The following is a 64,048-nucleotide window of genomic DNA, read 5'->3' on the forward strand; positions in this document are numbered from 1 at the left end:
AGCCATTGCTTGAGGTCGTATGACCTAGAAGGGGGGCCAGTAGTGATAAATTTGGTTTGCCAGCGTTCACTAGAATGTTCGATATTTTTTTTTTCAAAAAAAAAAGGAAAGGTCCTTTTCAAGTGTAGTTTGTTCCAAATAATATTTAAACCAAAGTTACTTCTAATGCACTTTTTAATGACACTTTACTAGATACTATTTGCATTTCAAAGAAACTATTTAACCTAAAATTCAACTAGCCATTTTGTCGTCGTGTTTTGACCTTATCGTTATTGTCCTTTAAGGTGCATTCGGCTTCAGGAAATTTATTATTTTTTGAACAGTCAAAGAAATCTTCGACATCTAAAAGAAAATTGCTAGCTAGATGCGATATAGCAAGCCTATAAATTTACCTCATACGTCGAATTTATATGCTCGGAAAAATGAAATCTTTCATCAACCAACGGTTGCATCGTTAAATTTGTTCAGCTAACCCAAATTCAACACAAACACTCTCATCTTTTTTTATTGAAGACGCTCCATACACACATCACAAGTTTTATTCATGTGCACTACATAGCTCATTCATGCTCACACCACATCATACAATACAAACACTTGTTCAGCCAACCCAAATTTAACGATACACAACGGTTGTATCGTTAAATTTGTTCAGCCAACCCAAAATCAACACAAACACTCTCATCTTTTTTTATTGAAGACGCTCCATACACACATCACAAAGTTTTATTCATGTGCACTACATAGCTCATTCATGCTCACACCACATCATACAATACAAGGCATTTTCTGAATCTATATAACTAATGCAAAACAGGTTGCATATGCAATGCCTGGCCTTGTTGTTGTCGTCGTTCTTTTAGTTCTGAGGCTTCTCTTCTGGCTCGGTCTCAGCGGCCTCGCCAGCATAAGTGCAGCACCTGCAGCCTCCACCGTAGTACCCTCGTCTGCTGCCACAGCAACCGTAGGGGCAGGGTCGTCCGTAACCTCCACGGCCACCGCCATAGCTCCCACGGCCTGGGTCACCTCGGCCGGGGTATCCTCCATGCCCGCCGCCTGGGTTTCCTCCGTATCCACCGCTGCCTGGGTAACCTCCGGACCCACCGCCCGGGTATCCTCCGTATCCGCCGTACTTGGCATCATTTACATCGTTTGCCTCCGTGGTTGTGGCGGATGTCGCTGCACATAGAAAATGAAAGTTTAATCAGGCTTAACATCTGACGTACCAACAAAGCTTTAATTCTTCATTTCTAGGTACTTATGATTAGGATTGGCCATGATGGGAGTAGATATGTTTGAGCACCGCCGTTTGAATCTAATCATATTTTATTATATAGCATAGGTTTTATGCAAACTTAATGCATATAATCCACTGTCGATTATGCTGCGACATGGTGATTCATAACTAGCATCATACCAATGAAGCTCGAGTTTCGCTTCGTAAAATATGTTGTGTTTACCCTTCATTTTGTACATTGTGAATGCGGATTCACTTCGACATGCAAAATGTCCTAATGGAATGAACACATTATATGATCATAACAAATCAAAAAATGTAAGGAAAATGCACATGACGTTCTCCAGGCCAACTTGTGTAGACGAAACTTTGCACGTTCCGTGCATATAATAAGCAATTTCATTGAATTAGGTAATGCATCGATTCAGAAAGATAGGGAAGATGGATCATCAAGAAGCATAGTGCAGTAATAGCTCACCATCTTCTTCCTTGGAAGTAGTCTCGGCCAATTCTCTGGCAGATACCTCCAAGGAGATGAGAAGAACACAAGCAACCAAAACACCCAGTAAAATCAGAACCCTCGAACTCATCCTTTCTTTTCCCCTAAAAAACAACTGAAGAGCTCTCAAATAGGTATGTGTTCTTCGTTCCCTTTTTGAGAAATTTTGATGATGAGGGAATGCTCCTTCCAAGCTTATTTATAGGCACGAGAAGATATGGAAGTCCTTTGCAAATGGGTGGAGATTGCATGTGAGATCTGCACAGGGTTCTTGATTGAGACCCCATCCAATGTAGTTGGCTGTTAGAGAGAGAGAGAGAGAGAGAGAGGTCTGATTCTGAAGTGTTAGATCTTATCTTTTGATTTGAATGCTTGTATCCCACTTGATGAGAAAGCTTTTTGTCTTTTTTCCACTTATTATTTATAATGAGAAGGACGTTGGATGTGCATTTTCAGACGGTATCGTTCCCTCACTTTGTACTTTGCTTCAAACGGCAAACTCTCGTGCTACCAACACGTCCCAATCACCTTCCCAATTCAGTTAAAGGGTTGTGAATATTCATCTAACCAAGCAGAGTTTAAAACTAATGACATGTGTAGGGTTCTCGTTTCACTGGTAGCCAAATGAGATTATATTTTCCGTAGTGTTTAAACACCTCTAATGCGATGTCAATGTAATGTCTATGTAAATTAATAATTGCAACTAATTGAGATTGATTAGAAAGGTTTAATCTAAATTCCTTCATTAATCTCTCTAACATCAATATGCAAGATCCTAACATAAACTCTTAGACTTCGAAAATAAAATGATAATTAAATCGAACAATTAATTAGTCTAAAGAATTATGACAAGAATAAGGTACCTCCCCCAAACTCGACCTTGAGAATTTTGTAGAATGCATTTCCATCACATCAATTAAATAAAGCTTGAGAAATGGTCAAAATAAGGTGCACCGGGCCGGTACCACTTAGTCCGGTTGGCGTTTTTATTTTCCTGTTGAAAATGACTTGTAATTAATCGCGTCATTTTATAATGTATTTTTTATTTTATTTTATTCGGGATATACTAAAGCTGTAAAATCCAAATCTATGAGCGAGACTGAGCTGCTAAGCTTGAGGAGGCAAGGTGATATAAAAGGCCCGAGACACGTCTGAATGGGAGGTCCAGACAGCCTCACCTTTTGTGGAACCGGATACGTATACAAACACCACTTGGTGCGTGTCTAATCAACACGAGGCTTAAATCATTGCTTAGGAGCCTCTAATTTTCATCAGGGATAAGTTCAGACAAAACTCGAAGTTATTAGCGAGATTAAATTCACATATGGAAGGGACATGACTTATAATTGAAAAACTTAGGGCCTATTTGGCAATGTTTATGTTCTTTTGCTCTTTGGAATAAAAAAAAAAAAAAAAAACTCATTTGGTGATATTGATTAATTTTTCTATTTTTTAAAATAAAAAGTGGTTGAGGAATGGATTTGGAATAGATACAAAAAGTAGAAAAAAATGCTTTCTAGTTCCCAAGAACGATTTTTAAAAATAAATTATTTTTTTTTTTTGTCTTTTCTTCCTCTTTGGCCCCCATCACCCCCCCCATTGCTATACCCCGTCACAGACTAGCTGTGGTAGAGTCGGCGATCACAGTAAAGAAGAATAAGAAAAGAAAAAAAATCTTAAAAATTATTTAAAAAATCAAAAGATATTCTACGTTATAAAAAATTTTTGTAGATTATACCAAACGTATTCCTGTTTTTTTTTTTTTTTTTTTTTTTTCCATTTCGAGAATAAAAATTTTGTATTGTTACTAAACGAGTTTTTTACTCAGAAATTGTTATAGAAAATAGAAATAGAAAAAAAAACTATCTAAAAAGAAATTATTCCCTAAAATAGAAGCTTTATCGAACGGACCCTTAATCAACAAATGATATCACATCAAAATGCTACACGGTAAAACAATTGGCAATTGGGTGCACATAGTATTTATTTCGTCACTAGGGTTTATATACGGAATTCAAGAAATCTATCTATTTTATTTTACGTTTTGGAAATATTTCAAGGCATAAAGATGTTTGGTGGCTAGCATCCTTTAGAGGAATATCATCCTAATAAAAGCAGATTGGATGTGAATGTAGGATATATACTCTAGACGTTATCTGTATGGTTAAGATGCAGAAGATTTAAAGACGCGAAGGAGTTATTGAAGAAAAAGAATATATATAGGAAGAAGAGATAAGAAGGAGATCCGTGCATGGAGGAAGAGGCCATGCATGCGGATGTCCCACTTGACAGTGGGAGTAATGGAGGTGGGAGAGCTTTGACAAAATCCCCTTTCATTCAATTTTCTGCGCGTTGTTCATTGAACCTCTCTCTAATGGAAGTGGGACAGCTTTGACAAAATCCCCTTTCATTCAATTGTCTGCGAGTTGTTCATTGAACCCCTCTCTCTCTCTCTCTCTAACAATACATGCTCTTAGGTCCGTTTATTCGAAGAAAAAAATTATTTTTATAAATTTATTTTCCTATTTTCCGATGCTTAAATAACCAAAAACTAATCGATTGAATAGAAAACATTCTTTATTGATTGAAAACAATAAGTTTAGATTGAGGGAAAAACGGCTTTCCTTTCTGGCAAGAAAAAAAATACTTCTTTCAATATACTACAAAATAAATGAAAACTAACCATTCTCTTTTTAATTGATTTCCATAAATGATATTTTTCTTTGTCTTTGACGTTGCTGACACAGCAAATGCACCATCGGTACCATACGTTGAAAGTGAGTGTGCAATTGTATATCTGACATCTACTTTGTTTCGATGGATTAAAATTGCTAGCTGATTTTGTATTGTCAGAAGAGTGCAAGGCGATGATTCTTGATTTGAGTTTGAAGGGGCCAAAGAAGAACTTGAAGCTTTGCGCTGTTCTTATGGGTCACTGCTCGACACTGTATCTAATCTCCGATCTCCGATTTAGAATTCTTTTACGTAAGTGTGCCCCGAAAATTAGAAGCTAGAAGTCGTTCAAATTTAGATCAAGCCAACCCATATCTACTACGTCAATAATTTTTCTGGTCCCAGGGTTGAAATGCGTAGACTGAGCTCTAGTTCATGTCATTAATCTTGATGCTCTGTCAAAACTCCAGGTCGGTTTGTTTATTGATAAGTGGCTAACTAGTGAGATAATTTCCTCTTTATTTATTACCATTCATACTTTTAAAAAAAAGTATCAAAATAATCCTAAATTTATTGTGATTTTTTTCAATTCAGTCATGAATCTTCTTTTTAGGCAATTTAGTTCTAAATCTTTTGCAATTGTGCAAATTCAGTCCATTTAGCCAAATTTGGTCGGCCAACCTTAATGTGTCATTTTTAATTTTTAATTCTCTTTCTCTCTCTCTCTCCAACATATCACCCCTCCCAAGGCTCACCCCCGCCACCATCATTGGGCTCTCTCTCTCTCTCTCTCTCTCTCTCTCTCCAGCATATCACCCCTCCCAAGGCTCACCCCCGCCACCATCATTAGGCGAGGCCTCTTAGATTTAGTGAGGCTCAACCTCAACCAGCAACAGCGACCTTGCCATCCCTGGGCAAGGTCCTAGCTAGATCCTCACTAGTGGCCAACAAGGCAGCCTCCCTAGCCAAACTCTGGCCGGTCACCAAGGTTTGGTGGGGGGAGGCTCGCCCTCGCTAGTGGTAGGCAAGGCCAAGCCTCCCTAGCCAATGCCTCTAGTTGGTTGCCAAGGTTCAACGACTAACTAGGGGAAGAGAGAGAGATAGAAGGAATAATAAAATAAATATTAAAAGATACAAAAACTATTCAAAAAATGACACGTTGGTGTTAGCTGGCCAAATTTGTCGAGACTGAATTGAAGTATTTGCAAAACGTTTAGGATTGAATAGGAAAAATTGCAATAGATTTAGGACTATTTTGATAATTTTCCCTACTTTTCAAGGGTTAATAAATCGTAAGTTATATTCACTTAGACAATGATGCCCTAAGGTTTTCCATGTAAATAAAACCCCTACAATATATAAATTATGACACATATCTCAAACTTTTTTTGTGATAAAAACCCTTAAACTATGTCTATTGTGACATCAATACTCCACAAAATTTTTTATAACCTAACCTCCCAAACTTGTACTAGTGTCACAAAAATACCCTAAACTTTAAACTATAAATTTTTTTTAGTGGATTCTATAAAACACCCTACTTCATTGGCACAAGTTTGGGTTTCTTGGTAACATGAAAAAAAGGCTTTGTATATTGATGTTACAACCAACAAAATTTAGGGCTTTCGCTGGTAGACAAAAAAAATAGTCGAACTAGTACAAGGTTGGAATATAGGTATCACAGCGGGAAAAATTTAGGATTTTATGTAATAGATGGTTGACATTTTCGTCACACTAGTATAAATATGGGGATTTTTGTAGCACAAAATAAAATTTAGGATATAAGTCTTATAATTGGCATAATGTAGAATTTTTTTATGGTATTCCCTACTTTTAATTTTTCTAATATTACATCTTTTTAACCAAGTTTTTGACCCATATAGATCAAACCATGCTGGACGAAACGTTGAGAGGCAAGCATGGTTCACCTCACACTTACCCATGGATTACTAGGAAGTCCCAAGAAAGCAAGCCATTGAATTTTAACACTTTCAAAAAATTAAATACTGTAGCAAATTCTAATTAAGTATTTGGAAAAGGTAAATCATATGACTCACAACTAAAATCTCGCAACGTCATTTTTTTATACTAGAAATCTGTTAAAAATCCCTCCAAGGCACTAATTTTTAAATATTAATTATGTCGTGAAAGTTAGTTATAACATGTTAGGAGAATATATATCTACCATTTTTGAACTTTTATATATGTAAAATTATTCTTTGTACGTTGTTAAGGTTGAGGAGATCCATATCCATTATTCAGGTTGATATTGTCTTTCGGATTGTTTCTCCTGTAATAGTTAAGGACATGTTTATAGCACTTTTCTATGGTAATTTTGATTTCTCGCAAAGTATTAGTAACTCGAGCATGATTATATTCATACAACTTTGGAAAAAGTTGCCTCTTTACGACTTAGGGAGAAGTCCTCCAACATGTTTGGTTTTCTTCTGGTGTTTGCAGAAATTGAACCTGCATAGTTTCTTTTTTGTAGTATATAAAAAAGAGTATCTTCCTCATTGCGTCCCCGGCGTTTCCCTTTTCTAGCAACCTCGATTCCTGAATTTTGATGTTCTGGTGGGTGCTCTTTACAGCAACTTCATAGCATCTTGCAGTTGATGAGGTCTGAATTTTAGAAGCTGAAAGCTTCTATCAACTGCCGAGTCAAACCGACTTTGCTTCAAGCTATTTTCCAATAAAGAGATTGGGAATTCTTGTGTTCCCTTGTGATGTCGATTGCTGACTAGTGATGTTGAATGTACGGTAAGGCAAGGGCATGCCTCGTGTCTTGTCTCACCTTTTGTTTCCCAATCGTTCATTCGTCTGTGTTTTTGCCATTGTACCGATGCCAATTGTCCGGAGGTGGGAAAGAGGGCCAATGTGGTTACGCCTCCTTATTGGTGTAAAAGTTTCTTAGCTGATGCCACATGTTGCCTTTTCTGCGATTCTATAGCTTCATTCGTTTTGCGAAAAATTTAACGTTTTTAAGAAATCATTTTTCAGAAAAATATAATTATTTTCCGGTGTTTGGATGAAACTTGAAAATAAAGTGGAAAATATTTTTTGTTGTTCCGTAAGGAAAAATCTTTTCCTTCATATACTCTTTTTCATTTATTTTATTTTTTAAAACGCATTTTCATATTTTTAAAAAATTGATGTTTAATTATTTTTAATTTTTAAAATCTATTATTAATTTTTTCATTTTTCATTTTTTTTCATTTTTCTTTATTTTCCATCTCCTTCTTTCTTGGTCGGTCGTCGGCCACGACGATGGCCCGCGACCGGTCATCGGCGAGCCTCAAGTTCGCCGACAAGCATGAGGCTCGTTGCTCCTAGATTGGTGAGCACGAGGCGTCGAGGCTCGCCGGATCGACGAGCTTGAGGTTTGTCTATGATGGCCAACGATTAGCCAAAAAGAAGAAGATGGGAAACAAAGAAAAGAAAAAAAAAGAAAAGAAAAGAAAAGAAAATAATTTGAATTAAAAAAAAAAACAAAATTAAAAAATAATTTGAATAAAAAAGAAAAGAAGAAGAAGAAAAAGGGGAGGGGAAGTGAGGATTTGTAGATGTGTGAGATAAGAGATATTAAATAAGGAAAATGTTTTCACTTTTCAAAAGTGGAAAACATTTTCCCTAATTTAGAAGAGTTTTTTTTTTTTTTTTTTTCCTTTCATGGAAAACATTTTCCCTAAGGAATTCATTTTCCGTAAAACGAACACCGGAAAATCTGGAAAACGTTTTTCCAGAAATTATTTTCTACAAAACGAACGGAGCCTGTATTTTCTCTAACGCTAGCTTTTCAAATTTAGACCATAGTGTTGCGGATTCTGCTTTTCAACGAGCAATTGCACGGATATGTGCCTTTTGATATGCTCGTTCCTGCTACATGTTGCCCTCTGTAGAACACTTGAGAGCATAGCTTGTCTTTTGGTCTGTGCTCAGTGGCCAAGGTGGCACATTAACCAATCACCGCGGTTCCCATGATCTTTGAATCTAAACAGTTTTTGAACATTGAAATGAGGAAGTCGAGGGTCTAATGTCGTATTCGACCCAATTTAAGAGAATAGTACAGTATTGATTCCTGTAATTTATTTAACATTCAAGAGATTTTCAATCCAAATATCATTAAGAGTAGAAAGTAGAGTTGAGGAACTGAGAGTATTTTTGTTCTTATGTTACTTTACAAAGTATGCAAGCATCTTAAAGTATATGGTCTCATGGGGAACATGCAGGCGGTGCGGTGCCTGCTCTAGCCCGACTCGCGTCGTCATCTTATCGTGCAGCTGTCTCCTCTCCATTGCCTCCTTCAGCTTCTCAGAATGATAAAATGCACAAGTCAAGAACTTTATTTACTTTGTAAATATTAGATTAGCTCTCTCTTTAAGCTTGTTTGTGCATGGGTGCTTAGGACTGAGGGAGAGAGTGAGCTTGCCCGCGGATTTGATAAGATATCAGTGTCGCGACCTAAATTTTGGGTGCCCCATCTAAAATTAGGTTAATGAACTACTAAGTTTAATTTAGCTCGGGCTCTCCCAAGCTCATACCAATTCGTGACTTAGGTTCAAGTTCTTAATAAGTAATTAATTTTTAATCAGGAGTCACTACTAATCAGTTTACGGTATGTCGATTAGACACTTAAATAAAATAATGAGAGAATTATTTCACTTCTACGAACTAAAGATTTTGGATATGGGGTTAGATTTCTCTAACGCCTTTTCGGTACCTTTCTCTTTTAATTTTGAAACAATGTTTTGTAAGCAGTTTGAATTAATTTTAATTCACTTTCCTAACATATGAGGTGATCATGCGGGTACTCGCAAACCACCAATTTAACACCCAAGAAAGTAATTAATAAATTACAAAACTTACCTCATAGCAACGAAAACATCTACATTGTTTGATCATGATTCACATCAACAGTCCTAAATATGATTTCTAATTAATACGCAATCACTCAATTTTTTGTTTTCACTTATTCAATGAGAATTTAATCCATATGCAATGCATGCTACTAATCTAACGTGAAGTGATATGTCATGGTAATATGACCTAAACGATATGACATAAATAAGTGTGCAGTCTATCCTGAAGCATGAAATTGATTTATTCTATTTTTTTTATATATTTTCCATGAAATTCGAAATTAAAGAAATGCAACAATTAAATATGCAATTTAAATTAACCAAATGACCTAATTCTAATGACGAGTAATTTCTAACTAAATGAAAGAATCACTAGATGACGAGCATTTCATGAATCTAGTCCTACATGACATGCGCATGATTTTTTTATAATTTTTTTTTTTTTATGAAAATTCGTAATTAAAATCACTAAAAATAAAAATCTAACTAAAGTGAAATGTTATCTATTCTAAATGCCTTCTAAACATGCATTTTTTTTTTTTTAAACTAACCTATCATGCAATCAATTCTAATCTAGATGAAATGTAAATGCAATTTTTTTTTGTATTTTCAAGATAAACATAACAATTAAGAGATGAACCCCCAATCATCCATGGTCATAAAAAATGTTATCCACCATTCGAATTGAAATTCAAACTTGATTATTTCGCTTATAAAATTAATAAATTAATCTTAAGTCTTAAAGATCAAAATATCAATTTTATTTCCGTGTAATTAATTATTCCATTTAAAGTATTGTAGGTGGAATAAAAAAATCGTGTACAATTGCGAATTAGGCAATAAACCCTAACAGGAAATACGCCTATCATTCAAATATGCATGTAAAATATTGAAGAGCATGTATTAGGCAATAAATATTCAAATCAAATTTAGATAAGATAATTACCTAATTCCGTAAATAATATTATCAAATTTGAACTCAACAAAATCAACTCAGGATGACCAGTAATGGTTGGCGGGCAAGATTCGGCGCAATGTGCTTCTCGGTAAAGGATTGCCGCGATGGGGGTGTTCGTACAAGCAAGCGGGGATGGATGTTTACCAACAATGGACTCCCGCGTGAGGAATTATTATACTCTCAGCGAGACCAAGGAAGCAGCGAAGCTCACGGTCTGGTGACTCTCGCTCGTGAAATCCACGCCTCAACAAATCTGCAAGAAAGAAGAATCGTGAATTGGAGTAGCACTAGATTTGGTGGGCTTGGTACTGACCAAAAGCCCACTAAGACTTCACTGTGGAGGTACTCGTGAATTCGCTGGATGTTTGCTGAAGGTCACACCAAGTCACGATCTTCACGGGTCAACCTGCAAATAATTCACCGAAGAGTTCAAAGAATTTGAGCCAGGTTTGGTGACATGTCAACCGGAGCCATGCACGATAAAATATAGCGCGTAAATAAAAAGGGGGGCAAACGAAAGTGAGTGTAAGAAGGATAGAAAGACAAAAAAAAAAAAAAAAAAAGCCGCAAGAGGTGAAAGACAAAAAACTCCGTTGGAGTGTGTGACGCTCGTTGGAGTGTGTGACGCTTGATGGCTTCGGGGCACAACAAAATCATCGACGTTGGCTTGAGCTGTCGCGGGTTGAGGCAGCGGGCTCGATCATCGTCGCAAATAGTAGCAAGGATGTCGTAGGACGGCGTCACGAGGATCTCCCGGGTTTGTCGTTGGTGCGGCGCAGAGAAAGGCCTGGCTGCCTTTCTTTCTCGTGGCTTTTGTGTTGAGATCGTAGCCTCCTTTTGTGAGTGGACGTCCAATTAAATCGTCAGATCGCACTCACGAGGATGACTATAAACAACACCCGTTTCATCGCCCTCTTCAGTCTTCAAGAGCGCTCACGAACTCTCTGTACGTTCTCTTCTCCGTATTGTGTGGCCATGTATTCAATGTCACGTGGCCTCCTTAAAACACTACGCAAACAACCTATTTATAGGTCAAGGATTAAAGTTTCAATTTTTTCAAATCGATATTCACGAAAATTCTTTTTTTCCAAACGCAATATTCGTCTTGCCGAACACAATATTTGCTTTTCCACTTGCCCTATCCAAAAAAATTCCATCATATCACAGAAAAATTTCAAAATTTCTATTTTTTACGAGATAATTTTCGATCATGAAAAAAAAGGGCTTTGACCAATTTGCTCGCTTCGTAGGCTTAGTCTGGCCTGCCAAGTTAAAGCTCAGTATCACTAATTCAAATTCATCCATCATGGGTCCAAAAAATAAATGCAAAACATGCAAACTAAAAATAAATGTACCTAAATTTATATGTTATGTAATTAATATTTTTTCAGGGGTAAAATTAACTCATAATTTTCTATGCAATAAATAAATGACTAGATCGCCAAAATTTAAGTGTCAATAATTGGGGTTTGTTCCGTCAACTCTGTATTTATCGATCAACTCAATTGTTACTCTACATGCCGAAGCTTTCAACTTTTCATTTTGATGACTCTGGGTATGAAATGCTTCGCATCTCATTCCATACGCTGGAAGCGAATTAGATCTCTCCATCGCTATTGCATCATCACCGAATCACATGGCTTGATTAGAGGTGTTAAATGGGTTGCATAACGCACCCATAATGGGTTTTAATGGGTCAAGATTAAGATATATGGGTTTTAAATGGGTTAGAGAGTTTACCCATTTATGACCCATTTATCAACCCATTAAAAATGAACCTATTTATTTTCACTCAAAATTCCACCATCTCTCTCCTCTCTTTAACTTTACAATTTTTTTTTTTTTTTTATAAAAACTGAAATTATAATTATTTTTTATTTTTATTTTTTCTTCTTATTTTTTTCTTTCTTCTTCCTCCTGGCCGCCAAGACGGCGATGGCCGGCGACCGGCCGGCGAGCCTCGCCTCGCCGGCGGCGAGCGGCGGGCGAGGCTCAAGCCTCGCCGATCCGGCGAGACTCGAACTCGCCGGCGTCGGGCGAGGGGCGAGCTCGAGCTCGCCCGACGCCGGCGAGTCTCGAGCTCGCCGAGATCTGCGAGGCGGAGGCCTCGCCGATGTCCGGCGAGGCTCGAGCCGCCAGATCCGGCGAGGGGCGAGCTCGAGCTCGCCGACGCTGGCGAGCCTCGAGCTCGCCGGATCCGGAGCCTCGCCGATCCGGCGAGACTCCGCCTCGCCGGCGCCGGCGAGCTCGAGCTCGCCGGATCTGGGCGAGACTCGAGCCGCCGACGTCGGCGAGCTCGAGCTCGCCGGATCCGCGAGCCTTGAGCTCGCCGGCGTCGGCGAGCCGGCGAGCTGAGGCTCGCCACAGGTGGCCGCCATGCCGTCGTCGTGGCGGCGGGTGGCCACCGAAGAAGAAGAAGAAAAAGAAAAAGAAAAAAAGAAAAAGAAAAAGAAAAAGAAAATTAAATATTATATTCTTAAAAATAAAAATAATTAAAAAATTAAATTTTAAAAAAATAAAAATAAAAATAATTTTTTAAAAATAAAAATAAAAAATTAATTTTTAAAAAATAAAAATAATTAAAATTCGATTTTTTAAAAAATAATTATTTTAAAAATTATAAAAATTATCCATTAAATTTGTGTTGTATAAAACCATTTTAGCAATATCATTTAAAAATATATATATAAACTTTTTTAGGTTTCGTTAAATGGGTCGGGTATGGGTTGGATACGGGTCGGGTCGGGTATGGGTTAAAAATTTTGTACTATAATAAATGGGTTATAAACGGGTTAAATGGGTCGATTTGGGTCGGACCATTTATGACCCGACCCAAACCCGACCCGACCCACCCGTTTAACGGGTCTAGGCTTGATGCACGAATAAGCGTATTAGTTACAATCGGGAATAACTTGAGGTTCTTGTTTAAATGTCTTCCACTAATCACACGAGAAACTCGATCCTCCCTTGGATCTGGATGAGGGCCTGACGCCATCCCCAAGAGGCCCTTGCTGGCAAGGGTGCAACACCCTGGTCAGCCCACAGTTGGAAAAAAAAAAGTAAAGAAAAATGAAAAAAAAACAAAGATATAATTAAGAAATTCAGATTTTCTAAAATTTCAATAATTTGCTCATGTTTTCGCCAACGCCAACGTATCATGTAGGACAGCTTGTATCCATGTTAATGGTTTGGCCAAATGAACTATATTGGTAAATTATCAAAAATATTATAACTAAATTGTTTTAATTGAAGTTTTATAACTAAATTGGTACCATTGTGATATGTTTTAAACTTTTTTTGTACTTTAATTTCCTAAAATTTGATACCGGTGGGTCTTACATGAGTAACTTAAATGTTGGGATTGTCTTGTAAAATTTATAGAACGAGATACATGGATAGCTAATGGGGACTAAGATGATAACGTAAATTGGTAAAAATATATACTCAAATATAAGCTAATAATAAAAAAGATGAAATGGTAATGCTATTCAACCATGAAAGTTTGATGGATCATTTCTCGACGGTTTTCTAGTTTAGAGAAAATCTTTCATTTTCAATTCAAATCAATCCGTATTTAAAGTCGATCATTTTTTCTGACACTTGATCTGAACTTTTATTACGGTTACGGTGCTTTGCCTCCTCTGCAAGAGGACGGGGTCTCGTTTAACTCCTGTTAGTACTCATGTATTGATATTTTCTGCTGTCCTTGAGCTTTGGATTAGATAATCCCACCGCGAGGAAAATTGCCATTTTTTTTTTCCACTAGCAATCACCAATCAACGTTTCCTTGATATTTTCAAGCCTAAAAACAGAAATAATATTTACAAACCCGTAAGACCTGATTGCAAGAGTCCAGTAGCATGCCCTAAACAAAAGCAATGTTAAGTGAAATGAACCTCGCCATGATTGAAGTTGGACTTTAATGAAATCAGGACATAGAATGGACACCGACATGTACTAACTCACTGAAACTCACGACGTGCAAAATCACAATTTGTGACCCCATCACATTAAAGACATGGTTACTTGTGGTTTTCGTTCCTCTCCAGTTGGACTTGAGACTTGAGAGGAGAGAGAGAGCAATGAGAGCTTGAAGAAGAGAGGGGTCTAATGACTCAGATAATAAAGAGTGCATAAAGAATTTGTACGTGAGGATGTGAATGGTGATTATTCACTTCGGCAACGAAAACAACATGGGAGATGATCTCTTAGATAGAATGAAACACATCTTCTTCACTTTTCACTTCTCTCTTTTTTTGGCTGGAAAACATTTTTCTTAAGTTGCTATTGACCAAGAAATATTTTTAGTCTATTTGCTTAAATTTATTTCGTAAGTTTGTGAGGGAGCTTTGGTTGATGGCTATTGCAATGAAACCTTGATCTCATGGAACTTTGTGTTCTAGGCCGGTTGATTTAGCGTTTGCGGTCTTACGAATTTCTTCCCAAGTAATCCTTAATCGCTCACACTCACAAATATCTTTAAAGATCAAAACTTTACGGAGAAAGTTTTGAATATCCATTACTTGTGAGATAATAAAAATGAGGAGGAGGTGACTCTTTATATATAAATACATGCTCAATCACAACTATACATCTATCCTTAATATAAGGGCAAAGATTGTATTTCCCCATCTACCAACTACCTATATATTATAAGAGTGTACATTTACAATATTGTCGGCCCTAAAAAAGATTCCAAAATACACAAGAAAACCCCATCTCCTTTCCATCTTCATTTTTCTCACATTTTTATTGCTTGCTTCATTTACATGGACTCTTATTTTTCATTGCAATTGTTATTTCGCTCGGTATACAGAATTAAATCTTATGTTTCATTGCAATTGCCTAGTTTTGTGTTGAATTGCATCAGGGCGTGACGAAAAAGGGCAAGAGGCTAGAGCCCATGTGAGAGAGAGAAGGCACTCCTCGATCTAGTTCGAGCAGGTGAGCGAGGACTCCCGAACGGCGACTGAGCCACCCTCCCTCCGCCGCCGCTTTGGGCTGCTGGCGGCTCTCCGTAATTTCGTCTGTCCCGTCCTACGATGAAGGCTGCCTGTGGTCAGAGCCTCTCTTCGATTGATTGGGTTGGGCAATGATGGCCTCCTGGGCTTTTCCCACTTAAGCAATCCGCACGATTTTATATCTTCATTTACATGCTTATTTTTATATGTATGTTGCGTCGTTTCTGCTTTAGGCGAGTGCTTCAGATGTCTGTGGAGTGGTCATTGATTGGACATGAATGTGAAGAACTCTTCACTCGGTGCTCTGTTTCTCGGAAGTAACTTTTACGCTTCTCGTAAAGCTATTTTTCCAGAAAATTTTGTTGCTTAAATCGGATGAATCGAATCGGGGATTTTTGGACCTAGTATCTACGATAGTTAAACTCTTCAGGGCTCTATGGGCATGGGTATGGTTTGAGTGTTGTGTAAGCCGAAAAACCTCGGTTTGTATGTGCTTTAACTGATCAAGTATTCTTGCGTTGAGCTGGTTGACTCGTTGATTTATGCTTGAGAGTTGTTCTGATTGTGTAGATCAGTATGGCAAGTTGGCAGTGGTTTGTGCCTGTTTGGGGCAAGTTGTAAAAAGCCAGAACTTGTTGGCCTTCCCAGTAATATCACGAGAAAGGTATTTTTTTTTTAGGTAAAAGAACGGTTGTTTTTAAGACTTACGAGTGAATTTCCATTCATTTTAAATTAATAAAAAATTCAGTGACTTGATATTGATAAAATAATACAAAATAGAATGTAAAAATTGAAAAAGTCATTAATTTTATGTAAAAATCACGAGTCCTCATAATCATGCAAAGAGTCCGTTATGCGTCAAAATAATATATCAAAGAAAAATAATTCACCTTAAATAAAAAAAAATGAATAAAACTACTGATGCGGTGGATCATATTGACTTGACTTGACGCATAGGGAGATTTTATGCACAAAATCCTCTCAAGTTACTAATTTTTACATGGAAATTATTTTCTTGATTAGTTATATTAAAAGAAAACTTCCCCTTTCCCATTGAATTGAGATTCCAGACTTAACTGCAACTATTTGTCACAGCAAATGTGATTATTAAACATAATAATTTTGAGTGGCAAGGTAGTAATATATAAGAAGGGAAGCCAAATAAAGAAATAAAAGGTCAGGTGTCAATTTCCTATTTCATATCTCAAAAGTTGGACATTTTCCAGCTTAGGGATAGAGGGAACTATGTGGTCCGAATGTGGAGGGTGGCTTGTCTTTTCTCTTTTTTCTCACGTCGCAAATCAGAAGCTCTCTTTCAACAATATCCTCTTTTTAATGATGTGAAAACTGTCGGCACCCTTTTTTTTTGATGGGGTCGAGAAAAATAATTAACTTAGAGGTAATGCGCAAAAGGCAAGCCAACTGCCTTTCATTAAATGCGGACTCGGGCTCTCTCAAACCCTACCTCGCTCAATGTTAGACTTTGGACTTTTTCACAGCCTCTTATGTGGCATCCGTGAGATTTGGTGGAATCTCTATTAAGTGCTCTAAAATTTAAATTATTAAATAAAAATATGATTTATTATTTAAATATTCTAATAGACCGAGCCCCACCCCCAAGCCCCACCTCCCTCTTCCCCATTGCGCCCGCACGCGGCACGCCCCCACTTTAACCTGCTTGAATACCCAAACTAATACCGGCTTACCTCAATGTTTGTGGCCATTGCATGATTAGCCTTTCGAGTCCAAGTACCTATTGGGCCTATAAAGCAACGACCTACCAAAATAATGGTCCAAAAGATTATGGTCGGCCTTGTTGAGCCGATTTGGGATTGTGGGCAAGTCATCAAAAACGTCCTCGATCATGTCCAGCTACGTTACAGTACATATATACATTCCTAATCCTAGCTAGTTTTCTTCCGAAAAATAGTCTGATTTTGCTAGGAAACCGAAGTTACCATGAAGTCGGATCTTTAGAATACTCAAGTCGGATTTTGAGACGTGGTATTAATTTCTTTAAGGATTTATTTGCCCCACAACGTTATTAATGGTCATTGGCAAATATCCTCAATAATACAACAAAGCCTCAAAATTGATAATACTAAAGATCAATTCTAGTATTTCTTCAGGGTCTCTCATAGGAAACAATTAAAAAAATAATGGTTGTAATTTCTAGGAAAACAAAAAAAATGAAAGAAGAAGTTTGATCTCAAAACAAACGTATTTATATTTGTCTTTTGAATAGAGGCAACCATTCAAAAGGTTGCAAAAGAACAAAAGCAACCTTTCACGAAAGATTATAAAATGAACAAGTACGTCTCAAAGGTTACATTGAAAAGACATACACAATTCGAAATTTAAATAAATAATAAATAAAAAATAGCTGTAACTTTTCGTGAACAGTCATATTGTTTTAATAAGATTTTATAATTAATTTTTGTAAAAATAAATCCGAATTTTCAATAAATAAAAATAATGATCGTTGGTTAGTGTCAAATCTCGTCCACGTGTGCACTCACATCTTTTCGATATGAGATAAAGCACCTCTTTATTTGTTTTATGAACAAATTATCAACAATTTCATGAATAATTTGATGAGCAAAGAAAGGGTTTGAAATTCATGTTTTGCGACGGAACAGGAATTGCCGACCTCCCCGTCACCATTATGCTTCGCTTTAGCTTCTTTGACATTTTATCAATTGGATGCCGCAGAACAGGTTTTAGCCTGGCCAATACGCCAAGGCATGCGAAACAGCACAGGAGCTGAGACAAAATTCGGGTCCTTTCTCGTGATTTAACATCTGAGTCGACGGAGGAGGGATCCGCCGACAAAGAAAAACATCAGTCTTCCTCTTTTGCCCCCCTGCCTTAGCTCTTCCTCGTCATTGCCGTTTTTGCCCTTTCCCTCCTCTGTTTCCTTGGAGATCTCGGTGTCCAGGAAGTCTTGATCGGCCGAGTCACTAAGGGACAAAAGCATGTGCGTGGATTAGACGGATCATACCAGTTCAATTCCTCACAAAGCAAGTACAAATAATTTTAATACTTTAATTATCTACTACTCAAGATTACACGCTACAATATTTATTGAAGAACTAATGAATCAAAACACAAAGACCCACTTCCGGACCATTCCTGCTTCCTTGCCCTGACGATGATCGACCGAAGTACCTAAGGTAATGACCCAAGATAGGAAACGGATGGACTCGGCCGGGGAACGAGGCTTAAGAAGCAAGAATCGACAGGCGTAGCCACCCCACCAAGCACAGAACTATTCCAGGAGGCCAATGGGGGCGAGAGCCATGTGCACAAAGCGACTGGCCACGAAAGAAAGAAAAGAAAAGCTAAGCCGAATTATATGTCCGTCTCGGATCCATCCATCCTTTACTAGCTCAGCCTCTCGCTTTTTCAGTTTCTCTTATCTATTTCTTGACGATAAAGGGTCCTTCAAGTCCAGCTCTAAAGTTTTGCTTCACAGGCAAACCCCACAGAAAGAAAGCTCTGCCCTGCATGTGCTGATTAACTAATCATCCCGTTTTTATAAGGAACTGATCACCCAGCAATCACATCGAATGCTGAAAGATTTCACTTACTTTTTCCGCTTCTCTGTACTTTGGTTCTTGCTACATATCTGAGAGATCTGTTATCATTTCCACAAGCTTCTGTGTAATTCCGGGAAAGACTCATTAGAGAATTCCTGCTCTGCGGCTGGTGGGTGGAGATCAAAGATGGGTCTCACTGGAGAGCTGGTGAAGAGTGTCTTCTCCAGAAGCCGACCCTCCGGTCCGCACGAGACCAACGTATGTTCTTCACCTTGGAAATGTGTCTCCCTGCTAAGATCATGTTGGTAACTTGTGTTGGTTGCGATCTGTTTGATTCTATCAGGCAAGAAGTGGTGTGGCCGAGAGGATGAGATGGAGCGTTGTGAGATCGTACCTGTGCGGTGATGAGTTCAATTCGGTTCTGGCGGAGGAAGATTCGGCTTCTGTCAAGAGCTATGAAGCCACAATTAGTCCACTATTTGTAGAAACTGAACCGGACATCGAAAGTAATGGGGAGAAGGAAAGTTCGTCAGAAGAGCGAGAGAATTCAATGTCCAGATTGTTCCATGAAGACGATGCAGCTATGATCATTCAATCAGCTTTCCGAAGATTCCTGGTGAGGCCACAATATCAAGTTCCAGGATACAATCCACTAGCACACGAAGTTTATCTTGAACCAATGTTTACTCATCGGCAGTGTCAATTAGGATAAGTTAGGTACAATTGCCATTTGCGTTGTAAGTGCTAAAACAACTGTTGCGTCACAAATTCAGGCTAGGCGTAAGAACGTGGAAGATATATCAGTGAGCAGGAGCGAGCAATGTACAGTGTCGGCAGCAGAGAGCCCAAGCAAGGGCTCCATTGGTACATCCTTGGAAGTTCAAACAGCAAATTCTGTGCAAGTATTCGCAGTACAAGACGAGAAGTTGGCTACCAGTCACCAGAAGCACAAACACAGAACTCAAGTCTCAAAGCCAAAGGTAAAATTGGTGGCCATAGTGGCTACTTCTAACATTCCTGCACCTTAACAGCCAGAAACTTCACCATAAATGTTTGGCACTAAATGGGCCATTTTACTTGGGTGAGTCTGTGGTCCCTCACGGGACCATGCCTCCACAGATTTTCACCATTAGATTGAAAAGCAAAACACACCAATTCAGGCTGAAACTGCCAAACGGCTGAGATCATTTTACCAAGATCATCATTTTTATCTCTCTCCCACTTCAGCTTGATCCTCAAATTCAATTAGTGACCAAAGCGTCCTGAGATGAGAAACCAAACTCTTTTTCCTCTACAATCCTATATCAATAAACATGAACACGGATATGAACATCTTCCACCAGTTTTTATCAACGTGAAAATATGTTTCCAAATCAAACGAGGTAAACACGTCTAAGTGTTGATGGACCACAGAAGTTCCTTCCACACAGCGACGTTCCAGGACTCTAGAAGTGAATCGAAACTGATCCCGACTCTACCCAACATATGGTGGGACAGCAAAAACCGTGCTTCAGAACCTCCAACAATAATCTCGAAAGTTATGACTGTACCTTCGCTGTGTAACTTCTGTGTGCGTCAATGTTGCAGGAAGAGTGGGACGATAGCACGGTAAGTAGCAACATATCGAAAATGAGGATTCAAAGCAGACTGGAAGCTACAACCAGGCGGGAGAGAGCTCTGGCATATGCATTCTCCCAACAGGTACATCCAACCGACCTAAGAAAACATGGTTTGACAGCTAGAACCGGGCTCCAGTATATAACGATCTGCATGTTTGTAGCTAAGGATTTGTTCTAAGAAGAGGCAAACAAGAACAGAAGGTAGAGAACCCAACATGAGTTGGAGCTGGCTCGAAAGATGGATGGCAACTCGCGTTTTAGAGAGTCCATCAGTCGGAAGTCATGTGAACATGCAAATTCCGCCAAGGAACAGAGTCAAGAAAAGACTGCTTGATGTAGCAGGAGAAGAAATCGAAAGTTGCGGATCCAACGAAGTATCTGTCCATCTCGAGGCCTTGTCAGTCAGAGCTACAGGGGTTGGGAAGAACTTAAAGCCAACTAGAATCAGGCCTAAAGCTACTAACAAGAGAAGTGTATCAAGGCGGAAAACAGTGCCAAGCCAACAATGTCCAAAGGAGTATGCAAAGGTAGAACTCTTTCGAGTCTCAGCTCAGGTAAGGCACTTATACAGCAAAGCAATCACGCATGCTCTGGTACGTTCACCAATTTAGGAACTAAGTAGGAACTAAGTAGCAGAACTAGTTTGGTTGGGTCCGTTTGAAGTCAGAAGATTCGTGCAATATAAATGTAACTTACTGCCAAGTAACACCTAATTTTTCAGGCATCTGGGGAAAGCTCATCGGATGATGTTGGAAGTGGAACAGACAGAAAGCTCAAGCAGCAAATGGAGAGCAAGAACGAGATCATATGCCATGATTCAGAATCCTAGCAAACGCCTCACAAAATGCACACAACACGACGTCCTGCTGCTGGCCAATTAACCCAGCAAGACAAGTCAGTTAATGCATCCAGTAAATATAGCAGTTTAAGACTCTCAGATGCCTGCCAGAATTTCCTCTGTAAATGTATGTATCAAATGCTTTCGCATTATCATATGATTTGCTAGACATATGAGTTTCATGAGTGTTCTAACAACTTCAATATAAGGTCTGAATCAACTTACAGTACCTGCTATTAAGGTAAAGGCGCAAGACATTACAACACTATCATTTCTCTTACTGTAGTGCAGGGGATAGCCAACTGATGCATGTCAAAATAGCCTTATCGTGTGAGCTAATGATGGATGTACTATCCTCAAGACCGTTTCACTTCCTATTTCCAGTAACACCCATGAACCTGCAATTAGCTCACTTCATCTCTGTGACCCGAAAAAGAAAAAGAAAAAAAACAAATCAGCACACATCACCAGCTGAATTGCCTTCCAACTCCCTAAGCTTAACATATAGGTAATGCACACTCGCACCAACGAATCTCCTTTTCCCAAGTACTTATCCCCTTGATCAGGACACACCCTAAGGCACAAACCCAAAGCATCGATACCTTTGTCAAAGGGATTGATGTCCCTCTTCAAGTACAGACCTTTGATCTCACAACTTAAGTGCTAACACCAAAATGCATTAGCTTGAAGACCGATGACATGTAAAGAACTAGAGGATAGCAAGAGAGATGCAAGTATAAATCCTCAATAAACAGTACTTGGCATAGAACCCTAAAGCAAAAACACTTGCACAACAAGAAAATTTACGAAATATGATGCATAACTCCAGTATTACATATGTGTTTAAATCACATCTGTGGTCCACTTATAGCGCAACATCTTCCTTTTTGCCAATCGCTACATTAAAACACAGCTCAATAGTATGCAACATCCCAACTAATTCAACCAAGCTTCATCAGCAAACAAAACAGCTTATATCTTATCAATGTCCTCGTCCTCGAACTCGATGTAGTCGTCCCCAGGCCCTTCTTCGTCCTCCTCCAGACCTCCGGCGATACCCTCGTTGAGGCGGGTGTTCTCGGGGAGCTCACCATACGCCTTGAGCAGCCTGGCCTCGTCGGGCATGTACTTGAGGATCACGTCGGCCTTGTCATCCTGGTAGTCGCGGAGCCCGACGAGGATGATGTCGCCGGCGGCGATCCAGACCTTCTTGTGCATCTTGCCCCGGATGTGGCAGAGCCGCTTGGTCCCGTCGATGCACATGGCCTCGCACCTGCCGTTGCCGAGCATGCGGAGCACCTGGGCGTACTCCTGCCCGTCCTCCTTGAACACCAGCTCCCGCTTCTCGTCGTCGGCCTCGTTCTTTCCCCTCTTCCGATTCTTACCTCCCTTACCCTTGTTCTTCGGCATGTCGGCGGATTCCCCTCAAGCACTGAGACACGCCAAAGAAAAAAAAAACCCAGAACTCAGTCACGCCTCATCGCATCACCCATCGACACAGATCAATCGAAACAGAACAAGAAATCGCGCGATCCGATACGGGAATCGAATCGAATCGAACAAAAAGGAGGACTTTTTATACCTAAATCGGTCGAGCTCGATCGATTGGAAGGGCGTCCCGAGCTCGAAAAAGAGGAAAGCACGAAGAAAATCGAGGATCGAAGAGGCGTACCTGTTCGAGAGAAGATTGCGAGCTGCAAGTGAATTGAGAGGATTTTGGGGAATCTACGCGGAATTGGAGTGCGTGTGGAGGAGGAGATTTGCGAGCCCTAGGTTTTTATAGCCAGTCCATGCGAGAGGCCGTAAATTAGACGCTAGTCCATGCGAGAGGCCGTGAATTAGACGCTTTCTTCAGACGACGACGATAAGGCTCGTTCAGCGGCGAAGAGGAGGAAGAAGCCAAGTCGGTTTCGGAGTGGTCGAATCTGGGCCGGGCCGGGACTTGAAATACGGGCTTCCAGGCCCAAATCAAGTGTTCCCGCCTTTCCCCAACCAATCGTCGACTCGGAAAATTCGATCGAGTTTTGGTGGATGATTGGATGGGAATGTACACCATGATCATTCAGCTTTACTGCATATATCTGGCAAGATAATTGTGGGAAGATATAATGTTCTCTCGGAATAAGAAATTAAAATAAGTAAGAGGCCCACGTTGTAACTGGAATTTGTTGTCACTTCCGTGTAAGATGAAGTCGGCGAGTTGCAGTACAAGATGCCGGCTTCGATAGATTTGATTTACAAGGCGTTTCACAGCACATAAGCAATTAGCATGGCCGATGATACATCTGATGCCTGATCGATTCTTCATCAAGATCAGCCAAGCCACGACTTTGAATCTGATGGGATCATATAGATGTTGATTTTGAGTGCTAGAGTTGTTGAAAAGGGATGAACCATCTCTCCATCGTAGTAGGAAACAGAGTCAGAAACATATTCGGTCAGTATATCTTATATCATTCAACCATTCACAAGTTCTAATTTCAATTTTATAATGGTAGAATGAGATAGACATCAGAAACTGTTGGAAGACCAATCATGTCGCCACTTTGTTTTCCTAAGTTCAAATAAAATACCATTAAATGGGATGTTAAGATGAAAAACAAGAATGCGACAAGTATAAATGATATAATGGAGAGCAAGTGAAATAATCATCAAGATAGTAATTATAAGTGATTGGTTTCAAGATGAGTAAGTTCCACACTTGAAATCTATTATATTAGAATGGATTCATAATTCATGGAACCTAAATCCTATCCCATTTGTCGTGGAACTAATCTTAAAACCTATCATGCTTTTACAATCTGATTCAAGAGTCTACCCTAGAACTCGTTTGCATTTTGTTCTTTCTTTGTTCATTGTTTACAGCAAAATAATAAAAGATAAACGAGGGCAAGCAAGACTAGGCGAGTTAGGAATGATCAAGGGTTACAAGACTTGAACAAGCGAGGACAAGCCACGAGAAAGCAAAGACGGTGAGTTGCGAATGAGAGAGAGAGAGAGAGAGAGAGAGAGAGAGAGAGAGAGAGAATCGTGAAGTGTCCAAGTGAGGATGGAGAGAATAAAGAAAAAGAAATGCCAAAAGAAAAACTAGGATTTTTAGGTTTAATAAAATCGATTCCAAATTCGGTCTGGCTCCAAGATGGTTCTCATTTGAAACCAGGAACCGGAGCAGTCCCGATCGGTTCCAAATTTTTGGAACTTGACCGGCTTTCAAGGCAGTCCGGTCAATTCTTGGACAAAACCAATCCGATTGCACAGACCTAGTGGTAATCTCCCACAAGCTAATATGATAACTAACTGAAACAAGGGACAGAAATAAAGCTCCCTTTATCAACAAATTTACAATAATGTAGTTGCGTCATCTTCACTTACAGCCGACCAAAAGCTTATTGACACAACAAATAAAATCAAGCAAATATTTGAGCAGAATGAAGTGGCCATAACTGCGTAACAAAGCAATCGGATGCACCTATCAATTTGATAATCTAATCCCACATTCCGGGACTAAAAAATAGAGGTGAGTCAGGTAACTAATGAGAAAATATTGTGACCAAAAAAAAAAAAGGACTTCATGTTTCAGATTATTCCCTGAGCCAATGAAATCCCAACTTGATAAGATCTGTGTATTCTGCGTGTAGTAATTGGAACCTTTTCCTTTACAAGACTGTCATCATTCTGCTTCGCACTTGTGATTGAATTTTCAATGTCACTCAATCCATTTGTTTCGGAAATGAATTGAAGCCCCTGAAAGTTTTAACAGAACCATGCGAATCATTAGAGAGCCACAGTAAAAGAAGGGACAATATATCCTTGAGATCATACCTTTGCAGAAGTTTCCTCATATGGCAATCTCAAGTTGTTGGTACCACTGACATCCTGCCAATGTAGAAGGAGAAAACTAGATGCATAAATCTCCTTGCACACGAGATTTGTCACTCCTCACTTGTCAATAACACAAAATCCACATCTAAATATCATTCAAAGGATTATTCTTTCTTTCTTTTTCAGCTCGAAGCAGGCTGACCTTAATCTTTTTGCTCTTTTGGGCATCTTGAAAACCATCCGCTAGTTGACAGAGATGCCATAAACCAGAGTTAGTAACATCCTGCATAAATCAACAGACCAATTAAAGTCAATCAACTCCAAGAACTATGAGCAGTACTTCTTATAACAGGTGTATGAATATGTTAAAAAATCTCACCTGTTTGCTCTCGATCAGCTCAATTTTGTCTTCCTGTCAAAATAAAAGATCAACATCAAGCAAGTTCCAACTTTCACTCCAGCAAGTCAAGAAAGCTGGATCATTACAATAACATAAGTCAAAATTTAAGCTTACCAACCCAGAAACCATCTGGTGGATTACTTCAACATTGAGTCCTATTTGAGATAAGTTCAACTTCACGTCATCTACCTGCAATAGTGCAGGTATAGGTAAGCAAGTACATGTGTGCATAACTGATATCAACCAAATGTGAGTTCTGCGCCAGATGAAACATCTTTCTCATCCATACTTGTAAAGATGAGGACAGTGCATCATGCATCTTGCTTTGCAGTGGCAACCAAATTTATGCACCCAAAGAGGGGAACTGATTATGCTCGACTAAGTGCAAGCAGAAGATTGTACTGACTATTGACTATCAAGCTTTTTTTTTTTTTTTTTTTTTTTGGGGGAGGTTGGGTGTGTTGTCCGGATGCATGTAGACACATTCTGTTAGAAAGAGAATTCCTTACATCATCTGCAATAAGCTGGGATATCTCCTTTTGCTCCTCAAGCTTCCAATCCAAGCTCTCAAGCCTCTTTGATAGGTGCCTCCTTGTTGTCTGCATATTTGATGCTTATAGTATATCAAACATGCTTGAAAAGAATCTGAAAGGAGTAATTATAGATTAACATCATCTCTGACTTACTGCCAATGTTTGAGACACATTCTCTAATTGTTTTGACACAGTTGTGACAGCATTTGCCATATTGCGCTTCGTAACAAACATGGCATCAGTGAACGACCAGCCCTGTAAAGTCCATTTTTATATCAGTACATATCCTTGTAGCAGTAGTCGGCAATAATGAGAGTGCAGAGGAACACAAATCAGTAATATTTAGGCATCAAAAACTGTAAGTCGAGTATGGGTCAAAAACATTGCCTTCCACCACATGTAACAATACCCCATTGCTCCAAGTGCAGCAGCTGGTACTAGGTAAGAAGCATAACTCCCTGTAATCACAAACAAAAAAAGTATCCATAAACAAACAAGCAATCTATGATGCTAACATGAGATATTACAATAACAAATTACGAACAAGTAAAAAGCTGAAGCTGCCAGATGATTGAAACACAAAAGCACAACATATACAAACCTTTTTCACCCTCAGGATTGTCACATAATTTACACAAGTCAGATACCATAAATCATTTAACAACTGGCAGCTCTACCATTAGCTGTCAAAATGAAGCCATCGGTTGAAGTATAAATCAAAAACTTAGCAAGTACAATTCTAGCAAGCAGCTCCCTAAAAATGCAGCTAAACCTCAGAATTGGACACGGAGATTTGGAAATTGTGCATCGAATCCTCTCGTCAGAGTACTGGAAAGTGGAAACTGTTTCGATCTCCAGGAGAATGTCATGTCTCATTAGCTATTCCTCTCAAATCGACAGTTATGGAAGATTACGATGTTGAGTCAAGGAAAAACCCAGTACAAAGTACAGTGCCTAATGCACGCGGAAAAAATCTCCTCACATCGACCTTTACATCATTTCATTATCTACAACTGCAAAATTCTTTACCTCTTTTGACTATTCTCACACCTCACTAAAATGACAGCCCAATTTGCATTTCTGTAGCTTTTTCAGAGCCTATCAAACTATGAAGCCTCAATTACCACTCATAAGTCCTAACTTTGATATTCGGCAACATAGCAAGGAAAACTAAGAAGTCGGCAGATGCTATGAAACCACCAATGGACTGCATCGCTGCTCTTATCACTCTTCTTTCACAAATTTTTTTATCACTTGCTCTCTCTGAGAAGGAACATAACTAATTCCCTCTCTCAATCTTAGTGATCCTAAAGAGATCGTGCTCAAGAAAGAAACCCAGGATTAGACACAGAGCATTCTTGGGAAAAGATAAAGCAAATTCTACATGAAATTCTCTTTAGGCAACAAATCATGATAGACTATTAATTTCTTTACTTCTCATTCACTCAAATCAATTATTCGAGACAAAATTGGCTCCTTAAGATGAATATCATCTTTTGATCTAGAGGAATTTTCTTTTTAACTGCACTTCATGCTGGTAAGAATTCATTACACTCCTCTAATAAATTAACAAGGTACCAATTTCGTGAGGAAAGAGTACTTACTCATTTTGTTAAGATTAATTAGAAAAGACAACAGGAAACCGAAAATCCTCATTAGACACAGTAAATCGAAAAGCTGTGAAATCATCAAGCCATATAAGCTTTGCAATGTAGTATTGGGTAATATGTCCATACCACTTGAAGTTGAGTTCCCATTATAGATGGTTATTGGAGCGGACAAGGATAACTCCTTGATATCTTGTGCCAATTGCCTAATCTGAAGGCACAAAGAGAAATGAGGCAGTAGGTAAAGGACATTTCTGTCAAAGATAAAGAAGAGATGGATGTGAATCCCAGGAGAGTGCATGGTCTGCTCATTAAATTATCAAGAAAGATTAATGATAACCACAACTGTATGCACTGAAATTAAGTTAAGCATAACCAAGTAAACCCTATATGCTTAGGTAAAGTGTCGATTTCGGCAACTAGATAATCTCAATTACCATTCTTCATTAACCATCATTATCAGTTCGAGTGAAAGTGATGACCTTCAATAGATATAATAGATGATCCTCATACGTTAGAACAAGGATCCTATTACAAAGCCGATCACGTGTTTCATCCTTCTATATTTTCTCGACATTAGAATTCCAAACATGCAGTATTCACCAAGAACAATTGTTCCTCAAATGCATGAGGATTAGAATATCGGTTCTTACTTATAAAAACAGACTCTGTTGTCAAATTTTAGAGGCTACCGAATGTATCAAAATCGAAGTTAATCAAGGATAGCAAATAGCTCTGCAATACCTGAGCTGCAAGAAGAGCGCTATCAAACTTGTTGGACGAGACCCCGGCCTCATCAACACCCTTCAGAATTTCCTGAAGCTGTGCAACCAGCTCCGAAAGCCGTCCACTATTGAATACGATGGAACCAGTCAAACCTGTTGCACAACAAGGGAGACAGGTGGCCAGAGGTTATCGGAACTGCTTAATCGGTCAGATGTCAGACAAGCGACAAAAACTCAATCCTTCACCAACAGAACAAAACACTCTGTAGCAAAGAGAGCTCGTTGTCAGGATTCCGAGCGAAACCTTCCAACGATTGAACAAAACAAAGAACTCCTCGTCGACTCATTTACAGCAAGATGCATACAGGACCTTAGCACTGACAAATAGAATCCAATAACCAGAAACCGACGACTCAATCCTCAAGGAAAAGCTCAAGACCAGTCAAAATCGCCAAGTCGTAGCTGAAAATCAGAGGCGGTCGGAAACTTCAACGCGAATCCTGAATAAAATCCGCCCGGCGAGCGAATAACGGCCCAATCGAATCGCCGGCGATCGCGGTTGAACATGGCGGAAGCGGGACGGAGGAGGCGATTACCTGCGCCGACGAGAATCAGAACCTTGGAGCTGGAAACCCCGGTCTGCAACGCCATCGTTTCCTTCCTCCCGACCGTCCCCTCGAAACTGCTCGATGAGGAGCCGATTCCACCGCGTCAAATTCTGCAATCGGCGAACTTTCTGCAGCCGCGAGCTTGAGAACAGAACCAGAACGCCGCCGCCGCCGCCGCCGCCGCCGCCGCGAGATTTCGGAGCTCCGTTCCGGCTGCCTCCTCGCGTGAGCTCGGAGAGAGAGAGATTACGCCGTCCACGACGGTCGTCTTTTGACCAACCCGGCACGCGAAATAATAATAATTATAAAAACAAATGTATATGAAATTAATAATTCCTCTTTTGGAAATTAGGGGGTTTTCTTCTTTGGCAGAATCACGTGGGAACACAATTCATCATCAAATATGTTATTTACACACTTTTTATTTTATTACGTTCCATCGACTTTTTTTCGCGCGGAGCTCGGAAAGCTCTCTCGGTCTTTTATTAGATTTATTATGATGCTATGCGTAATAAAAAAAAAAAAAAAGGAAAAAGACCATCAAAAATCATAAACTTTGCCTAAAGTGGCAAATTTACCCCAAACTTTTTTGTGACATGAAAGCCCCTAAGTTTGCAAACTGTGACATATTTACTTAATCAATGATATTTTCGTCTTATTTTTTATGTTTTTCCTTTTCTTTTTTTCTTTTTCTTTTTTCTTCTTCTTCTCTTCCTTTCGCCGACCATGGTGGAGGGAAGTCGGTGTCCGCTGCTCTCGCTAGCATTGGGCGAGGGTCGCCCTCGCCTGGGTTGGTTAGGGTGGCACTCACCCAACGCTGGTGAGGGCCTAGTGAGGGGTGCTCCCATTGAACACCCCTTGCCCAATGCCGACGAGGGCTGCTCTCACTGGCGCCGGGCGAGGGGTGCCCTTATTAGATCTAGCGAGAGAGGCCCTCGCCCAACCCAGCTAAGGGTTGCCTTTGCCTGATGCCGGCGAGGGCGGCCCTAGCTAGCCTAGGAGAGGGCGACCCTCGCCCAACGTAGGCGAAGGAAGCTAGCATCCCTCGCCGGATGTCAAGCTTCCTTCGCCATGGCTGGCAGAGGGAAGAGAGAAGAAGAAAAAAAAAGACCAAAATGCCTTATAATTTAGGGTAAACGTGTCACATGGATAAAAATTCAGGATTTTTTGTGTCATGAAAAAAAATTTGAGGTAAATGTGTCACAGTTGGCAAACTTCTAGATTTTTCATATCACAAAAAAAGTTTGGAATAAATTTATCACTTTGGGCAAAGTTTTTGGTGATTTTTTCCCAAAAATAAAAATAAAATCATTTGGATTTTATTGTTTCCTACGCAATCTTGATGAATCTCTTCAAGATTGACAGGAGTGCCATTATATCGTCGATGAATTAGTAAATCATGCTCATCAGATCCATTTGTTTCGCAAAAAATAAAAAACTTGAAAAATGTCTTTTTTTTTTTTTTTTTAAATCGCTTGTATCACTTGAAATGAATAGTTAATTAAAAATATTTTCATTTTTTACAACATTTTGTGTCTAAATATCTTTTTTGGTAAAGTAAAAAAAAAATTGGTAAAGATTGTGTCTAAATATCTTTTTTTTTTTTTTTTTTTGGGGTAAGTTGTGTCTAAATATCTTTATAGATGATAAAAATAATTTTCTTTTATTTATTTCTATAAACAACAAAAGTGATCGTTTTCAAGAAAAATAATTTCCAAATCATAAATTTACTATGAAACAAATGCATATGTTAATGTTATTTTCTTCTATAACGTCCACACAAAAAGGGGTCTGTTGTGTCAAAAGTGGATTTAGATAATTCTTCTGTTATATATATTTAAATTATTTATAATATTCTATATATTTTCAAGATAATTAAGATGTCTTAAATCATCTAACATCTACGTGGAATGAGTTTATTGTATGGTATCTCATCAAATTAACAGCATCACATATGAACGAGGACCCATCGCAACACGAAAGCACATGCTTTTGTAATCGACTTTTTCCCAAGCAGGCCTCATTTTCGCAATCAATTTATTAATTATTAGAATTATCAAATAGAATAAGAATTTCACTTTTTGTTTAAAAATGGAACTTATAAGAAATTCAAATTCTAAAAATGCAAAAAGGAATAAATTGATAACGACACTAATACAAAACAAAAAATACAATAAGAAATAAAAAGAGATGCGACCGCCCCCCACATATTTGACACCTTCTCTGAAAAAGAAAAATATGTAAGACCAAAACCATTCGTCATTCCATCAATAGTTGTCTATCAAAAAAATGAATTAGTTCAGCTAGTCCTCTTATACACTGAGTTAAGAATATTGTATAAAAAGCATCTATGTAACCGCAGGTATATGACCGGTCATATTTCACATATGTCAGCCAGAAAAGGTCTGATGGCCATAAGATAAATGAAGAGAAGAATGGAAATGTAGAGACTAGGCACAAGCGTGCATCTTCGACCGTAGAAAAGGGTAGTGCCCACATCAGATGGAGCAACTCCGGGGGGTACAAGACCGGCAGCAGAGGGACGAACCAAAGTGAATCTTTGAGGGTCAAGCTCCAGGAGTTGTTGGAAAATGTCTACACTCACCGAACAAAGAGAAGCCCAGCTCGCGGCCCGTTGAGGTCGGTGTCACTTCGGTTCAGCCAGAGCAGAACTAGAATCAAACAGGTGATGCTGCTAAGCCTAAACAAAATTCAGATACGATAGAGAACGACTCCGAAAGTCCAGATTGTTCAAAAAGTCCATTGATTCAAGAAGTCCGGACAGAGCAGGAAGCTGGTAATTTTGCACAAGGAAAAGGTATTTTTTTGACGAGGAAGATAAACTTCAGCTTCAAGAGTTTCATTCGAGGAAGCTTCAAGATGGATCTAGGGTGCATCACCTTTGTCCGTAGGAAGTCACAGGCGCATTTAGGTTGTATCCGGACAATTCCACCTTGTCCGATCCTATCTCAATCTATATCCAAGCAACCAAACACAGCCTTAGGGTTCACTTTCCATGAACTGAAAATAACAAGATTAAATTAGAGGAAAATGACTTCCCCTTTTGATAAGAAAGAAATCACTTTTCTCTGATAAGAAAAAAAAATCACTTTTTCCTAAATTCCCAAATAAATGAAAACTAACCATCTTGTTTAAAAATGATTTCCATGAAACTGGAAGTATAAATATAAGTTGTGAACTTGGCTAAAACAAGATTTATCATATAAATGTTTCGACCCTTTTGTGCTAATAGAGAAAGCATGGACATTATGGTACAGCACAGGTCTATGCTAAAATAGGAGAAACCATTGTCATATTTCTATCACTCATCAAACTCATCGCATTACAAAACTTCATCAATCAATCATGGACCCATTACGTAATCATCAGAAACCCTCCCCTATTGTTTTACCCGTAGAAACGTGAAGTCCTGAGCAATGGAACAGTCCTACCATCTACCTGCGGTGATTTCAATCAATGCTTTATGACTCGAAGTTCTAGCCTAGTGCAAGGTGGGATGTTGCCATTGTCTTTATGGTTGTCTTCTGGGTTGTCTGCTTTTATTGTAGCGGAATGGGTTTTTGGCTTTAAAGTAGACTGCTACGAAGTAAGTTGAATGGGTCTTGATGAATGGAGCTCGCCTTGTTTGAGCGGTGCTGGTTTTGTTCTTTGTACTGAGTTCTACTTATCCCTTGCTGAGACAAAAGGCTGAATCGGTGCTGGTCTTGTTCTTTGTACTGAGTTCTACTTATCCCTTGCTGAGACAAAAGGCTGAATCGGTGCTGGTCTTGTTCTTTGTACTGAGTTCTACTTATTCCCTGCTGAGACAAAAGGCTGAATCGGGTTCGACATACCACAGTTCCCTTCAATCTTGCCATTTCAACCATAGAGCTCCCTTCAATCTGCATTTCCTTTCCAAAAGTTCAAAAATCCACTTAGCAAATTACACCCGGCAGCAAAATTATTACCTGTAGATCTGAAGAATGGAAGGTATAGAAGAGTATGAATTGCGTCTGGCAACCTTATGTAAAAGCCTGGGCCACCTGTGGTTGGAGAATGATGTAGTTGAAGTGATCAAAGAAATCCCCCCTAAAAAAAGAGCAGAATGCAATCAGACCCTTTTCGGAAAGCTATATTCCAAACCTAATGTCAACTTCCAAACTTTCTTTCAAACTATGAAGAAAGCATGAAGAACAGAATCAGTGATATGTACACAAAAGGAACCAGGTTTTTTCTCTTTCCTTTTTCAATCGGAGGAGGAAAAAGAGAGTAATGAAATTCGGGCCATGGTCCTTTGCTAGTAACCTACTAGTTCTCAAACAATGTGAACTTGACATTCCAGAGCACTGTTATGATTATACTCGCTGCGCTTTTTGGGTGCATATTGGAGGGGTACCTCTTGGGTGGATATTAGAAGGTGTGTTTAATGATTTGGCAAAAAAGGTAGGCAAAGTTCTGGAGATTCAGGTGGACTCTAAGGGAAACGGACCACAGAAAAGTGGAAGAGTAAGAGTGGAAATGGACTTATCAACTCCACTAAAATCGGGGGCTATTTTGGATATCGGAATCAAGAAACTATGGGTGGAATTTAAATATGAACGATTGCCGCACTATTGCTATTCATGTGAAAAAATTGATCACTATGCTACAAACTGTGAAGAAATCCCGTATGAACAAACTACATGGGCTGAAAACAAAGTTGGAAAATATGGACCATGGCTTAAGGCGGAAGTGCGAGACTATAGCCCCTACTGGGATGCGTTCTATGGCAAAGTAGAAGATGGATTTACTTTGGAAGAAAGGGCACTAGAAATTCCTCCTATAACTTACGAAATGGACCTAGTGGCCAGAGACGAAATTGACAACCTAACAGCCCCAAATCGCAACAAGAAGAGGGCAGAAAACTTTAAAGTGCGGGAATCACCAGAAGAACCAGCAAACACAACCATGAAAACTACAGATCATGGCAAACAAATTATTTGTTTTGAAGCAAACAAGCCGATCTTATCGAAGGTTGGGAAATGTAGCAAAAAAAGCATGAAAGTGCAGAGGGCGAAAAACATAAATGCATAGCAAAACAAATTCCCTTTATGATTGATGATACGGAGCTCTTGGAGACCCAAATTCAGTTGATCAAAGATGGCAATGAGTGGGCTGTGGTGGCTAGCCCTAATAAGCCACCAACGACGATATGAAAATTATAAGCTGGAATTGTCAGGGGCTGGGCAATCCCCTGACATTCCAAGAGCTAAGAGCTCTAGTAGCTCTTGAAAGGCTCAATCTAATCTTTTTGATGGAAACAAAGAACAAAGCAATGCTGGTGGAGGGTGTAAAAATGAGACTTAATTTTCAAAATCTGTTCTTAGAAAATCTAGAAGGAATTGCGGGAGGCTTAGCAGTTTTGTGGAGTGACGAAGTGGTGTTAAAGGTAAATGACAGCTCTAAAGAGTTTATTGATTTGGATTGCAGAGATCTAGATAGTGGCTATCAAATGAGGATAACTTTTCTCCACGCATCGACGAACTTTGGGGAGAGACTAAAGCTATGGCAAAAGTTGAAGGATTTTCAGTCTTCAAATCATTTACCGTGGATATGTATGGGAGATTTTAATGAAATTTTATACGTTTAGGAGAAGGTGGGGTAAAGAGAAGCTGATAACCACATAATAGCAGCGTTTCGAGATCTATTAAACGAGTGTTCCCTAATGGATATGGACAACAAATGCTATGCCTACACTTGGTCAAACAACCGGGAAGGGGAGGCCCATGTTAAAAAAGATTATATAGAGTCTTATGCACAATGGAATGGAGAATTACCTTCCCTGCTGCTGAAGTACAGGCTCTATCAGAAATTGGCTCAGACCACAGCCCTCTCCTCTTGGTGTTGCATCCTGAAAACAAGAAAAGGGAGAGAGATTTCAGGTTTGAAGCATATTGGTCAGAAGATCAAGAGTGTGGAGAGATTATCAAGAGAACATGGAACAAAACGCCACTAAGCTAGACGAGTTTCTCAATGAAGGTTAATGATATTTCTACGGAGCTTGTTAAGTAGAGTAAGGAAAAATTCGCCAATGCGCCACGTCGTATCAAGGAGCTAAACAGAGAATTAACAGAGATAACAAACAAGAACTCTGAAAATTTCAGCAAGCAAGAAGCACAAAATGTTATCGACAAGATAGACAAACTATGGAAACAAGAGGAAAAATATTGGGGGATGAGAGCACGCATCAATTAGCTGCAATGGGGAGATAAAAACACGAAGTTCTTCCATGCCACAACAGTACAAAGAAGACAAAGAAACATAATTACAATGCTGCAAATGGAAGATCAAAGCTGGTGCAGGGATCCAGCGGTACTTAAACAACACATAGGGTCTTTCTACTATAACTTATACAAATCGGTGGGCCCTAGGAACTATTAGCCAATCCTAAATTAGTGTTCTAGACCAGTAAGAGAAGAAATAAATGAAAATCTAATGGCAAATGTCACCCTTGAAGAGGTGAAAGAGACGGTTTTTCAGCTGGGTTCTTTAAAGGCTCCTGGGCCCGATGGACTAAATGGGCTTTTTTATCAACAGTCTTGGAAGGATATTAAGCTGGATTTGTTTAAGCTAGTGCACAATTTCTTCGAAACAGGTTTCATCGACCCCCTCCTTAATAGAACGCATATTTCCTTAATACCAAAAGTAAAAAAACCTAGAAAATATAGGCCAATTCAGACCTATTAGTTTGTGCAATGTCAGCTACAAAATTATCTCAAAAGTCATGGCAAACAGACTAAAGATTTGGCTTCTAGAGATTATAGAACCTAAACAAAGTGCATTCGTTCAAGGGAGGCAAATTCAAGATAATATTTTAATAGTTCAGGAAGTCTTGCATCAATTGAGAATGACAAAAAGGAAGAAAAAGTTTCAGGTGATATTGAAACTAGATATGCAGAAAGCCTATAACAGAATCAAATGGAATTTTTTAGGGATTGTATGCTGAAAATGGGTTTCTGTGAGCGGTGGGTATCTCTAATCATGCAATGTGTTTCGACGGTGTCCCTAAGTGTGAAGATAAATGGGGAGCCTACTCCATACTTCACCCCTTCAAGAGGAATTAGACAATGCGACATTCTCTCCCCATATTTATTTATCATAACGGCTAATGTTTTGACTGGGATGATGAACAAATCCCTTGAAGATGGAAGCATTGAGGGTATAAAGCTAAACAAGTTCTGCCCTACTGTGACATCCAGAATTTTCAGTATTGTTTTCTATTAAATTAATCGGGCATTTCATTGACGCGTCTATAGGGTTGTTCTCAGAGCTGATCACTCTCGAGATAACTAGACTAAATTGGGTAAGCCATTAAAGAATATTAAGGCAATAGACTTGAGAATTCGACCAGAATCGACTTCTCGACCGTGTTCATCTTTAGAGGTCATTACCGCACGCCTAAAGATCGAATTGAGATCGAGATAGGTCGGTTCGACCGAGATGTGTGGCCGATCGTGGGTGACTCTACTAAATTGGAAAATTCTCGTCGACCCAAGACTAATTTGATTTTCGTCGTTTTGGTACCCCGTGTTGGTAGTCGAGCCCTTGAGATTTTCACGACAATTGAGAGTAGCCAATGTGTCGAGTGAGTTCATTGTGGCTCGAAGAAAATCGACCACGAGTCAATTGCCCTAAAAATTTCTGAAAACTACCCGGTAGTCTAGGTCACACTAAAAGCACGCCGGAGTGAAATTAACCGTCGATTTGAGTCGATTTCGAAATCGAAAGTTCAGTGATGTCACAAGCTATTTTAGGAACGTCAACTCAGTCTCAGAAGATTTTTCGGAGGTCCCGAGATTTTTACGGAAAATGGGTTCGGACGTCGCGGAACTTGGATGGAAATTCAGATTGGTTAAATTGATGAGAAATTGGACTTTCAGGCTGAACCTGTGAGTGTCAGAGATTTATAGAAAATTTCTTGGGATTTTTCTACATCGAAATTTGGACCTCAATTTGGAGAGATTGGAATTGAAATTTAGTTCGAACTTAGTTAAAATCGAATCTTAAGATGAGGGTGTGCAACATTGGTATCAATTCGAATTTTTGGTGGATTCTTGAGTGAGGAAAAATCCCCTTCACTTCCCTGGCGTCCTTGGTGGTTACGTGGCCAAGTTTTTGGCTGGGCAGAGTTTGTTATAGTTAGTGCTTTTGCCTTTTATGGCTTTTACGCGGCTCCCTTCCACTCTTGTGCTCTTGCATCTAGAGTGTAAGCTTTTTTGGTGCCATTTTTGTTCTTTTGTCTTAAGCTATCAATATATTCTTACCTTTACCAAAAAAAAAAAAAAATGCAGAGACGATCAATGAATGATCAATCAATTTGTGAAAATCAATTGAGATTTAAATCAAGAGGGATTTAGAACCAATGGAGCCATCTCTCTCAATTTCGTAACCCCCTCTGAAGAAAAATCGACCACTTTGCTATATGGGACATTTGGATGGCTATCAGGGCGCCAAGATTAATGCATTTAAAGAATGAGTTTTAGGAGATATTTGTGTGAGAATTAAAAGCCAAAGGGCCCCTCACTCATCCCTATCCATTCTCTCTTTCTCTCACCCCTCTAACCGATTACACTCACTCCCCCATCTCTCCATTTTCCTCGCACGAAGCCAAGAGCAGAGAAGCCGCGCCTGCACACCCATCTCCGCGCACCCGAACTCCAAACTCGTTCGGTCCATCTTCTTGCCGTGAAGTCGCAAGATCCACCGAAGCTGCTCCTCACGTCTGCGTCTTCAACTCGAGCAAACAGCCGCGCCAGCGAAGAATCCATCTTCGTCCACGAAGCTGCTCCATCTCCACGCTGCCACCTGCCCGCTCCTCTTTCTGCTTCGGTCAACAAACGGACCGCCGAAGCCACCGATTTCCCAGCAGCAACTCCACGTAGACGCTGCAGCCCCACTTCGACTTGTCTTCAAAGGAGTCAACGGAACCAGCAGCTTCTCCTCTTCTGTTGACCGAAGCTGCCAGCGGATGCCCCTTCTCCACTGAGGTTGGTCGGCCACAGAAGCTAGCAAGCTGCCCGAGAATTTCCTCCATCGTCAATCGAAGTCGTAGCACCTTCCAGCAAAGACCGAAGCAGCCGCACGTTCCCCTCGTCCGTGTATCTTCAGCCCAAGTCTAGGTTTCACGCTCGGCAAAGCCCATCTCCAGTTGAGCTTGCTTCAGCCCATCTGCAGATGCATTTCCAGCCCAGCATCAATTGGATTGGAAGCCCGGCAATTTCAGTCTTTCGGGCCCAGCAAAGACAGGCCCAATTCAGTTTTATTTCAAGCCCATTTTCAGCAATTGTAGTCTTCAAGCCCAGTTTTTGAAGCCCAATCGCAGCTAGGCCCAAGTCCAAGAGCAAGCCCATTCCAGTGCAAGAACAAATCTCATTTGGGCTGAGATTTGTTGGGGCCAAGTCCAAGGCCCGGTCCAAGCCCGCCGGTGTTGTCGAAAATCCAATTTCGGCCGCCGTCGTGTCGCCGTTGCGGTGATTCGATCTCCGCTTTTGTCAAGTGAGTTTTACTCACTAAAGCTTTCTTAGTTTGCTAAATATGCTTAGGGTTGGTTAGATTTAATTAAATGCAATTAGGTGGTTAGATTAGTTTAGATCAATTAAATTAGAGACTTAATGATGCATGTTAGGTGGTTAGAAATAGACATTAGCAAGTAGACATGCCATGTTATTTATGGAGCGAGTCTCGGTAATTTTCCGGGCTTGTCTCGGTATCCAATTCAGCATTATAAGCCTAAATTGGATTTTTATAATTATTTATTTAATTTTCGAAATTAATTATTTAATTATTTATTTTTCCGGAAATTCAACCGGGATGGCCGGTGACCGGAATTTCGTGCTGATTGTCGTGGTGCAGTCCGTTTATTTATTTGAGCTTTATTTGGTGCTAAAGTAATTTATGAGTGAATTTAAGATTTATTCCTAAATTGAATCTGGAGAGGGTCGAGTGGGACCGTAAAGCCACTAGTTCTTGAGAGGGTCGGGTGGGACCGTAAAGCCGCTAGTTCTTGAGAGGGTCGGGTGGGACCGTAAAGCCACTAGTTCTTGAAAGGGTCTGACTGATATGAAATCGACTAGGTCGATTCGATCGATGCTTTGATCGGTGATGTGATTGTTTGAATGCCTATTGAACCGTACTAATATGCGGATGGAATGCGAGCCCAAAGTAAGTCCTCCAACTCGTGCCGTGTTTAGGCAAATATAGTGTATTGGCTTTCTAATCAAGTTTTAGGGGGTAGGACTCGCTGAGACGTGGTCTCATTGGTTATTGAATAACCATTTCAGGACCCTGAGGAGAAGCTAAGGAAGAGGAACCTGAAGGGGAGAAAGACTTTAGAAGAAGAAGATGATCGAGAGAGGGATCTTGAATATAACCCGGGTGTGGACTGAGATCCCATCCCTTTTGTAAACCCTGTCTTAGTATAGATAGGTGTGAGACAAGTATGTTGTGAATAGTATTGTAAATATACTATGAGTTGTGCTGTTAATGAAAGTGTGGTTATGAATTTCAATATGAAAAATATGGCCTACTTTCCTATCCCATTCTTTTATTGTCTGGGGATTTATAACTGCTTCCACATGTGCTTAATAAATAGAAAGGGTCGGCGATACATAGTCCTGGGATATCGCATTCTAAAATCGACCAAGTAGAAGGATGTGCGCGCGTCCGAGGATCGGGGCGTGACACCTACACTGTCTCATTTACTCTTTGCTGATGATGCCATATTTTTCTTGAACGAAACTATTATAGAATGCCAAAATCTAGCAAATATTCTTAACCAGTATTGTTTTGCATCGGGCCAAGCAGTTAATTTAAACAAATCAGGGGTATGTTTCAGCAGCAATTGTCCGTTATCTCTAAAAAGGAACTTAGCACAGCAACTTAGAGTCCCAATAATAGAAAAAATAGGAAAACATCTTGGCATACTAACAGAATGGGGTCACTCAAAGAAGGAGATGTTCGCTTGGATTCTAGCAGGGAAAGAAATTCTGATAAAGAGCATTGTACAAGCTCTCCCGCATTATGCAATGTCAGTTTTTAAATTGCCTATCTCCATTTGCAAAGCTATAGAAGAAAGAACTGCTTCTTTTTGGTGGTAGAAAAGTGATTCAAAAAGGGGCTTGTATTGGAAAAACCGGGGAACACTAAAAACCAGAAAAGATGAGGGAGGTTTGGGGTTCAAAGATCTGAGAAATTTTAACCGAGCAATGTTCAGCAAGCAAGCTTGGCGATTAGCCAAAATACCTTCAGCCTTGTGGAGTAGAATATTGAAAAGCATTTACTTTCCAAATGGAGATTTGTGGAAGGCAAGAAAAGGGCAGCGACCGTCTTGGGGATGGCAAAGCATTTTAACGGGGAGAGAAGCCATAGAATCAGAGGTTAAATGGTCCGTAGGGATGGCAAGTCTATCAACATAAGAGAAGATAAATGGCTAAAGTCTGGAGTGCTTAGAGGCCCAGTTAACCAAAATGAACCAGTTATGGTGGTAGAACTTATCAATGAAGACTCGCAGGTATGGAAGGAAAGTTTAATTCTGAATATTTTTGAAGAACAAGTAGCGAACGAGATACTTGTGACACCCATTAGCTTGACTACAAATGATGATTGTCTAGTTTGGATTGGTAATAAATCAGGAACATACACTGTGAAGAGTGGGTACAATATGACCTATTCTAACGCCACAAGAACAGAACAAAACAGAGCAACATGCTCTTTCAAGCTACCTAGATCCCTCTGGACAAGAATATGGAGCTTAGCTATTCCCTAAAAATAAGAACTTTCCTATAGAGCCTATGCCAAGATGCCATACCAACAAGGGAGAACTTGCATAAAAGGAAAATGCTACTTGACCCCTACTGTACGCTCTACGCCACACATATGGAAACAACATAACATCTATTCCTACTTTGCAAATGGACCAAAAAAATCTGGGCAGATCCACGAATCCATATCATCAAAAAACCAAGCAACATAACAAGGTTTGATTAGTGGCTAATGGAAGTTTTCGAAAGAAGCGACATATTACCTGAAAGAGAACAAATTGCTTCTGTGCTATGGAACATCTGGAAATCCCGAAACGATTTTATTTTTTGAGGCAAGCCTCCACAACTGACGGCTCTTGTAGATTTGGCACTAGCTCAACAAAAAAACTTCAATAGATGGCAGAATCAGAAAGGGCAAAAACCCACAAACCGAAACCTACTGAGTAGATGGACGCCGCCAGAAAAGATGAGATGAAGCTAAATGGCGATGCCTCATGGTCTTCGGGCGAATTCTTAGGCTCGGCTGCTGGCATATTGTGAGACCCGTCGGGGATCGTGGCCGACAGCTTTGCAGTGCAGATCTAGGCGCTTTCTCCCCAGCAAGCAGAAGTCCTAGCTTTGCTGTAGGGATTGAAGCACTTGAGTCGAAGTGAAGCTACGCACGTGGGCACAGGCACTGGTCAAAGCTGCAGATGGGTGATAGAAAGCGACAGTTCAAGTTTGGTGGAAGCTGTGATGGGCCGGGCCGAACCTTCATGGGACTTAAAGGAAATTGTGGAACAGTGCAAAGAAGAGCTACGCCTTATTAAATCAGCAAGGGTCGTATCAGCAAGGGTTGAATATAGTCCACGCGAGGCAAATCGAGCGGCAGATTGGCTAGCAAACTCTCACCGTTCCAAAAATCTTCCTGCAAATTGGGTGACTTTTCCTCCTCCCTCCCTTTCGGAAATTCTATGTTCAGAATTTTATCCATCGTTGCCTTGTTTCGTTTCATTAATGAATGCAATATCTATTTTTGACAAAAAAAAATCATGGTGAGTACTCTCGAGACATTTATCAAGAAGACATAATGTATATTTGAATTCTGCACTAAAATTATAGTGCCCAAAGATCATCAAATAACAATGCCAAGGCCTCCTCTCCAACCCTTTTTCCCGATTGAATTGTCATGTGAATACCATCCATACCGGTGCCCTTAACGTCACCATTAGCGTCGTTCCAAGAACATACAAAACTTTGTGTGCGCACCCAACTCATCAAAACCCCAATAAACAGGACTCGGATTCGACGTGGCCCCTGGGAATCCACGAATCAATACAATTCGACAGCTTGTGCGATCACGAAAGCAACTGGAGCCAGTAGAAGACTAGGAAGCTGTACTTACCGAAAATAAGAGCGGTCCTTTTTTCTTTTGGGCCAGTGTCTTTTAAAAGCAGTGGAATTTGGTGCCCCTATGAGAAGAAAAACTATAGATGTGTGAAATGGACAGGCACTTGCTATTTTTGATAGCAGTTTTCCAAAGGCTACATTACTTGTTGAAAGAGACACGGTAAACCAAGACACCGTCCCGTTTCCAAGCAACCGCAAGTCCCAGTGCTCTTTTCAACTTTTGATACAACGTCCGAATATCCTAGAAGATTAAGTCTCCGCCTTAGGATGACATATTTAATGATACGTTTCGCAGCACCGAGATGGGATTCTCTAGGATCTCGAAACCTAGCACGGATGCAAACAAAAAAATGTCAAGTCTAGAAGCGATGAATGATCCAATGATGCTCCTATACAGCATCAACTTTCTTCCCTTTCTTCATCTTTGTCTATCTAAAAGAACTTGACATCGGTATGTCGGTCTTTTTGCACTTTTCCAGTCAAACCTTTTGACAAGATCATTAACATATTTTTCTTGATAAATAAAAGTTCATTCCTTCAATTGTTTTACTTGAAGACCAAGAAAGAATGTTAACTCTCCCATCATACGCGTGACTTAGAAAATTTCTTGCTTTTCAAACATATATTTTGAACAAGTAGGAAACTATAAATAAAGTCGTCTACTTTACCTTTGACAAAACCATTTTGAATTAAGAACTTATCAAGAACATGCTTGCTTTAAACATAAAAGCTTTGTGTGCACCTTGGTGGTTGTTCCATATGGATAAATCCATTTAGGAAGGCGCCGTCCAATAAACAGTAGTCTATTCCTTCCTTGCGGGCCACGAGTCTTGCTTTGTTTCGTACGAATCATATTGTTTTTCGAACACCCATTTAGCTCCAATACATTTTACCTTTTGGTTTGAATGTCAATTCCCTTCTTGCATAGCTTCAATCCGATCAGATAAAGCTTCTTCTATGCTCTTTGTTTAATTTCAGAAACTGAGAGCCAGTTTTTGGGATGACCGGACTTATGCCGATTCTTTGTTGATTTGTAATGATCTCTCTCTTTGTTTGGATCTTCTGGTGCTGGTTTTCTTGCTTCTTGAGTTGTAAGCTTTTGGGCCATGAGTCCGTGCTTGGTTCTAGATCGATCTGATCAAAGCCTTGCTTCCTGTTCTTCGTACGCTGGACTAACTATCACAGGAGAAATCTCCATCTCCCTCCACCAACTAATTGGAATCCCATCAATGCACGACGGAAGCTCTCGCGCTTGCGCATTGGATCTTAATTAATGAGCTCAACTAATTCCCTTTTCTACCCGCAAATGACAGGTCTCTTCGTTGCAATTCAAACGGTGTTTGGTAAAGCCATAATGATCACTGCCTTTTCAGCAACCTCACGAGGGTATGGATTAGTTTAAGACTGAAAAAAGTCTAAAGGCTGCGTTTGGAATCAGGATAAAATTCAGGATAAGATAAAATTTGTCTAATCCTACGTTTAGTACCTGCTCAAGATAAAATAAAATCAAATATAAAAGAAATATGGATAAGATAAAATTATCCAATTGGGGAGGTAGATTAAAGATGGATAGGATTTCTATCATCCATAATAAGAAAGTTATTTTTTTCGAATGACAAACTTTTTAAGTTAATAAAATTAAAATTATATTTCAATATACATAATATTAGAAATCTAATGTAAGAAATACAAAATAACAAAAATTACAACAATTTAGTTTTTTAGTTTAATCTTATTTTGATTTATATATTCAAATTTAATTATATCTTATAATATAAATTCAATATATAAATATAAATATATATTTATTCCATATTTCAGGTATTTTAGTATCTTAGGTATATTAAAAAATTACTATTTTATAAAATTTTATTAGAGAATGACCAAATGAAAAGAAAGATATAAAAGAATTAATTTTTAAAAAAGATAGGAAAATAAAATAAAATAAGCAAATAAAAATAAAGTGGGCAAAGAGTGTCGTGAGAGATTTTTAACATCTTTGTTTGTAAAATTTTTGGTTCATTTATACAATACGCCATATATACCAAACAAGATATATGATATAATGTGAATATATTCGACTTTATTACTACAATCACCAATAAGTTGATAAAATATAGCACAATTTCCAAATTTCATATATCTAATACTATTAGGACTAGAAATTTAGACGACTAAACGTAACATTAAAAGGTCGAATGCTATTGTCTCTGGATGGTCAGATTGGAAACATTCCTAGGTGGGGTAGAAAGGGAAGTGATAGTGATCGCCTCATGTGAAAACAAAAGTCAAAAACTCAATAGGTCAATCGAGACACGAAGTTGGTGAGGTGTAGAGAAGAATTTCGTGGAAGGCTTCATTAATAAGCAATGTATTAGAGCCAACTTTGTTGGTTGTAGGGGTATGCAACCGGACCGGGTATACCCAGGAACCGGACCAGGTATACCCAAGAACCGAACCGGCCCACCTGAAAAACAGGGTCGAGAACCGGTTCCCGTTGAAACCAGTCCGAGAACCGGTTCTCAAAATTCGGAACTGGTTTAAATCGGTCCGAGAATTGGGTCCGATTGATTACCCACCTAGGAACTGATTCTCGAACCAATTTTGGAACTGGTTTGGGAATCGGTTTTGTAAGTATAATTCCAAAACCCTATTTTTTCCCTTATTTCTATTCCTATTCCCACAATCACACAATATTTTTCATCTTGTCTCTCTCAAACACGCACGGCACTCCTCTTTCGTCGTTTCTCTTCCTCACTTGCTTCCCTCCCTTATCGGCTCCCTCACGCATCGTCCAATGGACGAACGGTGTTCGTTGCCGCCAAATTCTTATGTACCATGTGGATTAGCTCGCCTAATTTCTCTTTTGTAGGAGGATTTATGCTTGCATAAATGAGTAACTTTATCTAATAGTTATGGGAATAAGACTAATATTAGACCCATGTTTGTTGCTAATTTTTTGCCTTATGATTTATTTATTATAATTAGCCCTGTGGATCCTTAATTTTTTGTTTAATAAAAAAAGTCATGTATTTATTATTACAAATTAGGATTGATTACATTATTTTCTCGCGTATTAATATAAAATTCGAAGTTGTATAGGATATTGGGAAATTGCAAAATAGATTTCAATGGAAATAAGGTTGATCCTAGAACCGGACTGGAAAAACATGATGGGTTGGATACAAGGTCCAGGTCTAGACCCTACTCACTCTAGATGCGATCACCCCTAGTTGATTGGAAATTGTCAAGTCCTATGTCAAAATCGAAGTCATTTTTTTAGCATTAAATGGCCATAGACTCTCGTTCCACATGCATATCTCAAATATAGCCTTTTCAGTTGGACTCTTTTTAACCCATTTTATGTCCGCAGACCTTATACTCTCGTGGAAATTTTCGGACTCGACCCGGACAAGATTTGGTAAAGAATAAAATGTTACACCATACTCCACATCGCCCATTAAAATAATTGAACAGCCATTTATTGCCAATTGCAACACCCTCCCTACAAATTTGGGGCCATTCCAACTAACAGTTGTCTTGGTGGCTGTTATATGGGTCTCCTCATAATCAATGCTGTGCCTAGAATTACTTAGATTTTTTTTTTATGAAGCTCCTCTGCATTGGACATAGGATGAGAATAAAAAAAAAACAAAAAGTTCTTGCACAAACCACTTAATGTAAAGTTACCGTACCATCCCGCTTACGAGGTATTACTAATCCAATCACGGAATTTGCTTTTAAATACTAAGTGCTCGTGTTTCAAAATCGCAAGAATTTTGAACCGAGAGCCCACATGGAGTAAATGATCACTTAAATAATTAAGATGTCTTAAATCATCTAACATTTACGTGGAATAAGTTAATTGTATGGTATCCCATCAAATTAACAGCATCACATATGAACGAGGACCCATTGCAATACGAAAGCACATGCTTTTGTAATCGACTTTTTCCCGAGCAGGCCTCATTTTCGCAATCAATTTATTAATTATTAGAATTATTAAATAGAATAGGCATTTCATTTTTTGTTTAAAAATGGAACTTATAAGAAATTCAAATTTTAAAAATACAAGAAAGGAATAAATTGATAACGAGACTAATACAAAACAAAAAATACAATAAGAAATAAAAACTATAAAGAGATGCGACCACCCCCACATATTTGACACCTTCTCTGAAAAAGAAATTTGTAAGACCAAAACCATCTGTTAATTCCATCAATAATCCTCTGTCCAGAAAATGAATTAGTTTAGCTAGTCCTCTTACAGCCAGACCAGATCTGATTGCCACAAGATGAATGAAGAGAAGAATGGAAATGCAGAGACTAGGCATAAACGTGCATCTTCGACCGTAGAAAAGGGTAGTGCTCACATCAGATGGAGCAACTCCGGGGGGGACAAGACCGGCAGCAGAGGGACGAACCAAAGTGAATCTTTGAGGGTCAAGCTCCGGGAGTTGTTGGAAAATGTCTACACTCACCGAACAAAGCGAAGCCCAGCTCGCGGCCCGTTGAGGTCGGTGTCACTTCGGTTCAGCCAGAGCAGAACTAGAATCAAACAGGTGATGCTGCTAAGCCTAAACAAAATTCAGACCCGGTAGAGAACGATTTCGAAAGTCCAGATTGTTCAGAAAGTCCATTGATTCAAGAAGTCCAGACAGAGCAGGAAGCTGGTAATTTTGCACAAGGAAAAGGTATTTTTTTGACGAGGAAGATAAACTTCAGCTTCAAGAGTTTTCACTCGAGGAAGCTTCAAGATGGATCTAGGGTGCATCACCTTTGTCCGTAGGAAGTCACAGGCGCATTTATGTTGTATCCGGACTATTCCACCTTGTCCGATCCTATCTCAATCTATGTCCAAGCAACCAAACACAGCCTCAGAGTTCACTTTCCATGAACTGAAAATAACAAGATTAAATTGAAGGAAAATGACATCCTCTTTTGATAAGAAAGAAATCACTTTTTCCTAAATTCCCAAATAAATGAAAACTAACCATCTTGTTTAAAAATGATTTCCATGAAACTAGAAGTATGGATATAAGTTGTGAACTTGGCTAAAACAAGATTTATCATATAAATGTTTCGACCCTTTTGTGCTAATAGAGAAAGTATGGATGTTATGGTACAGCACAGTTCTATGCTAAACTAGGAGAAACCATTGTCATCTTTCTGTCACTCATCAAACTCATCGCATTACAAAACTTCATCAATCAATCATGGCGAGTACTCTTGAGGCAATTCTCAAGGAGACATAATGTATTTTTGAATTCTGCACTAAAATTATAGTGCCCAAAGATGACCAAATAACAATGTCAAGGCCTCCTCTCCAACCCTTTTTCCCGATTGAATTGTCATGTGAATACCATCTATACCGGTGCCCTTAACGTCACCATTAGCGTCGTTCCAAGAACATACAAAACTTTGTGTGCGCACCCAACTCATCCGAACCCCAATAAACAGGACCCGTCGGATTCGACGTGGCCCCTGGGAAATCCACGAATCAATACAATTCGACAGCTTGTGCGATCACGAATGCAACTGGAGCCAGTAGAAGAGTAGGAAGCTGTACTTATCGAAAATAAGAGCGGTTCTTTTCTCTCTTGGGCCAGTGTCTTTTAAAAGCAACGGAAGTTGGTGCCCCTATGAGAAGAAAAACTATAGATGTGTGAAATGGACAGGCACTTGCTATTTCGTTCTTGCTTCTAGATCGATCTGATCAAAGCCTTGCTTTCCTGTTCTTCGTACGCTGGACTAATTATCACAGGAGAAATCTCCATCTCCCTCCACCAACTAATTGGAATCCCATCAATGCACGACGGAAGCTCTCGCGCTTGCGCATTGGATCTTAATTAATGAGCTCAACTAATTCCCTTTTCTACCCGCAAATGACAGGTCTCTTCTTTGCAATTCAAATGGTGTTTGGTAAAGCCATAATGATCACTGCCTTTTCAGCAACCTCACGAGGGTATGGATTAGTTTAAGACTGAAAAAAGTCTAAAGGCTGCGTTTGGAATCAGGATAAAATTCAGGATAAGATAAAATTTGTCTAATCCTACGTTTAGTACCTGCTCAAGATAAAATAAAATCAAATATAAATGAGATATAAATAAAATAAAATTATCCAATTGGGGAGATGGGTTAAAGATGGATAGGATTTCTAATATCCATAATAGGAATGCTATTTTTTCGAATGACAAACTTTTTAAGTTAATAAAATTAAAATTATATTTCAATATATATAATATTAGAATTCTAATGTAAGAAATACAAAATAACAAAAATTACAACAATTTAGTTTTTTAGTTTAATCTTATTTTTATTTATATATTCAAATTTAATTATATCTTATAATATAAATTCAATATATAAATATAAATATATATTTATTGCATGTTTTAGGTATTTTAGTATCTTAGGTATATTAAAACAAATTACTATTTTATAAAATTTTATTAGAGAGTGATAGAATGAAAAGAAAGATATAAAAAATAATTTTAAAAAAGATAGGAAAATAAAATAAAATAAGCAAATAAAAATAAAGTGGGCAGTAGTGTCGTGAGAGATTTTTAACATATTTGTTTGTAAAATTTTTGGTTCATTTATACAATATGCCATTAGACGACCAAGCATACATTAAAGGGTTGAATGCTATTGTCTCTGGATGGTCAAATCGGAAACATTCCTCGGTGGGGTAGAAAGTGAACTGACACTGATTGCCTCACGCGAAAACAAAAGTCGAAAACTCAATAGGTCGATCGAGACACGGAGTTGGTGAGGTGTAGAGAAGACTTTCGTGGAAGGCTTCATTAATAAGCAATGTATTAGAGCCAACTTTGTTGGTTGTAGGGGTGTGCAACCAGACCAGGTATACGTAGGAACCTGACCAGCCCACCTCAAAAATAGGGTCGGAAATCGGTTCCTAAAATTCGGAATCAGTTTAAACGAGTTTGGGAACTGAGTCCGATTGATTACTCATCTAGGAACCGGTTCCCAGACTGATTTTGGAACCGGTTTTGTAGGTATAGTTTCAAAACCCTATTTTTTTCCCTTGTTTCTATTTTTACTGCAGCAATCATATGATATTTTTCCTCTTGTCTCTATCAAACACACATGGCACTCCTCTTTCATTGTTCCTCTTCCTCACTTGCTTCCCTCCTTCATTGGCTCCCTCGCGCATCGTCCGACGGACAGACGGTGTTCGTTGCCGCCAAATTCTTGTGTACCATGTGGATTGGCTCGCCGAATTTCTCTTTTCTATGAAGATTTATGCTTGCATAAATAAGTGGCTTCATGTGGTAGTTGTGGGAATAAGACTAATATTAGACCCATGTTTGTTGCTAATTCTTTGCCTTAATTTTACATTTAGTCAAAAAATTCATGTAATTTATTTATTCCAAATGCTTAATATTCCAATACAAATGAGGAGGATTATGTTATTTTCTCGCGTATTAATATAAAATTCGAAGTTGTACAGGATATCGGGAAATTGCAAAACAGGTTCCAATGGAAACATGGTTAACCTTGAAACCGGACCGAAAAAAACATGGTAGGTTAGATACAGGATCCAATACAAATATAGTTGGGTATATGGTCCAAAAAAGGGGAACTTGTTATAATAGGGTCAAGTACAGGTCCAGGTCTAGTTTACCCACCCTAAACCCGATCACCCCTAATTTGTTGGAAATTGTCGAGTCCTATGTCAAAATCGAAGTCATGTTTTTAGCGTTAAATGGCCATGGACTCTCGTTCCACATGCATATCTCAAATATAGCCTTTTCGGTTGGACTCTTTTTAACCCATTTTATGTCCGCAGACCTTATACTCTCGTGGAAATTTTCGGACTCGACCCGGACAAGATTTGGTAAAGAATAAAATGTTACACCATACTCCACATCGCCCATTAAAATAATTGAACAGCCATTTATTGCCAGTTGCAACACCCTCCCTACAAATTTGGGGCCATTCCAACCAACAGTTGTCTTGGTGGCTGTTATATGGGTCTCCTCATAATCAATGCTGTGCCTAGAATTACTTAGATTTTTTCAATGAAGCTCCTCTGCATTGGACATAGGATGAGATGGAAAAAAAAATGTTCTTGCACAAAACACTTAATGTAAAAATAAAATAAAAATTACCGTACCATCCGCCGACCAAAAAAAAATAAAAATTACCGTACCATCCCGCTCACGTGGTATTTACTAATCCAACCACGGAATTTGCTTTTGAATACTGTTCTCGTGTTTCAGAATCGCAAGAATTTTGAACCGAGAGCCCACACGGAGTAAATGATCACTTAAATAATTTTCGAGTTATCACATTACCATGAGTTACCATACTCTTCAAAGTTTATATTTGTCTCGGGTTTTTTTTTTTTTTTAAATCGAGTATCCAGTCACTTCTTATAGGTTAAGCAATTAAATAAGAATTTTTTTTTTTATAGTTTTTCAGTGTATTATTTTTCTCATGTTATACTCAGTTGAAAATCGAAACATATCTTGTGAGCAATATTTAGGTTTTGTTAAAAAATCGGGGATGAACCGCAAAACTCTAGAAATATCACAAATTATACAGGGCTGAAATAAGGAAAATTAAAAAAAGAAAAAGTCATACACTTATTGCATTGGAGCTAATTCAATCATAAACATTTCAATTAAACTAATTTAATTCTAAATATTTTAATGTTTTTCCAATTAAGTCAATCAAGTTAACATAAACTAGAAATTGTTGATGTGGAGACTGGTACTCTTACGTGGTTTCGGCCAGCACTGACGAAGAAAGGCCAACCCTCACCGGCTACTAACAAAAAGAGAAGGGAAAAAAATAGTTATTAAAATTTTCTTTTATAAAAGTCCACGATTGTGCCGGTCATGTTACATATGGCGGCCGATGTCTACATTATTAATTTTCAACCTAAATTGATAAGGTGAATCCAATTGAAAAAAACGTGAAAAAGGTTTAAAATTAAATTAATTCGATTGAAATGCTTAAAATTGAATTGATATCAATAAAGTATGTTTATGATGTTTTTTTTATTCATTACCCGATTAAAATATAATTAACGGAGCTTCCTTCTCATTTCAGTCTCTTTCATGGAGTAACTCCGTTCCACAATCTCACGGCCTACTAATCTATCATCATTCTCGGAGAGAGAGAGAGAGGGAGGGAGAGAGCTGCACCCCATCACTGATCACTGCAAAAGGTCTCATCATCTCACGCAGCTGCAAGTCCAAGCCCATTAATCCACTGCATTAATACTCCCACCAAACTTTTTTGCCCCCACGATTCTCCATCCAAGCTTCCCTTACATTATCAATCCTTCCCTCCTCTCTATTTATATCGTAGACCCGTTTCTCGCTCGTCTCCAAGACTCAGCAATTCCTCATCAGGAAATTACATACGTAGCATGGCGCGCATGCATTTGCCATTTCCCAGCAGGCCCTTCTTGCGGCTCTTGCTGGTGGTCGCCGCTGCCGCCCCCATGTGCGAAGCCGCAGTCCCGGCGATCATCGTGTTCGGGGACTCATCCGTCGACGCAGGCAACAACAACGTGATCTCCACCGTCCTGAAGAGCAACTTCCAGCCGTACGGCCGAGATTTCTTCGGCGGTCGGCCCACGGGGAGGTTCTGCAACGGCCGGATCCCGCCCGACTTCATCTCGGAGGCATTCGGACTCAAGCCGGCTGTGCCGGCCTACCTGGACCCAGCGTACAGCATCAAGGACTTTGCCACCGGAGTCTGCTTCGCCTCCGCCGGAACTGGGTACGACAACGCCACCTCCAATGTCCTCGTAAGTGCGGACTCTAATCCTCAGCGCTCAGCTTTCAGACTTCTTTTCCTGTCATTGGTCAAGAAATTTCAAATTCTATAGCAGATTTCCCGGCTGATTTTTAATCCTTTCCTTATTTTGCCCCCATACGTAAGAAGTATCTGAACTGCAGTGTCAATGATTCGAAATGGATTCCTAGAGCTGAAATAATGGGCATAGTGCAAGCACCCAAAAAAACTATTTGAGCCTCTGCTGCGAGAAAGGCGACAAATGTCGAAAAGTCAGAAGATCTATTGACAAAATACACATTGGGTACTGTGATGTTGCATTACATGTCCATTTATAATTATTTTCACTTTTTCCACAAACGGAAACAACCGGGATAGTCATATACATGAGGGTCAGCTAAGCTTTTTCCCGTAAATAAAAACCCCAGGAATGGATGAAAACCTTAGTCGCAAGCAGAAGTTTTGCTAGGGTATTGGTCTGGGAAGATGAGATATTTTAGATAAATAAGAACATTAGGAATCAAAGAAGAAGTCTCTCATTTACTACGGACTACAGTGCCCGAGAACTTGCATCATACAGTCACCGACGCCAGCTAGCCAACTGAGGCATTCATTAATGGCGGTCGTAGCTTTCTCTCGCAGAACGTGATCCCCATGTGGAAGGAGATCGAGTACTACAAGGAATACCAGCAGAAGCTCCAGGCGTACCTTGGCGAAGAAAGGGCCAACTTCATCCTCTCCGAGGCGCTCTACCTGGTCTGCGTCGGCACCAACGACTTCCTCGAGAACTACTACTCCTCCCTTCCCGGTGGCCGGCAGTCCCAGTTCACGGTAAGGCAGTATGAGGACTTCCTCGTCGGCCTCGCCACCGAATTTGTAACCGAGCTGTACAGCCTTGGCGTCCGGAAGGTGTCGCTGACGGGGCTGATCCCGATGGGGTGCTTGCCGCTGGAGAGGACGACCAACTTCTTCGGCCATAATGAGTGTGTTCAGGACTACAACAACGTGGCCATGGAGTTCAACGGCAAGCTGAGGAAGGCGGTGGCGAGGATGAACCGGCGCCTCCCGGGGCTGCGGATGGTCCTGTCGGAGCCCTACGATCTGTTCCTTCAGATGATCAAGAAGCCGTCCTCCTTCGGTTAGTTATATTACTTACCTCTTCACCGGTCTTACAAAGTCGAGCTAATCAATTAGGTGGGCTCGCACCAGATCGGTCCCGAAGGGACCTTCTGACGCCCTTCGTGACTAGCACGTTGCCTAGGCTCATCGTTTCTTTTTGAAATCTCCTAGGAGATGTTCGGGCCGACCGAGGCTGAACCTAGGAAGTTAGGGCGGACCGAGCCTTCTAACGTTAGGTCGAGTGTGCTCGCTGACCCTTTTCGGTTTCTCGGGCTTGGATGTGTCCGAGCGGCTGCTCGCCCATTCGAGGTCTACTGACGAGTGCATCAACCCACCGCGGGTTTGGAAGAAAAAATTTCACAGGCACATAAGTTATTAACACGTTTATAGAGTCACTAACGGCCGATGAATGGATGGAAAGGAAAACTGGCATACACGGCGCTGATCAGTGAAATTGCTTGCAGAGTCTCAAACACCCCCTTTATATAAAAAGAAATACTACAACAAATCCCTATTTTTTTTTTTTTTTTACTCGTGCTAATGCTTTATGCTTTGCCTTATTTTCCAAAGATTTCATTATTGTGGGGTTATAAGTTTATCTTACAATCTCACTTAGAACACACCAATCTTAAGTGCATTGGAGAAACTGAGATCATTTTTTTATATTTTCATCATTAATTATACTATTAGAAGATTCGATAAACATCACAGTTTCTACTTCTATGCTACTATGCCGAGGGAGCATGACGTCACACCTTAAAAAGATATTAACGACCTTCTAAATCATCTATGAGGAATCTAAAAGTTAGGTACACCTTTATCTGTAATATCTGCAAAACAAAGAAACTTTGCAATTTCATCTTTAGATTTAGAGCACATGATTTCTCCCGATGGGAACTAAACCTTAATCAAGACTTCGCGTTTGGGCAATGTTTTTACTCTTTTCTCGTTTGGTCCTTGTCTGTTCAAGTGACAAGAGCCAGAACCGCACGGCTACCAATATTTCTCCTGAGTCACTGACCAAAGCTGAGCCAAGCGTGAATGCCAAACGTGCACAGGAGGCATTAATGAACGAGTTTGGGGGGGCCTAGCGCTTTCATGTTCTCTGTAACTGTGGCCACAGTTTCATGGCCTAGCAGTTTTCTTGACTTTTTCCCCCCTTCAGATATTAAGTATTTGTAGTTGGGTCACTGGACCACCGGTCCGCGTCACGGCCAATGCGTAGGCCATTGCCTTTGGATGTGCCTGTCGCTCACGACTATGATGTCCGGTTTCTTTTTTAGTATTTAGTGTTCCTTTTTCTTTTTTCCCAAGTCACGCCGATGTGATCCCGCATTAGCGGATTTCATCTCCAGCTAGGCACACGACACCGCATTAACTTTTCTTAAATAAAACATAAGAAAGAAATCAGTAAAAAGATGATCGGAATGCAAGAATTCCAAATGAAATGAAAAGTTCAGTCTACATTGAATGACTTTAATGAAGGTTCGATGGCCTAATTGCAAGATTTGTCAACGTTCAAGGACACCAAAATAGAACACACCCAGTCAAGTTGATCAGGACTTCGTGACTAGAGATTAGTACTTAAAGTCTATAATTTTTGTCCAGTCTTGAGGTCCCCTTGACTGCTTCTCCAAATCACCCTTTTTATTTTCTCATTCTAGCCAGTATGTCGCCCACAGGCGCAACTGTGACTTTCTCAAATGCTTGACTGCAAAAGTGTACTTAAAAAAGCATGCAAAATCACTAGCTGAAAAATTTATATATCTAGCAAAGGTCAAAGGGTAATCAAATTGCAACACTGGTTCTCATTCGACCATTTTTTGCTTCGATTGCTGCATGATGTTGAACGTGAAGCATGCTAACCGAACTCCATCTTGACAGGGTTCGAAGTTACACAAAGGGCATGTTGCGCAACCGGATTGTACGAGATGAGTTACATGTGCAATCAACAGAATCCATTCACGTGCGCGGACGCCAATAAGTACGTGTTCTGGGATTCCTTCCACCCGACGGAAAGGACAAACCAGATAATCTCGGAGCATCTGGTCAAGGAGCTTCTCCTACCTACTTTTTCTTGATGGAGTGTACGATGAATACATGTGATCTATGACTCATATATAGACACGACGCTTGTGGAGCTATCTTATGCTGTTCCATGCGTAAATTACGATTGTTAGCATAAAAAATCGTCTAAAAAAACCGTAGTTGGATCGAACATTATGAACAACTTAATCTACGGAGCTCAATCAACTTCCATGCATTATAATGTTGATAGATTCGCTTTATTTGTATAGTTTCCTCTTTTAGGTAGAAAGCCAATCTATCTAGAAGATGCTATGTGTTTGAAAGGAGATTATAAGTAATTACGTGCTCCCAAGGTTATTAATTACGCTCTCTCGCGCATGTAATGAGAATGTTCTTGTGGCATCATGGGAGTCCGGTGAAGCTTGATCCTAGACGCTCACTGTTGGAAGCAAAAGAAAAAAATTTCATGAGTCCAAAAATAGGTTGTGGTTGGTGGGGCTTCTGGAAAAGTCCTTAGAAAAAAAATGCAAAAAAGGACTTCAGGTTAAAGAGGTTTTCAAAATATAAATAGTATTTGGTAATTTGCAATTTAAAAGTATATTGAGAAGCAACTATGGTTTATATGATGTTTGAAAAATCACACTTTGTAAAGAACTTTTTTTAATAAGAAAAAAACACTTAAATAGGGGAATGGCAGGGTGAGCCCTTTGTCGGCAATATGCGACAATGTAAGGACATTTCTAGAATTATGAAAGCTTAGCAAGGTTAAAATTAGAAGAAAAAATGTACAAGCATTCGGGAAATGCTGAAAAACCAAAGCTCTATCTCAGACCTTCCTTGAACTAAAGAGACATTTGGAAATTGTATCTTTCCAAAGCTCTCTAATAATTTGTCAAACACCATTTGCCAAGGCCCAAAGGCCTTTAAAGCGAAGTCTATCGGTTGAGCTTGAGATAGCTAGTATAAGCACCTAGAGGGGGGTGAATATGTGTAAAAATATTTTCTCGAGATAAGAGAGCAATACTAAGCAGACAATAAATAGGAAGATCTTCTTTCGTTAACAAGGCGAATTATGATCAAAGTAAAGCAGAGAGTAGGGAAGAGAAAATGAACGCATAAATTATAGTGGTTCGGCTTATTCCAAGCCTACGTCCACTCTTCCGCACTGACGGCTCATCGGCTGGATTTCACTATGAACAAAAGAGATGTTACAGTAAGGTTCTCCTTGATTCCACAGTGTAGATACTCTATCACACTTCCTCAAGGTTTCTCAGTAATATGAACTCTCTTTTGTGTACAAGATTTCGCTCATAAAATAAATTGACTAAGAACAAAGAGCTTCAGACTTTGGAATTCTTCTATCGCGCACACACTCGAACAACTGGAACGTCTTCCTTTATACTCCTTTATGCCATCATACCCGTTGGCACTTACCAAATGAATTCTTCCAATCTTCCCGTTGGACAGAATCAATTAGGAAGATCATTCGAGCTATTTAAGGAACATGTCAATAGCCCATCAATCCTGCTCGCACATACAATTAGGATCTTGGTTTCCATAAGTAGAATCTTCCAAGTATACTTCGCCAATCATCGGATCCTCAATCTTTGAATCAATAAAGGATTCCGTTATGTCATATACAGCCCAGAGATCTTCTCCAGTTGATAAGATCAAATCCTTAACGAAACATCCAGTCTTGGATAGCCCTTCTTCGATGGATTAGAAACACAATGAGAATAGACTTTGAGTCTTGAGTCTCAAAGGTCTTCGACTTTAAATAGTAGAGTCTTGCAAATCTTTAGACTAGACTAATGGAAACGTTTTGTCGCCTTCAAAATACTCCAAGAAGATTTCTCCAACAATCTCTCCCTTTTTGATGGTGACAAAACTTTCCTACAAATTTGGATAACTTTGACCTGCAAAACATTACTCAAGCAAATATGGATATCTCATAAAAATAGATAGCTTATTGATAACACTAGAAACACTAGAATCTGCAACCACAGAAAATAGGTTAGTCTTGCATATAAGTAAAGCCATCCATAAGATATCAATAGTACTTAATATAAGCAAAGTCAATCCAAAATCCAAAATCCAAATCCACATCCGGACACAAAAGTCAAGTCAAACATCAAAACAAATTAAAAAGTTCAAGTTCAAAAAGAAAAGTTCAAGGTTCAAAGTTCAAATCATATCTCTCCCCCTTTTTGTCAAGCATAAAAAGGTTGAGATGTAATCAAGGATGCTTGGGAATACGAACAAGCTGGAAATCTCCCATTGAGTGGACAATGCCTTCCAGCTTTGTCAAATCTTCCTTCAGTTGAGTCACCTATTCACTCTTAGCATTTGCTTGAATCTGAAGAGCAAAGGCTTGAATCTGATCATTCAAAGAACCTGAAGAAGCTTGACTCGCATTCTGTAAATTATGTACTTTGCATCCCAAAGCATATATCTGACCCCGCATTTCTAGGAGAACATCAAGAATTCTGCGAAAATCTGCTGAATTATCAGTCTGCGTACTGGCTTATGCACGATCAGATAGAGTAAAGGCAGACGATGGTAAATCAGCATAGCCACGCAAATTGGGTAATGAAACAGCATGTCCCTCCTCAGGAAATTGAGAAGCATAGATGTCCTCTGGATCTGCTGGAGAGCGGTTGACTCCTTCACTGGTAGCAGGATATGAGGACATTCCTCTTTTCTTACGATCTTCCCCTGTTTCCATGCCTTCAGGTGGAGAAGAGTGTTCATCATGCTCTCCTTCCTCTTGATCTCCTCTTTCCTTTTCTTCTTCAATTCTTTCCTCCTCTGTATTTCTTTCTTCAACTTCTTTCTCCTCTGATTCTTTCTCTTCTGCTTCCAAATCTTCTCTTTCTCCAGTCCTATGTTCAGAGTCTTTCTCTTGTCATTCCATTGATTCTGGAACAGAACGACTCAGATTCTTCAATGTCATTGCAGTAATGGCGATGTCTTCCTCATCTTCTTCATCCTCAACAATGAGAGCTCTTCTTTTCTTGGATGGAGCAACCATGGGCTCCTTCCCTTTTCTTTTTGCCGCCGAAGAGATTTGATGAGCTTTGACAGGGGTTTTCTCCTTGAATTTCTCCAACGCCTTGTTGAGTTCCTTCAGACGTATTTTAGACACCATTTTCAGTCCCACTACCATTTGATCACAGGTTCGAACACAGAGAATCCGGGGAGGCTGAACATTCAAATGTATGAATAACTTTGTCACAAGAGCTAGATAAAGAAGTTGACCCTTGTCCTTCACCACTGCTCTATACATGTGGAATATAATAGTGTGAGGAAGAGAGAACTTTTTTCCAAAGATTGAGGGCATACATCGCTTTGCCTCCGAGTTTGAAACATCGCTTTTGAAGTAGACTTCGGTCCGAGGCAATTGATCACAATCTTGTGAAGCAAAATGTTGAATGCACTCATCCTTGAGTAGGAAACCTTTCCCTCTATCCTTCTATCCTTAACAAGTTCCAACGTAGTACGAGCAATAGAGACATTGAAAGGTTGATATCTTCCTCTCTCAACCCCAATCACATCAGCCAACATATTTACATCCACCACATAGTCCTAATCTCGGACACTAAAAGAGAATCTATTTGCATCTAAGAAACTGAGATTCAAATAGAAATATGCAGTGAGTTCAGCATAGGCTTCTGTAGATTCAAAACAGAACTGTTCAAGTTGAAGAAAATTGAATTTTTCCCTTAATTTAACGTTCACAACGTCAAGGAAATCAAAATCCACACTTCTAGGGTTTATGACCCCACGCTTCAACAACTTAGAGTATAGATGCTTGTGTTCCTCCGATCGAAACAACTCTATCCTTTTGCCCCGAATTTTTGACGCAACACCCATTCTCAGTTGAAACTGACTGTACATCTTGTCATCATCATTCCCATCTGGCTGATTTAGCCCTCCAACACGTGGATCGATTGGAATGTTTGCCATTGCCTCTTCGCCGACCCGGAGGGGCAATTCCCAACCGTTCCATTGTGCGTAAAAAGAAGGTTTCATTTTTGAACCCTTTGTCTTTCAGAAATTCATCAATGTAGTTCAAAGGAGTTCCACCCCTTTTCAAAGCACGATAAAGCTTGTAGGTAAAAGAGGGCTTAAGAGTTCTTACGGGTTATGCATCTTCGATTATTTCTTCTTCTTCTTGACGAGCAACATGCTGCGGTCTAGATGGTGAAGATGGACGCCGCTGAGAATGTTGTGGGCTCTTCTTTTGACTAGGAAACTCTTCTTCCTCGGTGAGATCAAAGTGCGTAGGCCCCTCACGCATTTGCTTTGCGGTCCCCTTGTTCGCGATCCTCAAAGACTTCCTTTGAGACGACATCTTTCACAGTCTTTGAAAGATTCCAAACTTGACTTTCCTAAGAAAGATGACAACTTTTTGAAGATTAAACAAGAGAAGAAGACAGAAGTGGAAGATCGATGTTTTTTAGGGTTTTTGGAGTTAAACGGAGAGGAACCGACAGTATATAGGTCAGTCGAAGAGAGGCATACAAAACGTCGTAATGGAAAGTAAAAAGATGCCCTTTTAAAAATAACTGCCTTTTTAAAAAAAAAAAATTAGATAACTGCCATTTAAAAATCAACTCCATTTTCGAAAAAGAAAGATTGTACTAATCACGGATATTGAAAGTAGCAAAAATCAATTATGGATTCGTACCTTTTCAAGATTTAATCCGAGAGAGAATGAAATAACTTACAATAAAAATCTTGATTATCCGAGTCCGAGAGACTCTAGACTTTTACTTCTTCAAACCTCAAGATGTTGAGTCTGACGAATAACTTCAAATTGATTTTTCTCCAAAGGTTTTGTAAATATATCCACCAGTTGGTTTTTTGAGTTAACAAACTGAATCGAAACTTCTCCATTTTGAACATGATCTCTAATGAAGTGATGTTGAATCTCTATATGCTTTGCTCTTGAATGAAGAATTGGATTCTTGGTGAGATTGATTGCGCCGGTGTTGTCACATTAATCTCTCGTGCATGAATCTTCAATTCCAAAGTCTCTTAGCTGTTGTTTTATCCACGAAATTTGTGAACAACAACTTCCAAGAGCTACATACTCATTTCTATTTTTTGCTTCCTTGAAAACCACGACACCGTCCCGCTTCCAAGTAGTTGACAATTACCCGAGGTGCTCTTTCTATCAACTCGCATCCGGCTAGATTTGCGTCCTCGAGTATCCAAGAAGAGTAAAGTCTCCCTTTTAGGATACCAAAGACCAAGACTTGAAGTTGATGCAATGTATTTGATAATACGCTTTGCAACACTTAGATGAGATTCTTTTGGATCTCGCTTGAAATCTAGCACAAATGCAAACGCTAAACAAGATGTCGTGTCTAGAAGCGTAAGATAAAGAAGTGAACCAATGATACTCCCGTATAGCTTCTAGTCAACTTTCTTTCCTCCTTCATCTTTGTCTATCTTCAAAGAGCTTGACATTGGTATATCAATCTTTTGCAATTTTCCAGTCCAAACTTTTTGACAAGATCATTAGCATATTTTTCTTGATGAATAAAGGTTCCTTCCTTCAATTGTTTCACTTGAAGTCCAATAAAGAAGGTTAGTTCACCCATCATGCTCATTTCAAATTCATCCTACATAGATTTAGAGAATTTCTTGCACATACTTTTATTAGAGGATCCAAAAATAATATCATCAACATATATTTGAACAAGCAGAAAACTTTTGCTTTCTCTTTTGATAAACAGAGTAGTGTCTACTTTACATTTGACAAAGCCATTTTGAATTAAAAATTACTCAGCTGTCGTACCAAGCTCGAGGTGCTTGCTTTAAACCATATAAGGCCTTTTTCAGTCTGAATACTGAGTCTGGTTTCCTTGGGTCTTCAAACCCAGGTGGTTGTTCCACATAGACTTCCTCATGGATTAATCCATTCAGGAAAGCACTTTTGACGTCCATTTGGAATAACCTAAAATTTTTATAACAAGCAAAAGCAAGTAATAATCTAATTGCTTCTAACCTCGCTACTGGTGCGTAAGTCTCATCATAGTCTATCCCTTCTTCTTGCGTATATCCTTTGGCCACGAGTCTTGCTTTGTTTCTTACGACCTTTCCTTTCTCGTCCATCTTGTTCATGAAAACCCATTTAGCTCCAATAATAGATTTACCTTTCGATTTATGAGTCAATTCCTAGACATCATTAATACTGAATTGCCTAAGTTCTTCTTGCATAGCTTCAATCCAGCTTTCATCAGATAAAGCTTCTTCTATGCTTTTGGGTTCTATTTCAGAAATAAGAGCTACAGCACTAGACTCTTCGCGCCTTTTGGATCTTGTGTGAATTCCTTCATTAATGTCGCCTATAATGAGATCTTTGGGATGATTGGACTTATGCTTCTAGTTACTTGGTTGATTTGTCGTTGATGATCACTTTCTTCATTTGAATCTTCAACAATCATTTGATGCTTTGGTCTTTCAAAGTCCGAGCCGCTTTCTTGAGATTTTGACTTTGTAGAGTCTGGAGCAGGTTCAAATTCTTCAAGATGAGTTTGAATAGATTCGTTTTGCATAGAATCTTGGAATTTGACATTCATTGATTCCTCCACAGATTGAGATTTCTTGTTGTAGACTATGTAGGCTTTACTTGAGGTAGAATATCCAAGGAAGATGCCTTCGTCTGATTTTTCTTCAAACTTGCCAACTCGATCATTTGCATTTTTCAATATAAAACGTTTACATCCAAACACATGAAAATATGAAACAATAGGCTTCTTTTCTTTGAATAACTCATAGGGGGTTTTTTTCCAGAATTGGTCTTAGAAAAACTCTATTAATAATATAACATGCTGTAGAAACTACTTTAGTCCAAAAACGTGAAGAGATGTTACTTTCAATTAAAAGTGTTCTAGCCATTTCTTGAAGTGACCTATTCTTTCTTTCCACAACTCCGTTTTGCTCTGGAGTATATGGAGAGGAGAACACATGCTGAAAACCAGATTCATCACAGAATTTTGTAAAATCTTGATTTTCAAATTCACCTCCATGGTCTGTTCTTATACTTGAAATAACATAGCCTTTTTCATTTTGAATCTTTTTAGCAAACTTTTCAAAGTAAGAAAAGGTTTCAGACTTACTTGTCAGGAAATATACCCAAGTAAATCGTGAGTAATCATCCACAATTACTAGGCAATATTTCTTACCTCCAATGCTCTGAGTTCTAGTTGGTCCAAAGAGATCCATATGCAGAAACTGCAGTACACGATTAGTGGAAACTTGATTTATTGGTTTAAAGGAATTTCTTACCTGCTTTCCCAATACACATGGTGTACATAGATCAGACTTTTGGTATGACAGATTGGGTAGACCACGAACTAGTTTCTTTGCTGAAATTTTGGCTATTTGCTTCATATTGATGTGCCCAAGTTTTCTGTGCCATAAGTTTGCTTCGTCTTGTATTGAGATTAGACATTGCGATTCATCTGGTTTCACGTCCAAGAGATAGATATTTCCATGTCTTTGACTCACGAATGATTGAGTAGAATCTTTACTGGTTCCTGAACGTATTCCTTCTTGAAAGTTGATTTTGAAACCGATATCGCACAGCTGACTGATACTGAGCAGATTGTAGTTGAGTCCTTTCACTAAGGAAACATTGCTGATTGTGAGGTTTCCAATCTTTACAGTTCTGAATCCCACAATTTTTCCTTTGCTGTTTCCTCCAAAAGAGACTTTTCCACCATTTACTTGAATAAGTTTTATGAAGCAATTTGAATCTCTTGTCATGTGTCTTGAGCATCCACTATCCAGATACCATTTTACCTTTTTCTTGATAGTGACATGCATTTAAAAAAGAGACTCAAACTTTCTTTGGTACCTATATTTTTTTGGGTCCATTGGTGTTAGTATGATATGCGGTTTTTGCCCATACTTTCTTAATAGGTTTCCAAACCATAGGACATTCTTTCTCAAAGTGATCTAAACTTTTGCACTTTGAACATCTGAGAGCATTGCGACCTACTGGTTTTACAAAGACCTTTTTAAAATGATTTTTGTAAGCATCTCTTGTGGGTCTTTGCTTAATTCTTTCATTCACTTTAGGAAAATCAATTAAAGGAATGGTTTCCATAGTCATTCCCAAACCAGATTTATTGAAATAAGGTCTTTGTGCTGAAAGAATTTTCTCAAGTTTCTCGAGATCCTATTGAAAATCATTTGGAAATATTTGATATGTCATTTTTTAAAATACATTTTCTTTCGAAAGGTTGTCTTCTTTTCTTTAAGAGTAGAAACATTTATGTCTAAACATTTCACCTTTTCTTTCAAAACATTTTCCCGTTGTTTCAAAGGCAGAATTTTCCTTTTTAAGTTCGGAAATCCTTTTAAGAGAAGTCTTAAGACTAAAACACAACTCATCAATGTATTTAGAAACTTTAATAGGGATTTTAGAGTTACTCACCTCAAATTCACTATCTGAATCCGAGTCTGTCTCGAAGTTTGAATCTGAATCCGATTGTGCCATCAGACATATGTTGGCATAATCATCATCACTTTCTTCACATTCTATATCACTCCAGGTTTCTGTTTTAAGAGCCTTTCGATACTTTTCAACTTTTCCTTTCTTCTTCTTCAAAAGAGGACAATTGGGTCTGATGTGTCCCTTTTTCTTACATTCAAAGCAGACTACATCTCTATTTGATTCATCATCCTCAACAGACTTAGTCTTTGCTTTTGAAAACTTTGTTTCTTTTGATTGAATCTTCTTCCTTTTTATTCAGCTTTCTGAGTCTTCTTATCATGAGAGCAAGCTCCTCATCATCCATATCGTCTTCGAGAATCTAAACATCGAATTATCATTGATTTTAATGCAATGGATTTCTTACATTTAGGATCTTCGTCTTCATTGATTCGTTCCACTTCATAAGACTGAAGAGTTCCAACCAACTCATCGACAAATAGTGGCATAATTCTTTGTGTCTCCCTTATTGAGGTCTTTATGTGATTCCACTCCTTGGAGAGTCCACGCAGTAGCTTGTTTACTTTCATGGGATCATAAATTGGTTGACCTT

The 64,048-nt window shown here is 39.2% G+C and overlaps 5 protein-coding genes and 1 long non-coding RNA gene across 11 annotated transcripts; 2 read left to right on the forward strand and 4 right to left on the reverse strand.

The window, feature by feature from the left end:
- Nucleotides 1-478: 478 nt before the first annotated feature.
- Nucleotides 479-1,911, reverse strand: LOC104454717 (glycine-rich RNA-binding protein). 2 transcript variants are annotated; one of them, XR_005546463.1, is made up of 3 exons: nucleotides 1,716-1,911; nucleotides 789-1,179; nucleotides 479-756 (listed from the first exon to the last, which is right to left on the reverse strand). XR_005546463.1 is itself a non-coding variant. In XM_010069632.3 (2 exons), exons 1-2 carry the CDS (start codon nucleotides 1,825-1,827, stop codon nucleotides 860-862), a joined length of 432 nt encoding a protein of 143 aa, XP_010067934.1. In that variant the 5' UTR covers nucleotides 1,828-1,911; the 3' UTR covers nucleotides 479-859. The 2 variants fall into 2 exon arrangements, 1 of the variants encoding a protein (XP_010067934.1); XM_010069632.3 differs by having other exon boundaries at nucleotides 479-1,179.
- Nucleotides 1,912-18,293: 16,382 nt separating this feature from the next.
- Nucleotides 18,294-21,438, forward strand: LOC104434928 (protein IQ-DOMAIN 1). 4 transcript variants are annotated; one of them, XM_039312834.1, is made up of 7 exons: nucleotides 18,294-18,544; nucleotides 18,844-18,984; nucleotides 19,070-19,342; nucleotides 19,500-19,706; nucleotides 20,314-20,427; nucleotides 20,507-20,938; nucleotides 21,067-21,438. In XM_039312834.1, the coding sequence occupies exons 2-7, from the start codon at nucleotides 18,913-18,915 to the stop codon at nucleotides 21,172-21,174; spliced, it is 1,206 nt and encodes a 401-aa protein (XP_039168768.1). In that variant the 5' UTR covers nucleotides 18,294-18,544; nucleotides 18,844-18,912; the 3' UTR covers nucleotides 21,175-21,438. The 4 variants fall into 4 exon arrangements, with proteins under 4 accessions (XP_039168768.1, XP_010046076.2, XP_010046083.1 ...); XM_010047774.3 differs by lacking the exon at nucleotides 18,294-18,544 and having other exon boundaries at nucleotides 18,551-18,984; XM_010047781.3 differs by lacking the exon at nucleotides 18,294-18,544 and having other exon boundaries at nucleotides 18,551-18,984; nucleotides 20,507-20,899.
- A 486-nt stretch (nucleotides 21,439-21,924) lies between these two features.
- Nucleotides 21,925-23,017, reverse strand: LOC104434950 (eukaryotic translation initiation factor 1A). Of its 2 annotated transcripts, none has more exons than XM_010047794.3 (2): nucleotides 22,856-23,017; nucleotides 21,925-22,615 (listed from the first exon to the last, which is right to left on the reverse strand). In XM_010047794.3, exon 2 carries the CDS (start codon nucleotides 22,591-22,593, stop codon nucleotides 22,156-22,158), a length of 438 nt encoding a protein of 145 aa, XP_010046096.1. In that variant the 5' UTR covers nucleotides 22,594-22,615; nucleotides 22,856-23,017; the 3' UTR covers nucleotides 21,925-22,155. The 2 variants fall into 2 exon arrangements, with proteins under 2 accessions (XP_010046096.1, XP_010046102.1); XM_010047800.3 differs by having other exon boundaries at nucleotides 22,766-23,012.
- Nucleotides 23,018-24,481: 1,464 nt separating this feature from the next.
- On the reverse strand, nucleotides 24,482-29,160 carry LOC104434967 (hypothetical protein). Its single transcript, XM_010047809.3, has 11 exons — nucleotides 28,867-29,160; nucleotides 28,290-28,423; nucleotides 27,675-27,756; nucleotides 26,326-26,396; nucleotides 26,092-26,193; nucleotides 25,915-26,004; nucleotides 25,520-25,594; nucleotides 25,385-25,417; nucleotides 25,208-25,288; nucleotides 25,006-25,059; nucleotides 24,482-24,927 (listed from the first exon to the last, which is right to left on the reverse strand). The coding sequence occupies exons 1-11, from the start codon at nucleotides 28,919-28,921 to the stop codon at nucleotides 24,760-24,762; spliced, it is 945 nt and encodes a 314-aa protein (XP_010046111.2). The 5' UTR covers nucleotides 28,922-29,160; the 3' UTR covers nucleotides 24,482-24,759.
- A 2,933-nt stretch (nucleotides 29,161-32,093) lies between these two features.
- Nucleotides 32,094-41,489, reverse strand: LOC120291253. The gene is made up of 4 exons (XR_005549189.1): nucleotides 40,940-41,489; nucleotides 34,695-34,768; nucleotides 32,900-32,967; nucleotides 32,094-32,780 (listed from the first exon to the last, which is right to left on the reverse strand). It is a non-coding gene; the product is annotated as an uncharacterized LOC120291253 (long non-coding RNA).
- A 9,916-nt stretch (nucleotides 41,490-51,405) lies between these two features.
- On the forward strand, nucleotides 51,406-55,350 carry LOC104454727 (GDSL esterase/lipase At4g26790). The gene is made up of 3 exons (XM_010069640.3): nucleotides 51,406-51,852; nucleotides 52,482-52,977; nucleotides 54,843-55,350. Exons 1-3 carry the CDS (start codon nucleotides 51,469-51,471, stop codon nucleotides 55,037-55,039), a joined length of 1,077 nt encoding a protein of 358 aa, XP_010067942.2. The 5' UTR covers nucleotides 51,406-51,468; the 3' UTR covers nucleotides 55,040-55,350.
- The last annotated feature ends 8,698 nt before the right edge of the window (nucleotides 55,351-64,048 follow it).

Source organism: Eucalyptus grandis, chromosome 1, assembly GCF_016545825.1.
Source record: "Eucalyptus grandis isolate ANBG69807.140 chromosome 1, ASM1654582v1, whole genome shotgun sequence".
Lineage (NCBI taxonomy): Eukaryota > Viridiplantae > Streptophyta > Magnoliopsida > Myrtales > Myrtaceae > Eucalyptus > Eucalyptus grandis.

What these genes read in the sequence shown, in the direction of transcription:
- LOC104454717 (XM_010069632.3), bottom strand. Translation starts at nt 1,827, where the DNA reads ATGAGTTCGAGGGTTCTGATTTTACTGGGTGTTTTGGTTGCTTGTGTT. An exon ending in TACTTCCAAGGAAGAAGATG is followed by an intron (nt 1,180 to 1,715) that starts GTGAGCTATTAC and finishes TTCTATGTGCAG; the next exon opens with CGACATCCGCCACAACCACG.
- LOC104434950 (XM_010047794.3), bottom strand. Translation starts at nt 22,593, where the DNA reads ATGCCGAAGAACAAGGGTAAGGGAGGTAAGAATCGGAAGAGGGGAAAG.
- LOC104434967 (XM_010047809.3), bottom strand. Translation starts at nt 28,921, where the DNA reads ATGGCGTTGCAGACCGGGGTTTCCAGCTCCAAGGTTCTGATTCTCGTC. An exon ending in ATGTGTCTCAAACATTGGCA is followed by an intron (nt 26,005 to 26,091) that starts GTAAGTCAGAGA and finishes TCAAATATGCAG; the next exon opens with ACAACAAGGAGGCACCTATC. An exon ending in AGCTGATCGAGAGCAAACAG is followed by an intron (nt 25,289 to 25,384) that starts GTGAGATTTTTT and finishes TGATTTATGCAG; the next exon opens with GATGTTACTAACTCTGGTTT.
- LOC104454727 (XM_010069640.3), top strand. Translation starts at nt 51,469, where the DNA reads ATGGCGCGCATGCATTTGCCATTTCCCAGCAGGCCCTTCTTGCGGCTC. An exon ending in ACGCCACCTCCAATGTCCTC is followed by an intron (nt 51,853 to 52,481) that starts GTAAGTGCGGAC and finishes TTTCTCTCGCAG; the next exon opens with AACGTGATCCCCATGTGGAA. An exon ending in CAAGAAGCCGTCCTCCTTCG is followed by an intron (nt 52,978 to 54,842) that starts GTTAGTTATATT and finishes CCATCTTGACAG; the next exon opens with GGTTCGAAGTTACACAAAGG.
- LOC104434928 (XM_039312834.1), top strand. Translation starts at nt 18,913, where the DNA reads ATGGGTCTCACTGGAGAGCTGGTGAAGAGTGTCTTCTCCAGAAGCCGA. An exon ending in CATATGCATTCTCCCAACAG is followed by an intron (nt 20,428 to 20,506) that starts GTACATCCAACC and finishes GCATGTTTGTAG; the next exon opens with CTAAGGATTTGTTCTAAGAA. An exon ending in AAGCAATCACGCATGCTCTG is followed by an intron (nt 20,939 to 21,066) that starts GTACGTTCACCA and finishes CTAATTTTTCAG; the next exon opens with GCATCTGGGGAAAGCTCATC.